Here is a 72089-nt window from a genome sequence, read left to right on the forward strand (position 1 = left end):
TATTATTATATTTTTTATATATTTATTTTACAATAAACTACCTATGTATATAGTTATAGATTGACTGTATCCTGTAATATGGAATGGCTCAGCTCTTTTTTTTTAATTTGGATAAAGTTGAACAGCATAGTTAATATCTTCTATAAACTTATAAGCAGTTTAAAATGTTTTCTTTTTTTAAGGGTTTTTCACGGTGCGCGCACCGTGCACGCACAGACAATTTTTTTTATTAAAGGAAATGTTTTTTTTTTATTTACGAGGTCCTTTAGGGACCCCCTGAGAAGGTCTAGGGGGTCAGGGAGTGTCTTTCCTGCCTCCTTTTCATGTTTTAGAAATTGGGTTAAAGGTAATTCATTTCTGATGCGTGCGTGCACCGTGCGCGCATTCGTGCGAGCACCGTGCGTGCACCAGCAATGTTTTTTTATTAAAGGAAATGTTTTTTTTTGATTTACGAGGTCCTTTAGGGACCCCCTGAGAAGGTCTAGGGGGTCAGGGAGTGTCTTCCCTGCCTCCTTTTCATGTTTTAGAAATCGGGTTGAAAGTAATTCATTTCCGATCCGTGCGTGCACCGTGCGCGCATATGTGCGAGCACTGTGCGCGCACGGCAAGTCATGTGATTACGAAACAACACTTTTCATTGGTTCATAGTAGTTCCTGTTCCAGAATCTTCAAACACCACACCCACTCCCCTCACTATTTCTTCTTATTTCCTGGGACAAGAAGCTGAACAGCTACTCTAGCAAAATCTTACTGGAAAATGGCAGAACAGCAGTCTACTTCAGGGAGTGAGGAGGAGACCTTTGTGGTACCACCAAGGAAGAGCAAACAAAAAGACTCTTTCATCTGGAAATTCTTCACCTTTCCAGAGGGCCAAAAGAAGGTCAATGCCCCGAAGGTGACATGCACTATTTGTGGAACTGTCTTATCCAGAGGAGATCCCAGCAAGAAATACTCCTTTAGTATTTATTCAATGCTGAGGCACTTCAAGACAGTGCCTCCTGTACCTTATGCTCGAGAGACAACTAGAGCCCTAAGGGACAACCCTCCACCTGCTCAGCCGAGCACATCATCTGCGGCCGCAGATTCTCCGTGCACCAGGCCACTGGACATTCGCCCACTTTTCCAGAAGGTGCACATACATTGTAATGTGTACAATGCTGTTCTTTGCTACGGTGAGAGCAGCATTAACTTGATTGAAAACAGAATACAGCAGCACACATGCTCCAGCCCATAATTTTTTTCATTTATTGTTTTTGTTCCTGTTGAACAGTTTTTTATTACCAGTTTTTTTTGGTGCTCTAAGAAAATTAAAAAAAATACAAAATTGTTAAAAAACTAAAAAAAAATACAAAACAAAAAAGACAAAAATAAACAGTTCTTTTCAGAACTCACTTCACTTCTCCAAGAAGAGCTATATTCCTAATATACTGTGTTGTAATTTTATTGAATGAATGTGTAGTGTATACATGAATGATTGAAATGATTGAAATGACTGAGTGAAGAGGAGGAAAGGACAGACAGAATGAGTGAGAAAAGGAAAGTATGATCAGTCATGAAAGGGAAGTGAAAGACTGACTGCAACAAAAGGACTAAGGGTAGAGGATACAGGTAAGAAGAGTGAATGAGTAAGGGAATGGCAGTGAGTAATGGAGAGTGATGGAGGGGGAGTGAGAAAAGGGGAGTAAGGGACGGAGATAGGAAAAGGAAGTAACAGATGAAGCGGATGAAGTACAGCAGGGTAAAGGGTTTGAAAGTAAGAGAAGTGGAGTGATGGTGAGATAAGGGGTATGAGGATTAGAAAAGGGGGTAAGGGAAAGTGAGAGATGGGGAGTGAGGGGATGGAGGGATTTAGGAAACTGGAGTGAGAGAAAGGGAGTCAGGATTTCAATGAGAAAAGGAGAGTGAGGGAGAGTGAAGGAAAGAATGCGAAAAGATGAAGGGGAGTGAGATACAGACAGGAGGAAGTGAAGTAGGAGAATAGGAGTGACTATGAGTAAAGGATAGTGACAGTTAGGGAAGGTGAGGGAAGGAGAATGACGGAGAAGGTTAAAAAATTAACATAGATGGAAAATGAGTGATGGAGAGAGGAGGAGTGGTAGAAACAGAGATGTTAAGGGAATTAAGGGTAAGACAGACAAAGGGAGAGAGACAGAAACAGAGACAGAGAGCAAGGAACTGAGAAGGATTAAGGCAGTAAGAATGACTGAGACATATGGAGACAGAGAGAGAAACATGGTTGAAAAAATAGTGATGGAGGCAGTAAACCTAGGGGAGTAGTAGAGAAGGAGTGAGGGAGTTACGAAAGAGCAGTAAAGGAAGAAGAGAGAGGGAAGGGGAATGAGAAAAGCAGAGTGAGGTGAAGTGAAGAAAAGGGAGCATGAAAGTGAAGGGGTGAGAAATACAGATATTTTAAACTTACCTGACCAACAAAATAACTTAATTAGAAATAAATGGGTTTTTTTTAATTACAAGAAAAATGGATTCAATTTCCTACATTTTCTTTCTAGATCTGAAAAAAAAGAAAAAAAGTAGTAATATTTAACAATACATTTTAGAATACAGTACACATATTTTCATATTTCACAAAGTAATTTTTTGCCCTTTTTTTGCTGTTTTCAGAATATATTGAATTTCACTGAAAATAGTGATATCAATTGTAGTCATCACCTAACAGCGGGCAAAAAAATAAACAATCTGAAAGATTGTTTAAAAAAGCCCTGAATCTATCCTCAGTAAAACATACCTTGATAGAAATGTAACATATATATTAAAAATATCTTCTAAGAACAATAACTATTTGCAATAAATAACGTCTGTAAATCTTGTTGCTTAAGCACATACACCAAAATAATATCTGTCAAAGAAGTCCACAATAGAAACATTTACCTTTCCATGAGGCCAAATGGTAATTTTTAAATCCTTTTTAGGTGTAATATCCAATGGTAATCCTATAAATTCGAAATAATGGTTTCTTCAGATGCTGCAATTTGTATCTAAAATTTTGGTTTTCGAAAAATTAAGTAGGAATTTGGTAATTCTGCAGGCAAACGTTGCTTGAAAATCAATTGAGAATCATTACACAGTGTCCAGCCTTTTTCACATTTTAGATACACTGTGTAATGACCAGAAGTTATAGAAGGTCCATCATGGAAAATTATTGCAACTGCAACAAAAGTCTTTCCTGATATTGATAATTGATTTCCTACAAACTTCTTTATTAAAGTGTCCAATTTTGTTCCATCAGCTCTACAACGTTGCATCATTAAAATTATATACTGTCCATATTTCTTTAAAAATAACGTTGATAACATTTCTGATTTACATTGAGAACATTCCATGTTGTGATTTGCATCTTTAACTAATTTACTAAAAGTCACTGATTTACTCTCTGGTAATGTTAAATGTATGAACCTTTCAGAATCAACATTAGTGCTGCATGTGTTCATACAGTTTTCACAACAATGTTCCCATTTATTAGAGAGACCAAACATATTTTCTATTTCTACTCCTTCAACTTCCAGTACCATAAGCATATACATTAAGAATTCTTGTGCATCTTGCTGGACATTTTGTGTAAACTGTGTACATCCAGAACATACATCTAAAAGATTTCTGACATCAGAAGCACTTTCTATTTTAGTTTTATCATTACTCAACTTCTCATAAAGGAAACTCAGCAGAGAACAAAATCTTTTTTCATGATTTAGTATTATCTGCTCTTGCAAACTTTCAAGATAAAAAACAACATTCAGCACTACATTAGCGTAGCAGTTGACACCAGAGCTATTTTCATAATGACAACCAACAACCTCTTCAACATTGTCCTTTTTCTTTTTGCTGGCAATCACATCACTCTCCTTTTATTTTCTCTTCTGTACATCCTCATTACAGATATTCTCAATTCTCCTTTTCCGACAAAGAGCACGTTTTTCAAACACAGGATACTGACCTAAATGAGGAGCATAGCTTCTTCTTAATCTATTAGACTCCTTTACACAATTTGCATCAGCACTAACTTTTGAGTCATCAAAGTCTATCATGAATAAACCAGATAATTGTTTCACTCGTGACAAAGCAACATATGCCATACCTTCTTTAAACACACTAGATCCAATGTTTACAAAAGCACTATCTACAGTTAATCCTTGAGATTTGTGAATAGTTACAGCATATGCTAGAGAAAACAGAAGCTGCTTCCTACATACATATAAGTCGTTCACAAGCAAAAAACGAACTGAACAACGACTAATGTCTTTAACCTCTTCAATTTTTTTTTTTTAAATTAAATTCCATCTTTTTTCTGGTAATTAACAAAACCCACAACTTTACTCATAGTTCCATTCACTAAACCTTTTTCTACATTCAAATTACGTCTTAAAATTACTCGACAGTTCATACATACATAAAGATTCTTTTCTAAACCAGCTGTTTTCGATATGTTTTTCTCTAGAGAATCCAATTTAGTTTTCAATTTGCCTGTCAATATAATAGTTATTCCTTCATGCTGTATTTTATCCACGGCTTCCATTTTCATAATCTCTTCATTTTCCAATTTCAAAAGTTCTTCATTGAATATAGAGCATTCAAGTAGTGTTGGCATTAAGCAGATTACAGTATTTTTTTCTGCAATTTTCTTGTATATTTTCTCTGGAACTATTTGTTCTGTTGTAAACAAATTACATAGCAATCGACTCTGTAAAGCTTTTCTGCCATGTTCTGTGAGTAGTCCAATTCTGATATCTTTGAGAATACTTGCATAATCATCATCATTCGCTTGCCGCATACTGGTAATGAGTTCTTTGTACTCAAAGTATGACCAAATATTCACATTACCTATACTTCCTAATGACTTTTTCGTGTCTTCATGTGCAAGTGAGCTGCAGTAGATCCCCAAAAACTATAACATGTTTTTCTCCAAATAACACGTCATAGTCTGTCTTTAGAATTTGCTGCATTCTTAAATGCACAAAGGCAAGCATTAAGTTTGATACCATGCTTACCTAATCAATAATGAAAACGTTCATTTTCTTCAACACTCTTGAAACTTCAAAACATGCTTCTCCTGTTAGCTTGTGGTATTCTATTTTGTTCTCATCCTCTACTGGTAACATTAGCAAACGATGTAAGGTAATTCCTTTTATGTTATATGCTGCTAACCCAGTTGGAGCAGTAACAACACAAGACAAAGTTGAATCCGTTTTTTTCTGTAGGTAGCTTCTAATTTTAATTAAGAAATTTTTTCCAGTTCCAGCTTGTCCACTCACATACATTCTGATTGGTTCAAATGATGTGCTTGAGCACTCTTTATTTTCATGTAGTAATCCATGATCAATTTGTTTTGTGACTTCTTCATACATTTGTTGTTGTTCATCATTCAGTTGTTGTTCCAAATTTGGTAAGTCTATTAAATCTTCCTGAGCTTGATTCATAGCTGTTTCCACTTCAGTCATGGCTATTGCAGCTTCATTTTCTATGATTGGTTATCCTAGGGGATCTTGACTGAGCGTACCAGAACTTTGACTGTCTTGAGAACTGTCTCTAGCTACTTCAGCTGCAATTGTAGCTTCTTGTTCAATTTCTTCATTTAACATTTGTACATAATTTGTGAAAGTACTGCATTCTATGCTATCTTTACATGCATTAAAGGAATCTTCATAGCTCTGAAAATCTCCAAGTAATTCATCCTCTGAACGCCATGGTTTAAACAGCTGTAAAAGGGCTAAGTAGTAAAATTCCTTTTTGTCAGTAGTGTCGCAACTTAGCTTCCTGTGATTAATCAAACTTCCTTTTGTTTGTTTCACCAAACATCCTTCCTCCCCAATGACTTTATATTTTCCATTGTTGGTGTCTTCTGTGGCATTCCGTGTAAAAATGTAGTTCTGCAGCACTTCATAGAGACACATGTTCTCAAGATGATGACTTCTGTTTGGGTAATATGTGTCCAACATATTTGTTTTCAAAATGTCTGTACTTTCTGGTTCGTTCTCTGCTAAATATTCAATTTCTCGAATAGATTTTAGTACCCGATTTCGCATTCCTGCAAGGCCTAAACTTACCCAAATTATTCTTCTGGATTTGGAGTACAGACTTGCAGATGATAACCTATCTGAGCATTCGTATGACCCAATTTCTCGATGCGATAACATCTTTAAACTGAAACTGTATAGCTTTTTACTGACAGTCTTCTCGTGAGAAATCTCTTCCCACATTTCTTTAAATTCCTTTTTTACTCAGATTTAGTGATGTAAGATGTGACATACCGAGCAACAGCAATAGAATTGTCAGCTACCTACTGAATATCCATGTTAGCATTCCACATGGATAAAATGACTGGGTTGTAGTCATTTATATATTTTGAGTCTTCTTTTCTTCTTAGGTTGTAGGTATTTTTCGGAGATTTTCTTGTAATGGTATGTCGCACAGCTGACATAAAACTGTTTACTCTTCCTTTTGAAAGAACAGGTCGTGGAAATCCAAATCGACATTTTGTGTAGAATTTATCTTTACTCTTGTACTTTCGTCGACAGTATTTTCCACACCGATGACTTTGGAAACGTAAAACTTGCTCTTTTAAGTTTTTTTCTTCTGTGCTTTTAGGTATAGCACATGTTGCATATTCTTCAATGAAAGATAAAACTGCATCATCAGAATCTGTTCCAAATTTTGGGGCATCCTTTATCCACAACAGCATATGAATATGAGGAGCACCTCTTGCTTGGTACTCTTTTCTCCAAAAGAAATCCACAACTTCTCCAAGAGGTGGATTTTTTTTATTGCAGATGAAGGACATCATAGCCTCAAATCTATGATTGAAATATCTGCAAACATTAACCGGATCCAATGAGCACAATTCTCCTGCTGTCTTGTATTGGATGTTTTCAATATTTGAATTTGCCTCTCGAAGAAAATCCAGTAAATCATCCCAAGCGTACTCAGCACAGCTTAGGGTAAGGAACCATGTAGGAGTTCCTAAATTCCGTAACATACATTTCAATTCTCCAAGGCGTCGGTACCAATATTCATTAGTTCCACACTGACAAGCCATCAGATTAATCAATTGAGATTCCAAATAATCATCTCGCTGTTGCACTTTGTTCATAAAATCCTTTGCAGACACATTATGTAAATGTACTCCAGTTTTTAAAATGTGATTTACTGCATAAGATAGTGCAGACAAGTCACTTTCAAATAAAAGATGGAACAAATAAGGAATACTTTGACGAAATCTTGGATCTTCTGCATATAATCTTGTAGTCCGATACTCAGAAGCAGGAATCTGTACTGGACGTTCATCATATCGTCCACCTTTTCCTGTAGGAAACAGCTAGGGAAAACAATGAGCTTCCAAGCTCTCCTCCCATACACTCACGGGAGTTCCTTTTGCTTTTTTCATCTGAAACAGATCAATAGTGTTTCCCATAACTTCTTTAGAATGAAGAGGATGTATGCTGAAATGTTCATAAATTTCTTCTTTTTTTGACTTATCGACTTTTTCAATTTGCCCAGGTGGTACTCCTGTGTCTGCTAGTAAAACTTCTTCATCTTCATCCATATAAATTGATTCATAGTACTTATTATTTCTTTTCAAATATAAATTTGCTCTTTGTACTTTTCGTACATCTACTAGCTCCTGCCAAATTTTCTTATTCTTTGTAGGTACACCATTAACCAGAATAACTAATGGTTCAGTTTCCAAACTATCTGCATCAATTGTTTCAATATTTTTTTTCAAATCTAATGGCAAATAGACAACTCTTCCTTTTAAACCTCTTTGTAAATCTGAAGGAGGTAATTTACCTGTTTTGGGCTCCATACGAACTATAGTCTGAAACGGATGGACACATTGAATGAGTATAGACTCATACGTATTTAAATCACTAAGTTCTGAAGGAATATCAACCAATTCTAAATTATTATGCACAGCTCTAGCTGGCATTTTATTTTCTTCTAACTTGTTATAACAGTATTTACAAATACGCTGATCTTCACCCAAATCAAAACAATTTTCCAGAAACAAATATGTAGCAAAATCCTTCCACTCATAATTATTTTCTTTTTCACTTTTTTTATAGAGATCAACATTCCTTGTTTGAGTTTTATAATAGCTTCTCCGGCAACAATTACAAGTAATATTTGGTCTTTCATTAGAGATGATAGTAATTTTTGTCATTTGATTTTAATTTTTTTTACTAACAGTGGGTTCTACATTCTCTTCCACATTTTCTTCAATAACTGTGTCATTTCCTGCACTTTCTTGTTCTAGAACAAAGTAACACAACTGAATATCATCAGTAACCTTCTCTACATCTGATACAGATCCACGCAACAGAGCACTATTCAACTCATTTAACTTTAGTGCTGGACTTTTAGCAAAATACAATCTTCTCACAAACTTTCTCATTTCAGTATGATGTACTGCCAGCATCCTAAAATGGTGAAGAACACTTTGACAAACTTTCCTAGAAAGACAAGCCAGAGAATGTCCTTGCAAACCAGTATTCTTTCTCACTCTGCATGGATCTAGTCTTTGAAGCACCTTAATCTTCTGTTTAACACTTTTTTTACTATATTCTCTTAGAAAGTCACGTAATTTATCAATAGATTCTTGTCGTACAGTACAAATACTACTACAATTGCAAGTGTACACTGGGGCTTTAGGACGTTTCCCCATAACCTCATCAGCTAACACTTCTTCCTCATTTCTTGGAACCATTTTCTCCTTTTCCATTACACAACCATCTTTAACTTCATAACTTCGACCACTGGTGTCAACTGCATGCAGCAAACTATTACTTTGAAGATAACTCTCTTCATTAAAAAATGGTTCAGTACTTGAACTATGCTTCCATTCTCCTAAGAACACATTACAAAAGTTATTATTTTTCACTTCTCTTTTCCTTTTGATTTTTGACTTCATTACATTGACTATTTTATCTAATGTACGGATCCTGTTCAAAATTAAAATGAATAATTTTCTTTTTAATTCCAAAGCCTTTGCAACAATTGATTCAATATGTTTCTTTTTCTTATAAAATATAGCTTTCTTCCTATATTTTTTCACATCCTTTAGCAAATTGAACACCACTCTTCTCTGAAACATTTTTTTACGAATGTTTTGAAATTCTGTTTTTCTTTTTAAGTCATTCTTTCTTGCTTCTGATTGTACATTAGCATTTAGGGCCATATGTAGGTGGCATCACATTTACCGACTCATAAATACCGAATATTACCGATTCGGTATTTATGAATCGGTAAATGCGATGTAGGTAATAATTCGGTAAAATTTACCGATTCGGAAAAAATCGGTAAATTAGAATCGGTATTTACCGATTCGGTAATGAGGACTACCTTCCCATTGATTGAATCAATGGGAAGGTATGCCTCATTACCGAATCGGTAAATACCGATTCGGTAATGGGGGGAGCATATACAAGGGTGGCAGGGTGTCACATTGACACCCTGTTGCACCCCTGATTCTTGCATGTGTGCACATGTGGCGCACATACATGCCCTAAGGGCATGTATGTCTGCCACATGACACTTGTACATCTGCTTGATATCACGTTTTGCTATGTATTCGGTATTTTCCACCAACCTATATTTGGTGGTAAATACCGAATTCTTATTCCTACACATCACTCCTTAGAGTGCTCCCTACATATGGATTCAGGATTCGGTATTTACCGAATCGGTATTTCTACCGATTCGTTAAATACCGAATCCTGACATATGCCTCCTACATCTCAGATAGCTAAATACCGGTCGGTAACGGGATATTTACCGAATTTCGGCCGTTACCGACCGGTATTTAGCTACCTACATGAGGCCCTTAGTATTTTCTTTCTACTGTCTTGTTGTTTTCTTCTTGAAACACTATTTGCAGTGGATATACTTTGTACATTTTTTCAATGTTTGAGGATATTTTAAAAAAAATCCTTAGTCTGCTTACCAGAAGACTTTTTCTTTTTTCCAACATGAGGTTCTTCAACTAAGTTCTGTTGTCCAGTTGTCTTCAAATATAGATGTTTTTGCTGTTCTTTTCTCTTTCTTGATTTTATAGGCATGTTTAATTTATTTTAGTGTTGTTCAGCAATACCTAAAGGAAACTAAAAAAAAAATACCTTTATGTAATTGAAATATATTACTATATTTTTTTTGAGCTTTTCAAATCCTATCATATGAGCTGCCCCTTTCCTACGAGTGCAAGTCTTACAGAACAAGAGCAACACGAATTAAATCTCTGACAACAATTCCTGTGTGCAGACAGACTCATGGTGTGATTCTAGGCAGAAAACGATATTTGATTGGCAATTTCAAAGCACATTTACTACTGTGGTAGAGCAAGTGATAATTACTGTAACAGCCTGACACATTTTCCTTATCGTTTAGAGAGGCAGAAAAGAGCATGGGAGTGCAGGAGAAGCAGCTGCTTGTGTGCTAAGAGTGTGTTTCTGGAGACTGTGTATTGTCAGGTGCAAGAGAGATCTGCATGGACGCTTGCACAACTGCATGAACACTGCAGAGATGTATGTAAGATCACCTGTGGTAAGGGTTAATTAGAGTTTTGAACATGTAGGAACTACCTCACCCATTGCAGGAGTGGAAGGAAAATCTACCCTGTTGTTTTCAAATGTGTTAGCTTTTGCCTCTCATCTGTGAGATAGTGATTTCTGCTGAATGCTAACCATCACAGTTCAAGAAAACAAGCTGCCCCTTTCCTACGAGTGCAAGTCTTACAGAACAAGAGGAACACAAATTAAATCTCTGACAACAATTCCTGTGTGCACACAGACTCATGGTGTGATTCTAGGCAGAAAACGATATTTGATTGGCAATTTCAAAGCACATTTACTACTGTGGTAGAGCAAGTGATAATTACTGTAACAGCCTGACACATTTTCCTTATAGTTTAGAGAGGCAGAAAGGAGCACATGTCCTAACAGCTACTTGAGACCATGAGCATGTGGAACCTGGGTGAGTGATTAGACTAGAGCAAAGGAAATGAGCCTTGGTGATATTGAATGTGTTAGCGTTACACACTGCTATCTGAAATACCACACAGTGCTGAATAGTAGGCATGGGAGTGCAGGAGAAGCAGCTGGCTGTGTGCTAAGAGTGTGTTTCTGGAGACTGTGTATTGTCAGGTGCAAGAGAGATCTGCATGGACGCTTGCACAACTGCATGAAGACTGCAGAGATGTATGTAAGATTACCTGTGGTAAGGGTTAATTGGAGTTTTGAACATGTAGGAACTACCTCACCCATTGCAGGAGTGGAAGGAAAATCTACCCTGTTGTTTTCAAATGTGTTAGCATTTGCCTCTCATCTGTGAGATAGTGATTTGTGCTGAATGCTAACCATCACAGTTCAAGAAAACAAGCTGCCCCTTTCCTACGAGTGCAAGTCTTACAGAACAAGAACAACACAAATTAAATCTCTGGCAACAATTCCTGTGTGCACACAGACTCATGATGTGATTCTAGGCACAAAACAGTATTCCTGGGTGATACCAGTACACCTTAACTTATGGTGAAGACATACTCCATAATATCTTACAAGTTCAAGGCAGTTAAATATCTTCCAAAACATAAAATGTAAAACACAACTTTAAAAGAAGAAACAAATTTCTATTATTTATATCAAAATACACCACATACATCCCCTCTCAAATTCATAACTCACCTTTAAAAGTAGTTAGTTGAGAAAGAAATGTGCCACTCACACAGCAGATTATCAGAGCCAGAATCTCTCAGCTGTACTCCTCTCACCAGAACCACTAAATGGCAAAATGTCCCTCTCTTTTTTCACACATATACATGTTAACTTCAAATCACATTGCTTCCCACATTTTTTTAAATGAAAACACACATTTCTATTGGTTACAAATTTCAACCCTTTTCCAAATGATTCCTACCCCCAACATGACTTCTGCCTGCTACCATAGCAACAGATCATGGAACACTGGTGTGAGCAGAGAGGTCAGAAGTTCAGCACACAATGTTTCTAATCCAAAGAGCAAGAGTGCTTGACTTTTCAAACCTAACAGCATATCCAAAGTAATCTTCTGTGGGAACACATTTTTCTGAACCAATACAAAACATGCTTTTAAAAATTTAAACACACAGTCTAGTTTTTAGTGTTGAATGGTCTGAAACAGCCAATGAGTTCTTTTTATTGAAAAAAAAGTATGTAAGCCTCCATTTTACAACTATCTTTCTTTTCATATTGCCATTCTACTGAAAGACTCCTTCTGAGTGCATCCCGATCTCCTTGAAAGATGTTCACAGTGTGGATTGTAGGTCACAGCTATGTCTACTGGAGTAAAAAGTATGCAGAAAAATGAGGTATTGTGAAAGACCTTGCTTTGCCAAATGTAGACATTAAATGGATTGGTCAGAGAGGGTTAAAGTGGCACCAATTAATGCCTTTGGTGAAATCCTTTCTACATCTCCCACAGCCTGACCTTATAATTGTGCACTGTGGTGGAAATTACCTAGGCACTTTAACTGGGGTAGGTCTGGAAATGCTTGTTAAGGACACCTTTGTGCAATTGATGTCACTTTTTCCACAAACTACCTTTGTATATTCTAATATATGCCAAAGGCAAAAGTGGAACTGGTCCAACCAATATTGTCCGCAGATTGAGAAAGCAAAAAAGCACGTCAATAAGTCTGTTTCTGCTTTCCTCAAAGATTATGGTATGGGTTCTATATACCACAACAACTTGCGATACAACATGCAAGGCATTTATAATGGAGACGGTGTACATTTCACAGATGAAGGGAACAGAGTCTTCCTCTTGAACTTTAGACTCTGCATCGGTACTTACTTGTAGGTACAAAAAAACCCTCAATGAACACAACAGCTCTTTTTAGAGCCAACCAACATCTAAACACTTAAACTTGATTTTTGATTCTATTTTTTTAATGAATTTTTTACCGCCGTGCGCGCACGGTGCAATTTTTATAAATTGTTTTTTTTTTTGGTACCTTAGGGGTCTTTCATGGTCCCCCTGAGAAGGCCTAGGGGGTCAGGGACTCTCTACCCTGCCCCCTTTTCACGTTCTCCACTTGTGTTTTTAGCTCTCTAAAACTCAAAATGGCGGCTGGGGGGGTGCGCGCACCGTGCGCGCACCCCGCGATTTAAAAAAAAAAAAAAAATGTTTTTTTCACCCTTCGGGGTCCTTCAGGGACCCCCTGACAAAGGATAGGGGGTCAGGAACTCTCTACCCTGCCCCCTTTTCACATTCTCCACTTGTGTTTTTAGCTCTCTTCTGCCTCTAAAACTCCAAATGGCGGCTGGGGTGTGCGCGTACTGTGCGCGCAATCCGCGATTTTTTGAAATTTTGTTTTAAAAAAATGTTACCCTTCGGGGTCCTTCAGGGACCCCCTGACAAAGGCTAGGGGGTCAGGAACTCTCTACCCTGCCCCCTTTTCACGTTCTCCACCTTTTTTTTTCACTGTCACACACAAAATAGCGTCCGACACTTCCTGATTTCGACCGATTCGAATATTGACTGACATCTAACCACCAATCAGAATTACGCTCACGGACATTTGGTGCGCGCACCGTGCGCGCACGGTGCGCGCATATAGATATTTATGTACTTTTAACTGCAATTTTCTCAGGAACTACTGAACAGATTGACACCATATATGCAAAAGGCACATGCCTGACCTGAGGACTACCTCTTTGCCAAATTTCAAGTAATGCTGTTCAGCCGTTTGGGCTGTACCTTCGACTAAGGGTCCTATGGGAAAATGCATGGGGAAAGCGCGTTTTGAGACCCCCCTTTTTTCTCAGCCCCCGCTTGACAAATCACCCCGAAACTTTCAGGGTAGGAGCTGAGCGGAGCGCCCCATTAGTTTTGAAAATTTTGCGAGGATTCGTCAACCGGCGCCAAAGTTATTCAAAATAGAATTTTCAGATTTCCTATGGGAACTCGGTCCTAACTATATCTATCTACTGTCGACCGCCAGTAGATAATACATACATATATATATATATATATATATATATGCTTATGTATGTATATTCACTTTTTTGTCAGTGAATTTCCAAGTTTTTTTAAATTCTATTTCCTAACTATAACATCCCTGTTACCTTTGTTTTTTTCAGTGAATTTCAAAGTAACCTTTTGAGGTTAAATTTCTGTGAAAGGAGCATCCTGCCCTGCGTATTTATCCAAGAAGAGGCCACAAATTTGTGCAACCCCTCTACCCAATTGTAGTACTTTCTGCTGGCTGATTAGTAAGTGATACCCTGTGGGTAAATGTATAGTGCATCTCCTAACACTACAGCTCTGTAAAGAACACTGAGGAAATATCTCCTCTGACCTTGCATGTTTGTAACTTTGCCAATATGATTGTTGCTTTTGCGTCTACAACAGTGAGCTTTACAAGTAGGAACTGCAGTCAAACACACTTGGCTGATTTGTACTTTACAGAAGTAAGTGCTTCTTTCTTTGGTGGAGATGCGATCATCATCCTAGGCATCAAGAACCTGTCTCCAAAAACTTCAGGAAATGCTCTCAGGGGGCCTTTTAGTAAGCTGTCCATCATTCTTGGAAAATGGTGGGAAGACGTAGCATACCGCTAATATATATGGGTTGGTACGATTCGGGCGGGCTTCTTGGGAAGTTTACATACTTATATTATCTAAAAGTGTAGAACACGATCTATGGTCTCAACAGCAGATGACATGAAAGAACTCCCTCGTCACTGACACTACATGAGATATTGCTCTTGAGAAAAGCAAGTATGCAAACACCTCCATCACAGATAACCTTTTGGTGGAAATGAAGAAAAAATTAGCTTTTCCTTTAATTTACAGAGGTGGAGCTTCAACTTGGGCATCTGCTTTGTTTATATCTATAAGTGCTTGCCGTGAGGTTTCATATCTGTGAGATGAGCATCAGGCCAATATAAATCCTGCTGTGCATATTTATCCAAGAAGCAACACCTCTACACCACTGGAGTACTTTCTACTGGCTAAGTAGTAAGTGCTACCTCATTGGGTAAATGTATGGTGCATCTCCTACAGCGATTTAAAGGATACTGAGGAAATGTTTCCAGTGAATTTGGGTGTCTGTAACTTTGCCAATGTAAATATTCCTCAAGCGTCTTCACCAGATAACTTTCCAAGGTGGAACTGCAGAGAAACCTCACTGGGTGACTTATACTTTACAGAAGTAAGTGCTTTTTTGTTTTGCTATGGGATTGGCATATATGTGTGTCTATATATATATCCAAACAGAAATAAGAAAGGAGGAAGCCAGCTTTAAAGTCCCATTAACTCACAGAATAAGGTTGGCTGCGTACTTGTCCCATCATATGTATATATATATATATATATATATATATATATATATATATATTCACTGAAAAAACCATAGGTTTCACACATGTTATAGTTAGCTGGACATTTCACTCGTAAAAAACCATTGAAATTCCCCCGTTATAGTTAGTTCAGCTAAATATAATTTGCGCGACTGCAATCCACTGCTGATGACGTCACATATTACATCACTCATGACATGGTCAGTGACATCACTCATGACATCACTGATGACATTTCAAATGACATCACTGATGACATCACTGAAGACATCATCCAGTGAATATGTGTCTTTCTGAAAAATAAATATTTTTTATATATGTATATCTAAAGCTTAATGGAAGAATAAATGGGTAAATAAGTGTCTAAATGGATGTTTTTTTTGTAAAATTAATTGTATAACTGACTTATTAACAGTATCTTAGTGAATACAGTGATGTAATATGTGACATCATCAGCAGTGGAATGCGGTTGCGCGGGTTATATTTAGCTGAACTAACTATAACGGGGGAATTTCAATGGTTTTTTACGAGTGAAATGTCCAGCTAACTATAACATGTGTGAAACCTATGGTTTTTTTCAGTGAGTTTGCAAGGTTTTTAAAATGCTAATTGCTAACTATATCGTGTGTGAAACCTATGGTTTTTTAAGTGAATTTGCAAGGTTTTTTAAATGCTAATTTCTAACTATAACGTGTGAGACACCTATGTTTTTTTTAGTGAATTTGTAATGTTTTTTAAATGCTAATTTATGTATGTATTATTATATTTTTTATATATTTATTTTACAATAAACTACCTATGTATATAGTTATAGATTGACTGTATCCTGTAATATGGAATGGCTTGTTTAAAATGTTTTTTTTTTTTAGGGTTTTTCACCGTGCGCGCAACCCGCTATTTTTTTGAAAAAAAAATAAAATGTTTTTTTCACCCTTCGGGGTCCTTCAGGGACCCCCTGACAAAGGCTAGGGGGCCAGGAACTCTCTACCCTGCCCCCTTTTCATGTTCTCCACCTTTGTTTTTCACTGCCACACACAAAATGGCGTCCGACACTTCCTGATTTCGACCGATTCGAATATTGACTGACATCTAACCACCAATCAGAATTACGCTCGCGGACATTTGGTGCGCGCACCGTGCGCGCACGGTGCGCGCATATAGATATTTATGTACTTTTAAATAATATATATATATTTATATATATATATATATATATATATATGCAGCAACTCGCCTTCACTTTTCTTCTTGGAAAACAAACGAGCACAGACCCAATAGTTCGGTGATTAATTTATTTTATCCGTTGTCCGTCATTACGCTTTTCGGGCGATCCCGCCCTTGATCACATGACAACTCTCGCATTGATGACCACTCTATTTGAAGTGCTAGTGCAGTGACGACAATTGATGGACATAGAAGACACACAATGTAGTACATCGTAGGAGTACTACACTCGATATAATATTTTACATAAATGTAAACATTATAATATAACATTTTTTACATGTACCATAATTATACATTATTTGTATGTGTGTCACAGTTTTATAATCTCTGCATAAATGCAAAAAATAAAATAGCGTTACACAATGTCCAAAAATAAATATTTAAGTGAAGGTGCTAATCCTATGGTGAATATACTAAAAGTGCATATGACCTTATCTCAATTACTAAAAAATTCATAGGATGTTGCAAGGCGACCATACGAGGCCTTCGAACCTTATTAACCATAGTAACATACTGTAGGTTTTCCTCATAGGTTGGAATAATGTGCAAATTGCAAGATTATTTTTCTAAAGTGCAAGGCAGTTCAGGATGGCAGTTAATAGATACCTAAGTGCATTATTCTAGGTAGACCCAAGGGAATTGTATATAATAAAATAGAACTATCAAATATACTTTCTATTCACAATTCCTAAAATCAATCCTAAAATTCATAAATATACATATAAATATATAAATAAACGTCATCCTAAAATTTCATTGCATTAAAATATCATTCCCTAAAACCTATTCAATGGTGCAGATCATAAATGTGCCCCCTGTTAGGAGGGTCAAGCAATATAAAATATAAATAAAGAATCTAAAATTTATATATATTGCTATTCTTGATTTGCCGGACAACTGTAGATGGGTTTTTGTTAGTGTTTTTATCCAGTCAACTGTTACAAAAACGTATAGAGATCCTCACTATTATTCAAGCCCGAGGGGTATTTGGAATCCAACTCGAGGATGTTTGTTGTTTCTAACCTCCTCAACTTGGATTCCCTATCTCCTCCTCTTTTTTGTGGGATGACAGTATCTATAACAAAGTAATTCAAGTATTGAGTATCGCTATTGTGAGTGCTCTTAAAGTGTCTTGCAACCGGGTAATTCTCGTCATTATTACGAATTGCTCGTAAGTGCTGAAGGATTCTTTTATGGACTGGCAGCCTTGTACTTCCTATATATCTCAGATTACAGCTACAGGTAAGTACATAAACAGCATACTCAGTCTTACATGTGAGAAAATGCCTGATATCACATGACTTAGCACCAAAGGCTGTAGTATAGGTTTTAGTATTGATTGCATGTTTACATGCCTTACATGATGTGCACTTAAAGAATCCTTTTCTCTTTGTCAGCCAAGTGCCTTGCTTACCTATCTCTAGATTGCTTCTGACCAAGGCCATACCCATGCTATTAGTTTTCCTAAAAGTAACTGAGGGACTGTCAGATAACAGTTCCCCAATAATAGGATCATCTTTTACAATGGGCCAGCTTTTTCTCACAATATTTCTGATTTGTTTTTCCTGACGTGAAAATCCTAAAATCAACCTGATGGGTTCCTCCCTTTTCTCTTGGCTTGCTGAGATATCTTTTTGTTTCAACAAATCGTATCTAGCCTGAGATTTAGATTTAATAATAGCAGACTCAATAATTTCAGAGCTGTAACCTCTATTAAGGAACCTAATCCGGCTTTCCCTTTGCTTTATGTTGCACTCCTCCTCCTCACTGCAGATGCGTCTGATGCGGAGCATCTCCCCATAGGGGATGCTCTTGATCAGGTGAGGAGGGTGTGCGCTAGAGGCATGCAATAATGTGTTTCCTGCCGTGGGCTTCCTGTAGAGGGTAGTGGATAGCCTATTACTGATTATCTTGATCTCTACGTCCAGGAAAGTAACTTTTTCATTACTAATGCTTGAAGTAAAATTTAAATTAAGTGAGTTATCATTTATCATTGAAATAAAAGTTGTGGCGCTTTCAACATCTCCATCCCATACTATAACCAGATCGTCTATATACCGGAGCCAGGAGACTACTCTCTTGTTGTAAATCTGATCATACTGTTGCATGAGGACCAGCTCCTCCCACCATCCCATAAATAAACAGGCATAGCTGGGAGAGAAGCTGGCCCCCATGGCAACGCCCTGTATTTGCTGATACATAGTGCCGTTAAACAGAAACAGGTTATTCTCTAGGCAGAATAGAATCATTTTAAGAAGCATTTTGTTGTGGTGGAGGAACTCAATTGGCCTATTCATTAGAAAATATTCCACGGCCTTCATACCATCACTATTTCTAATGCAAGTATATAACGCAGATACATCAAGTGCTATCATTAGATAGGATGATTTCCACACAATATTCTGCACTTTTCTTAAAAAGTCACTTGTATCTTGTGTGTAAGATTTCAGGCCCTTTACAAAGTCTTGTCGAAAAAAGTCAATATATTTTGACAAATTCTCCAGAATGCCGTCACATGCTGCAATTATGGGACGGCCTGGTGGTTTGTTTATATCTTTGTGTAATTTGGGTATGAAATAAATAACTGGAATAGTGGCATTTTCCTTTTTAAGATATTTGAATTCATCCCAACTAAGTAGGCCCGTACTTCTCCATGCTACAAGTTGAGTAAAAAGTGCTTCTTGCGTGTCCCTATATTTAGCATGCGTAACTCTTTTATAGCATTCTGTATTATTTAATTGACTCTGTGCCTCCTCCAAATACTCCTTTAATGGCCACAACACTAAGTTGCCTCCTTTGTCCGAATTGCGTATGATGATATCATGATTTTCTGTTAGTTTTTTAATGAGTTGCCAATATTTTCTCTCCTGGTTTGTAAATTTCTTTTTGTTGGCCCCATTGATAGCCATGTTGAGTCTTTTAATCTGCGCCACAATCTGTTCATTAAAAACATCTATAGAGTCCCTTGCCATCATTGGTACAAATTTAGATTTTGATTTAAATGGTGTCATTGGTTTGGTATCCGTTCCTGGGATCTGGGATGCTTGTGTATTATTCGACATTTCTGCACCCTGGGACTGATTGCTGATATTTGCTTCTCCTCTTGCCAAACTGCACATGTCATTTAATAATTCATAGTCAGATCCCCGAAGTCCATGCATTTCAGAGGTCTGAACACTACCTTCAGTATGTTCTTGTTTTTCCTTATTATTGCGCTGATGGTGGTATTTTTGCAGTTTAAGCTTCCGTATAAATTTATAAATATCTGCACGAGTTTGGGTGTAATTAAAGTTAGATTCTGGACAATAGGAGAGACCCAATGAAAGAAGTTGACGTTCAGCAATGGAGAGATCGATGCCTGCAAGATTAATGATAGTGTTCTTATTTTCTGATGTGGAGAGGTCAGTATTGAGATCGCCTTGCACTTGCCCCGTTATCTGCGAGGCCTGCCTCTCCCCCGTCTTTTCACGTTTTCTCCTTGCTTTCCTGCGCTCCCTTCTTCGTTGGGTTGCCCGGCTTTTGCGTGTACCTGGGTGCGCGGCCTCAATGTTTCTCTCCTGCTTCGTTTTAAAATCTCCAATTCTTCCCCCAAAGTTAGTTTGATGTTGCTTGCCTCAGATCTTTCTGATTTCGACCGATTCGAATATTGACTGACATCTAACCACCAATCAGAATTACGCTCGCGGACATTTGGTGCGCGCACCGTGCGCGCACGGTGCGCGCATATAGATATTTATGTACTTTTAACTGCAATTTTCTCAGGAACTACTGAACAGATTGACACCATATATGCAAAAGGCACATGCCTGACCTGAGGACCTCCTTTTTGCCAAATTTCAAGTAATTCTGTTCAGCCGTTCGGGCTGTACCTTCGACTAAAGGTCCTATGGGAAAATGCATGGGGATAACGCGTTTTGGGACCCCCCTTTTTTCTCAGCCCCCGCTTGACGAATCACCCAGAGACTTTCAGGGTAGGAGCTGAGCGGAGCGCCCCATTAGTTTTGAAAATTTCGCGAGGATTCGTCAACCGACGCCAAAGTTATTCAAAATAGAATTTTCAGATTTCCTATGGGAACTCGGTCCTAACTATAACTATCTACTGGCGACCGCCAGTAGATAATACATACATATATATATATATATATATATATATATATATGCTTATGTATGTATATTCACTTTTTTGTCAGTGAATTTCTAAGTTTTTTTAAATTCTATTTCCTAACTATAACATCCCTGTTACCTTTGTTTTTTTCAGTGAATTTCAAAGTAACCTTTTGAGGTTAAATTTCTGTGAAAGGAGCATCCTGCCCTGCGTATTTATCCAAGAAGAGGCCACAAATTTGTGCAACCCCTCTACCCAATTGTATTACTTTCTGCTGGCTGATTAGTAAGTGATACCCTGTGGGTAAATGTATAGTGCATCTCCTAACACTACAGCTCTGTAAAGAACACTGAGGAAATATCTCCTCTGACCTTGCATGTTTGTAACTTTGCCAATATGATTGTTGCTTTCGCGTCTACAACAGTGAGCTTTACAAGTAGGAACTGCAGTCAAACACACTTGGCTGATTTGTACTTTACAGAAGTAAGTGCTTCTTTCTTTGGTGGAGATGCGATCATCATCCTAGGCATCAAGAACCTGTCTCCAAAAACTTCAGGAAATGCTCTCAGGGGGCCTTTTAGTAAGCTGTCCATCATTCTTGGAAAATGGTGGGAAGACGTAGCATACCGCTAATATATATGGGTTGGTACGATTCGGGCGGGCTTCTTGGGAAGTTTACATACTTATATTATCTAAAAGTGTAGAACACGATCTATGGTCTCAACAGCAGATGACAAGAAAGAACTCCCTCGTCACTGACACTACATGAGATATTGCTCTTGAGAAAAGCAAGTATGCAAACTCCTCCATCACAGATAACCTTTGGTGGAAATGAAGAGAAAATTAGCTTTTCCTTTAATTTACAGAAGTGGAGCTTCAACTTGGGCATCTGCTTTGTTTATATCTATAAGTGCTTGCCGTGAGGTTTCATATCTGTGAGATGAGCATCAGGCCAATATAAATCCTGCTGTGCGTATTTATCCAAGAAGCAACACCTCTACACCACTGGAGTACTTTCTACTGGCTAAGTAGTAAGTGCTACCTCATTGGGTAAATGTATGGTGCATCTCCTACACTACAGCAATTTAAAGGATGCTGAGGAAATGCTTCCAGTGAATTTGGGTGTCTGTAACTTTGCCAATGTAAATGTTCCTCAAGTGTCTTCACCAGATAACTTTCCAAGGTGGAACTGCAGAGAAACCTCACTGGGTGACTTATACTTTACAGAAGTAAGTGCTTTTTTGTTTTGCTATGGGATTGGCATATATGTGTGTCTATATATATATCCAAACAGAAATAAGAAAGGAGGAAGCCAGCTTTAAAGTCCCATTAACTCACAGAATAAGGTTGGCTGCGTACTTGTCCCATCATATGTATATATATATATATATATATATATATATATATATATATATATATATTCACTGAAAAAACCATAGGTTTCACACATGTTATAGTTAGCTGGACATTTCACTCGTAAAAAACCATTGAAATTCCCCCGTTATAGTTAGTTCAGCTAAATATAATTTGCGCGACTGCAATCCACTGCTGATGACGTCACATATTACATCACTCATGACATGGTCAGTGACATCACTCATGACATCACTGATGACATCTCAAATGACATCACTGATGACATCACTGATGACATCATCCAGTGAATATGTGTCGTTCTGAAAAATAAATATTTTTTATATATGTATATCTAAAGCTTAATGGAAGAATTAATGGGTAAATAAGTGTCTAAATGGATGGGGTTTTTTGTAAAATTAATTGTATAACTGACTTATTAACAGTATCTTAGTGAATACAGTGATGTAATATGTGACATCATCAGCAGGCGAATGCGGTTGCGCGAGTTATATTTAGCTGAACTAACTATAACGGGGGAATTTCAATGGTTTTTTACGAGTGAAATTTCCAGCTAACTATAACATGTGTGAAACCTATGGTTTTTTCAGTGAATTTGCAAGGTTTTTAAATGCTAATTTCTAACTATAACGTGTGTGAAACCTATGTTTTTTTAGTGAATTTGTAAGGTTTTTTAACCCCTTCAGCGCTGGGCGAATTCCGCCGCGGTGCTGAAGGGTTCGAGCGCGAGCGGGGCCATGACGGAACGGTTCCGTCATGAGCACAGCTCAACCGATGCTCATGACGGAACCGTTCCGTCATGAGCATGGAAGGGGTTAAATGCTAATTTATGTATGTATTATTATATTTTTTATATATTTATTTTACAATAAACTACCTATGTATATAGTTATAGATTGACTGTATCCTGTAATATGGAATGGCTTGTTTAAAATGTATTTTTTTCACCGTGCGCGCACCCCGCTATTTTTTGAAAAAAAAATTAAAACAAATTTCACCCTTCGGGGTCCTTCAGGGACCCCCTGATAAAGGCTAGGGGGCCAGGAACTCTCTACCCTGCCCCCTTTTCACGTTCTCCACCTTTGTTTTTCACTGCCACACACAAAATGGCGTCCGACACTTCCTGATTTCGACCGATTCGAATGTTAACTGACATCTAACCACCAATCAGAATTACGTTCGCGCACGGCACATTGCGCACACCGTGCGAGCACGGTGCGCGCATATAGATATTTATGTACTTTTAACTGCAATTTTCTCAGGAACTACTGAACAGATTGACACCATATATGCAAAAGGCACATCCCTGATTTCAAGTAATTCTGTTCAGCCGTTCGGGCTCTACCTTCGACTAAAGGTCCTAAGGGAAAATGCATGGGGAAAACACATTTTGGGGCCCCCCTTTTTTCTCAGCCCCCGCTTGACAAATCACCCCGAGACTTTCAGGGTAGGAGCTGAGCGGAGCGCCCATTAGTTTTGAAAATTTCGCGAGGATTCGTCAACCGGCGCCAAAGTTATTCAAAATAGAATTTTCAGATTTCCTATGGGAACTCGGTCCTAACTATAACTATCTACTGGCGACCGCCAGTAGATAATATATATATATATATATATATATATATATATATATATATATATATATATATATTGACTAAAAAAAACATAGGTTTCAGGGGCGTTATAGTCAGGAATTGGCATGAGTGATGTCATTTGAGATGTCATCAGTGATGTCATCAGTGATGTCACTGACCATGTCATGAGTGATGTAATATGTGACGTCATCAGCAGTGCATTGCGGGGGCGCGAGTTATAGTTAGCTGAACTAACTATAACAGGGGAATTTCTAGGATTTTGTACAAGGGAAATGTCCAGCTAACTATAACGCCCCTGAAACCTTTGTTTTTTTCAGTGAATTTCTAAGGTTTTTTAATGCCAATTCCTAACTATAACGCCCCTGCAACCTATGGTTTTTTCAGTGAATTTCAAAGGTTTTTTAAATGCTAATTCCTATCTATAACTTATCTCTGAAAATATCATGAAAAGCATTCTTTTTTAAAAGTAGGGTGCACATTAGTTTTGTGGAAAAGCATCTTTGTGATTGGTTAAGAAAAAGCAGTTTCAACGTGGAGTTCATATCAAAGGATACAATTTGCTCAGATCAACCACACCTGCTACTTGCATTTGAAAGGCACTGTTCGAACTTAAAACAATCGTCAACTTTTAACCTGCACGTGTCGTTAAATATTCAAAAAAATGTTTAAAAAAATATCGTTAAGTTTTAAAAAATCAATGAACTTTTAACCTGCACGTGTTGTAGAATGTTCTAGAAAGTGTGTTGATAGAATACGTTGCACTTCTGACTTCTATGTGTATGTTGCAGGGCTCGTGCCTATCATGCTAAGACAATGACCACAGGGACACACTTACTAAGATGTGGGTTTGGGGGGCATTGGCGGTCCTGGAGTTGTTGAGTTGAGTCTTCTGTCCCTCATGGGTATCCCTGTATCATGCTCATTGACTCTATTTTACCTGCGGGTGTTCTGGTGTGGCTCCTGAGTGTGTTCCCTTTCATGGTGCAGGTAGTTGTCCTGCTTAACACCAGCAGAAAGCAGGTGTAAAATCCCTGGTGCTAACGTGTCTTATCGCCGGAATTTGTTTCGCATTGCAATTGGTGTGAAAGTTGTGATGTGATTTGTTTCGTGTGCAGAACAATATACGAACTGAGCAGTGCAAACCTTTGGCCAGCTCCGCTCTGCTCCTACCCTGAAAGTTTTGCGGTGATCCGTCAAGTGGGGGCCGAGAAAAAAGGGGGGTCCCAAAACGTGTTTTCCCCATGCAATTTCCCATAGGATCTGTTGTCGCAGCTACAGCCCGAACCGCTGAACGGAAGGACACCAAATTTGGCAAAGAGGTAGTCCTCAGTTCGGACTCGTGCCTTTTGCATATTTGGTGTGAATCTGTTCAGTAGTTCCTGAGAAAATTAGGGTAAAAAAGTTAGTGATATCTATGGCCGGGGAGGATCCGTGGACCCTACCCGCACTGTAAGCGCACCCTCCCCGAACCAAGCGCGCACCCTCCCAATCGCGCGCTGAATGCTAATTGGCTGTCGAGTGTCTGTCTACATTCGAAACCAGGAACTGTTGGCGGCCATTTTCTGCCTCGGTAGAAGCGAGGCTGAAGATGCAAGGGGAATAAGTGTGTAAAACATATAAAGGCGGCAGAGTGGAAATACTCTGACCCTCTAGAGGTGCTTAGGGGGTCCCAGAAGGACCCCCTGGGGACCCCTTTTTAAAAAAAAAACGGGGAAATGCGCGCACAGTGTACGCATCCTACCGCGTTGGATGCACGGATTCTCTCGCGGTGGGTGCGCGGATACACGGCAACAATTTTTGAAAAACAACAAGAAATCATTGGTTGTATGACAACTTTCTACACTGAAAGGTAGGGTGTATATTTCTGTTTTTTAAAGGTATGATTGTTATTATTTAACAAAAACAGATTGTAAGGAACATTATATATGATAAGCTGATATGTTGAAAAGTCAAGCACACTTCCTGTCTTGTGTAGGAACATTGTGTGCTGAACTTGTGACCTGTGAGCTCAGTGCAGTGTTCCATGACCTGTTTCTATGGTAACAGGCAGAAGGCAGATTGGGGGAAGGGTTGAAATGTATTTCAGTTGGAAAGGGTTGAAATGTTTAACCAATAGAAATGTGTGTTTGCTTTTGAGTTTATGTGCGAAGGATTGTGATTTGATGTTTACATGTATATGTGTGGAAAATGAAAAGGAAACTTTTCCATTCTTTGCTTTTGCTGAGAGGTGCACAGTGCAGAGATTCTGTAAAAGAAAATATGGTGAGTGATTGATATACTTCTTAATCTACAAAAGAACTTGAAAGATGAGTTATGTAATTGTGAGGGGATGTATGTAGACTATTTTGATTTAAATCAGACAAATGTATTTTTCCTGCTAAAGTGTAGGGAGTACTTTTTTTCTCTACAATGTGTGTGCATGTAGAAACCATTCTGTGATAAGCATTTGTGTTTTTCATGTGTTTGTAGACAGATAACTGTGCTGTTTTTATATTTTGGGAGAATTAGAAACCAGTCATTATTTATGAATTTGGGAAATGAGTTATGTTATGTTTCTATACTAAAATGTAGTACTACTTCTAGATGAAGAAATGTGTTTTGGTATAGTGCAAGGGATAGTGTTGTTTGTCTAGAATCACACAGTGAGTCTTTGTGCATTTGGGAACCACTGTGAGAGAAGCATTTGGTAACATTGTGTATTTGCTGACAGATAACTGTTTTAACTTGTCATGTTGTGAAGTTTCAGTAGCATTAGAAGACAGTTATGGCTTATGATTTGATTAAATGAGTCAGGCTTTGACAGAAAAGTGCAGTCCTGAAATATGTAGATTGTGTGCAGTTCCCTTACCAGTTGCACTGTAGTGAATGAGTTTTGGTAAACTCCTAGGGATGGTGGTGCATGTCTAGAATCACAGTGTGAGTTAGTGTGTATTTGGGATCAGTGTGAGAGAAGCATTTGGTGATATCATGTATTTGCTTACAGATAACTTTTTTAAAACCTGTCATGTTGTGAAGTTTTAGTAGCATTAGAATCCAGTCTTTGCTTATGCGTTGATTAAATGAGTCATGCTTTGACACTGATGTGCTGTACTTAAATATGTAGATTGTGTTCAGTACCATTAACTCTTCCAGACTAGTGAATGAGTTTTGGTAAACTCCTAGGATAGTGTTGATTGTCTAAAATCACACTGTGAGTCTGTGTGCATTTGGGTAAGGATTGTGAGAGAAGCATTTGGTAACATCGTGTATTTGCTGACAGATAACTGTTTTAAAACCAGTCATGTTGTCAAGTTTTCGTAGCATTAGAAGACAGTTATGGCTTATGCTTTCATTAAATGAGTCAGGCATTGACAGTAAATTGCAGTTGTGAAATATGTAGATTGTGTGCAGTTCCCTTGCCACTTGCACTGTAGTGAATGAGTTTTGGTAAACTCATAGGGATAGTGGTGCTTGTCTAGAATCACACTGTGAGTTAGTGTGTATTTGGGATCAGTGTGAGAGAATCATTTGGTAACATCATGTATTTGCTGACAGATAACTGTTTTAAAACCTGTCATGTTGTGAAGTTTTAGTAGCATTAGAATCCAGTATTTGCTTATATGTTGATTAAATGAGTCATGCTTTGACACTGATGTGCTGTACTTAAATATGTAGATTGTGTGCAGTCCCCTTACCCCTTCCACAGTAGTGAATGAGTTTTGGTAAAGTCCTAGGATAGTGTTGATTGTCTAAAATCACACTGTGTGAGTCTGTGTGCATTTGGGTAAGGATTGTGAGAGAAGCATTTGGTAACATTGTGTATTTACTGACAGATAACTGTTTTAAAACCTGTCATGTTGTCGAGTTTTAGTAGCATTAGAAGCCAGTCTTTGCTTATGTGTTGATTAAATTAGTCAGGCATTGACATTAAAGTGTAGTCGTGAAATATGTAGATTGTGTGCAGTTCCTATACCACTTCCACTGTAGTGAATGAGTTTTGGTAAACTCCTAGGGATAGTGTTGTTTGTCTAGAATCACACTGTGTGTCTGTGTGCATTTGGGAACCACTGTGAGAGAAGTGTTTGGTAACATCGTGTATTTGCTGACAGATAAGTGTTGTAAATCATGTCATGTTGTCAAGTTTTAGTAGCATTAGAAGACAGTTATGGCTTATGCTTTCATTATATGAGTCAGGCATTGACAGTAAATTGCAGTTGTGAAATATGTAGATTGTGTGCAGTTCCCTTACCACTTGCACTGTAGTGAATGAGTTTTGGTAAACTCATAGGGATAGTGGTGCTTGTCTAGAATCACACTGTGAGTTAGTGTGTATTTGGGATCACTGTGAGAGAAGCATTTGGTAACATCATGTATTTGCTGACAGATAACTGTTTTAAAACCTGTCATGTTGTGAAGTTTTAGTAGGATTAGAATCCAGTCTTTGCTTATGCGTTGATTAAATGAGTCATGCTTTGACACTGATGTGGTGTACTTAAATATGTAGATTGTGTGCAGTACCATTAACTCTTCCAGATTAGTGAATGAGTTTTGGTAAACTCCTAGGATAGTGTTGCTTGTCTAAAATCACACTGTGAGTCTGTGTGCATTTGGGTAAGGATTGTGAGAGAAGCATTTGGTAACATCGTTTATTTGCTGACAGATACCTGTTTTAAAACCGGTCATGTTTTGAAGTTTTAGTAGCATTAGAAGCCAGTCTTTGCTTATGCTTTGATTATCTGAGTCAGGCTTTGGCATAAAAGTGCAGTCCTGAAATATGAAGATTGTGTGCAGTTTCCTTACCACTTCCACAGTAGTGTATGATTTTTGGTTAACTCCTAGGTATAGTGGTTGTTGTCTAGAATCACACTGTGAGTCTGTGTGCATTTGAGAACCACTGTGAGAGAAGCATTTGGTAACATTGTGTATTTGCTGACAGATAACTAATTAAAAACCTCTCATGTTGTCTAGTTTTAGTAGCATTAGAAGCTAGTCTTTGCTTATGCATTGATAAAATGAGTCAGGGTTTGACACTAAGGTGCAGTACCATGTACTATTCTGTACACTGTGGCAGAACTGAAAATTTAAAAGTTTTACCTAAGCACTGTCCTAGAAGTAGTCTGATTATTTAGTCAGTTTCTAAGTACCAAATAGATTGCTTCAAATGTCTATGCAGTATGCATGTAGTGTTCTAACATACTATACACTTGTCTTTTACACCTTCAATTCCCTAGTCAGTATCCATACACTTCCAGGAAACATCCTGTCACTTCCTTTGCAGTCCTCTAGAGACCCACTCAACAACATGTACTAATCCATTCACTGTGCCAAAACCCAAACACTTATAAATTCACCAAGACACTCTCTTTCCAGTACTCTAATGATTCAGTCACTGCCTAAGTATTCATGCACTGAGCCAGGTCTTAGCACATGGACTTCTTCAAACCCCTATCCACTATGCATGCAGTCCTCTAACCACCTACACACTTGTCTTTCACATCTTCAACTCCCCAGTCAGTATCTGTTCACTTCCAGAAAACACCCTGTCACTCCCCTTGCACTCATCTAGTGACCCATTCAGCATCATGTACTAATCCATTCACTGCGCCAAACCCTAATAAATTCACCCAGGCACTCTCCTTGCAGTACTCTAATCATTCAGTCAGTACCCAAGTACTCATCCAGTGACCCAGGCCTTAGTATATGGACTGCTTCAAACCCTTATCCACTATGCATGCAGTCCTCTAACCACCTACACAATTGTCTTTCTCACCTTCAATTCCCTAGTCAGTATCCATACACTTCCAGGAAATACCCTGTCACTCCCTTTGCAGTCCTATAGTGACCCATTCAGCACCATGTACTAATCCATTCACTGTGCTAAAACCCAAACACTTATAAATTCACCAAGATACTATCTTTGCGGTACTCTAATCATTCAGTCAGTGTCTAAGTATTCATACACTGAGCCAGGCCTTAGCACATGGACTGCTTCAAACCCCTATGCACTATGCATGCAGTCTTCTAACCACCTAGACACTTGTCTTTCACACTTTCAATTTCCTAGTCAGTATCCATACAGTTCAGCACTTGTCACTGCCTTTGCACTCCTCTAGTGACCCATTCAGTACCAAGTACTAATCTATTCCCTGTGCGAAAAGCCTAGCACTTATAAATTCACCTAGGCACTCTCCTTGCTGTACTCTAATCATTCAGTCAGTACCCAAGTAGTCCTGCAGTGAGCCAGGCCTTAGCACATGGACTGCTTTAAATGCCTATGCAGTATGGATGCAGTCCTCTAATCACCTACACTGTTGTGTTTCACACCTTCAATTCCCTAGTTAGTATTTATACTCTTCTAGCAAACACCCTGTCACTCACCCAGTGTGTCTCCTTATAGTACTGTAATCATTTAGTCAGCTAGCATGTAGTCTTTTAGTGAGGTATGCTTTAGGGCATGAACTGCTTCAAAGTAGTATGCACTATGCATGTAGTGTTTTAACGATCCTCACACTTGTGGTTCAGGGCTATAGTTTCTTAGTCAGTTTTTATATAAAATGTGTTTGTACAGTAATGGAATAGTATAAACTCTTTGGGAAATCTTGCGAGTGATGAAGGTGGCATTGGTCTTTGTTTGCCCCTTGGAAAAAGTAAAAAATTTCCTCACCACTGAAGAAAAACGTTGTGGGCGTGGTGCCTTCTGCAAAATAAAATTGCTCAGACTCGGTAAATATTTTAATGCGGCAACATTTACAGTTTTTGTAAGTTAAACTTATACAATTTTGTTAGCTATATGCATTTTGTATATCTGTGATTTGTTTCTTGTGGTATTTTGTTGAGAATACCATGTTGTTTTTTTTTTAACAATCTTTCTGATTTTCCAGGTCTGTCGTCGACATCCGTGGTTCCCACAGGATTGTTCCGCCTTGTTGTTTTGTAATATTATTGTTACATTTTGTTTATTAGTTTATTGTTTATATTTATGTTAATAAAAAAACAAAGTTTGAAAAGAGTTTATCGTTTATATATTTATTATTATAAAAAAGAAAGTTTGAAAAAAAAATGTATAATGTTTTTGGTTGTTCTCTTAACTGCTGTGTGACTCTTTCTTGTGTTTGTTACTGATATTTGATCGAGTCCACCATGGTGTTAAATTTTGGGGCACTTATCGCTTGAATATTGGTGATATCAGCAGTTTGCACCAACTTCTGAATAGTGTGTTAGATTTATCTCAACTTTACTTCCGTTAAAGTGCTGATAATGAAATGGAGAGTAGCCGTTCCCGTGCAAAAAGACACGAGGTGCACCTTTCCAATTTATTCTAAATACTAAAATCCTGTATTGTATTGCACTGAGGTATTGGCTGCACTTACAGTGTACACACAAAATCTATTAAGAAATCTCATTGTATTTATATTGATTGGGAATAGTGCGTCAGGTGCTGGATCTTGAAGAGATACACTGCTCAGTTCGTATATTGCTGTGCACACGAAAAAAATCACATCACAACTTTCACACCAATTACAATGCGAAACAAACTCCGGCGATAGGACACGTTAGCACCAAGGATTTTACACCTGCTTTCTGCTGGTGTTAAGCAGGACAACTACCTGCACCATGAAAGGGAACACAGCCAAGAGCCACACCAGAACACCCACAGGTGCCATAGAGTCAATGAGCATGATACAGGGATACCCATGAGGGCCAGAAGACTTATCTCAACAACTCCAGGACCGCCAATGCCCCCCAAACCCACATCTTAGTAAGTGTGTCCCTGTGGTGATTGTCTTAGCATGATAGGCACGAGCCCTGCAACATCACAGTGTGCTGTCACCTCAGCGTTGGCAGTGAGCCTGGATGTGTAGCTACGCACGCATCCTCCTGCATGCACAACTGGCGTGTGCTGGTCTGGGGTTCACAGGTCAGTGGAGGGGTGGGCCTATCCAGCAAGGGGAACGGGGTGTCTCGGACATGTCCATGTACAGGAAGTGCGATAAGTGTGTCTCTGTGTTCTGGTGTGGCCTGTTACAAGAGCCGCAGCAGTCGATGTTGTAAAGTGGCATGCACCACCTCCAAACGGCACTGTGATGGTGTAGTTGGAATGTAGCAGGACATGCGCAAAACGGCATTACAATTGTGTGCCGTACGAGTGCACAAGATACAACAGCGCACTGTATAAAAGTGTGGGGGCTCGTGGGAGGGAGGAGCAGCCATTTGGCAGCATAACACACAGTGAACTCGACCATGTGCCACATGCTGGGCATCTCATCCATGATGACCACGGTCGCAGACATCCCACAACACCAACGACTGGCCTTTGTACACATCCTGTATGAATACTGTGGTATTTACATCAATCACATTGTTTGTGCAGCGTCATCCCCACGAGCGGTTCTTCACGCTCGTGGAGATGATGTGCATTGTAATGTTTCAAATATGCTGCTCGAGGTGGGGAACGTTACGGTGGTTGGTGGGATCATTATTATGAGGAGCTGGGAGTGAAGACATGGAATAAATCTTGCGGCTACAACTACAATCGCTTCTGTGTGATCTGTACTCTTGGAAGGATTACCAGACACTTTTCCTACACTGGCGACGAGCGGGCACGAGCCCATTTAAAGCAAGATTGGAATTTAAATTTTTTTTTGTTTTTTTTTTAAAAGAAAAATTATATACGTGAGGAAAAGAACTTTGTGTCTCCATCTACCCGGTCTACGAAGGTCTCATCTCAAGTTGCTTTATAAATAAACAAGGAAAGGAAATTCCTGGATGTACGAGCAACAAGTGATCAGCGTATTGCGAAATTGATCGTAAACGTAAAATATGCAGAGGTAAAAGCGGCGGAAATCACAATAAAAGGAAACAGTGTAAGTTCTTTGTTGTTTAACAAACTACCGTGAGTAGACGAAGTACCGATGCAGCTTGTTTTCATTTGAAATCGGCGCCGCAATCCTTTGGAAGTTTATGATCCGCTCCATTCTGAAGTCCTCGCTGACTTTCCCTACGTTGTTGTTCCGATCACGTGATGCAACGCGATGACATCGTGACGCATTACCATCACAACTGAATGTAACGCTATCGAGCATTTTTTTTTTTTCTCTGCCATTTACACGGAAATAAAAAGTAACGTGAAAGTTTCGAGGCAAGAGATTGTACTACTACATTTGAGGAATCTTTTCGCAGCATAAAGAAGGAGGTAAATAATATCAATTTTTGTGGAAAAGAACAGTTTAAAAAAAAAAAAGAAATGTATTTTTAGTCAAGTTGAAGGAGGGTTTTATTGGTGGAAAAGAGAACTATACTATAAGAATCAACAACAAACCAAGTTTTTTTTATTGCCATTAAAGACAGCTCTGTGTGTAAGGAGATATGTCAGGTATTGTGCCACCTCCTTCCTTTCTTTCGTCATCAGGCGATCCCCCCATGCCATGGGAAGTTTGGGAACCAGTATTTCTGGCTTATGTTGAAGTGCTAGAAGGGGATGATTGCGAACCAGAAAGAAAATTATCCCTATTAAAACATTGTCTTGGGGGTTTCGGTCTAAAAGAATTTAAAACACTTCCTGCGTTAATTAGTCCTGGCAGAATAAATGTATACCATTATGCCTCATCTCAATTAAACATCCGTTTTGGAAATAAGAAAAACGTAGTGATGGAAAGATTTATATTCTATTCACGGAAACAACGCCCTGATGAATCAATTGAGGATTATGTTTCTGCGCTAAGGTCGTTGGCAAGTTCGTGTGACTTCGAACATATTTCCTACGAACAAGTATTGAGAGACCAAATCCTTATGCGAACCAATAGTAAGAAGGTTCAAGAAAAACTATGGTCCACTTTTGATTTATCGTTAAATGCTGCCATTGATATCGCTAAGTCGATTGAACATTCAGAAGAATTTGTAAAAGAGATCAGGGGCAATGAAAAGGGAGATGTATTCAGTATCAACAAAGACGCAAAAGAACATGTCAAACAGAAAAAAAATTCAAGTCAGAAGAATGACAACTTTAATAAAAGCGAGAAAAAATATAAGAATCAAAATACAGGCCCAGATAAACGGAATGTTTCATTACAATGTTTTAGATGTGGGAGTTCAAACCATTTAGCGAATTTTAAGGGATGTCCTGCCTTTGACAAAGTATGTTCAAAATGCAATAAGAAGGGGCATTTCAGTAAATATTGCAAAACTGTCATGAGAAAAGTAAACCTTGTACAGTGCACAGACGATGAATATAATTGTTATAGTAATGATGAGAATGAAAATGAAATTAATACAGTGATTAATATGTGCAGCGAAGATGGGAAATCAAAGTTTCCGTCGTGCATAATTAAGGTCGATGGGAAAGAATTGAGATTCCTTGTAGACTCATGTGCTCTGTATTCCATTATTTCAAAGGAAGTGTTTTGTGAAAATTGGCCTAATAGGCCACTAATCCAACCCGATGTATCTCCAGGGGGTTATACTGGTCATAAAATAGATCTGATAGGTTATTTCAACGCTGACTTAGCGTTTCATGGACTGGGTACTTGTAGCAAAATCTATGTTGCAAAATCAGGAGAATCTCTTCTAGGGTGGCCACATCAACACGATTTGGGCATCAAACTTGATCCAAGAGCGAATCCTCCTGTCTTTGCAATAGATTCTGGTTCCCGGTGTGAGTTAAGTTTGGTTGACAAATTGATCAGTGAATTTCCAGGTGTTTTTAGCGGGAAACTTGGAAAATATGTAGGATTTGAACATGCGATTAAACTACTTGAGAATACTGTTCCTATCCGGCATAAAGTAAGGAATGTCCCACTTTCTTACAGGGATAAATTGAGTGAAATGTTAAGGAACCTCTGCAATGATGGCATCATTGAACCAATAGAGTCTTCCCCATGGGTTTCTCCCATAGTCATTTCGTTAAAGTCTTCAGGAGAACTTCGTTTGTGTGTGGACTTACGCAGTTTAAATCGCGTAATTTGGATTGATGCTCATCCTCTCCCAAATTTGCATGAAATGGTATCTAGTTTAGGTAATGCACAAGTGTTTTCATGTATTGACTTGGCGAGTGCATACCATCAAGTAGTCCTTTCTGAGGATTCTAAAAATTACACAGCATTTATCACCCCAGATGGATTGTTTAGATATCGGCGTATGCCATTTGGTTTGGCCAGTGCGGCTTCAGTTTTCCAGAGATTAATGAAAGAAACTTTGGAGGGTTTGTCAGGAGCAATAGCATTCCAGGATGATATTCTGGTATATGGGAGGAATGATGAGGAGCATGATAAGAATCTCCATGATGAAATTGCAGCACTAGCCAAGAAAGGTCTCACCTTGCGTCTGGATAAATGCAAGTTGAAAGCGAGGGAAGTAGAGTATTTAGGACACACGATTAGTGGGAAAGGTATTAAACCAAAGCAAAAACATATCCAAAGTATTATTAATGCTCCAGTGCCGTCATCAAAAGAACAGTTAGTTGCCTTTCTTGGGTTAACTGAATTTTATGCGAAATTTATTCCCAATTATTCGGCTAAAGTTGATCCTTTCAGATGTTTGCAAAAAAAAATGCAAAGTTTATATGGTCAGAAGACATGACTAGGGCATTTGAGAATTTGAAAAAGTTAATTGTGAATGCTCCTTGTTTGAAACCGTTTGTTCCAGGGAAAAAGTGCTTAGTCATGGTAGATGCAAGCAATTTGGGTCTTGGAGGTGTTTTGATACAGAGAGACAATTCTACTGAATGGATTGTAGCTTATGCTTCTAGAGCATTAAGAGATGCAGAGAAGAATTACTCTGTAATTGAAAGGGAGCTCCTTGCTTGCGTGTGGGGGGCAGAACACTTCAGGAGTTTTCTGTGGGGGACTGAGTTCATAATCAAAACCGATCATAAGCCCCTTGTATTTCTAATGTCTCCTGGGGGAGGTCGATCCATGTCAGCACGTTTAGCAAGGTTATCCTCAAGATTACAATCATTTCGGTTCAGTATCGAGTATGTGCAAGGGAAAGCAAATATGCATGCAGATTGTATGTCAAGGCTTCCCATTAACGGTGAAAAAAATTACCAAGATGATGACTGTGAAGTAGCATTCACTACGCATGATTTAAATTTAATACATGGTAATGGAAAATTTTTAAAAGAAGAGGATTGGAGGTTGGAAATGGAGAAAGACAACGAGTTAAAAATTGTAAAGAGATACATTGTGCAGGGTTGGCCAGAAGTGGGGAGATTGTCAGGTGATATGATGAGCTTTGCAAAAATTCATGAAGAATTGGCAATTGAAAACGGATTGGTTATGAGGGGAGACAAAATGGTTCCTCCGTTTGGACTTAGAAATACAGTTATGGAGATTGGTCATGAGGGGCATCTTGGAATTTCATTTACTAGAAGACGGGTTAGGGAGGCATTTTGGTGGCCTGGCATAGATTCTTCCATTGAACAATTTGTACAAAAGTGCAGTAATTGTTCTAGTAGTGATAAATCTGCTGTTTCTTTACGTGTAGAATCCCATCCGGTAGCTTATCCTGACGGTCCGTGGAGGAAATTAGGCCTGGATATCATTGGTCCTTTTCAAGTCTTGCCAAAGGATAAATGCTATTGTGCTCATTGATTATTTTTCAAAGTGGCCTGAAGTTAAGATGGTAAAAGAAGTAACCTCACAAAGTGTTATTGAATTTTTGGATGAAATATTTTGTAGGGAAGGTATCCCGCAGGAAATAGTTACGGACAATGGACCACAATTTATCAGCAAAGAGATGGAAGCATTTCTAAAGAAATGTAATGTAATTCACAGGAAAATATCTGTTTTCCATCCAGAGGCAAATGGTCAGGTGGAACGGTTTAACCGTGTTATGAAAGAAGCGATACAGTTGTCACTGAAAGGGGGTTTAAATTGGAATGTTGCATTGCAATCTATGTTACTGTCTTACAGGACGTCTCCAAATTCTGTAACATTAGCTAGACCATTTGAATTATTAAGGGGACGCAAACCAAGTACCAGTCTAGTTCCATGGTGGTTAAAAAAGGATTGGAGTGATAAGAAATTCAATGCCATTGACTATGAAATTGTGAAACAAAGAGTTAATGTGCAGAAAAAAAAATGAAAATATCTATGGATAAGAAAAGAGGTGTTAGTACTAAAGCAAAAGTTGTAGTTGGTGATTTGTTTAGGGTGAAGAGGAAGGAAGGTGTTCCTAAAGGTTCACAGTGTTGGTCAGATCCAAAGAAAGTTACAGAAGTGTTTAACAGCGCTGTGCGAGTAGAAGGTGGGAGTGTTTGGAATTTGAATAGAATTTCGTTGTTCAAAGGGGTTCATCCTCCAGCTAGAGATGCTGGTATGAGTCGACAATTAAGTGAAGATCATAATGGACAGCATCCTCATTGTTCTAATTGGGGGGAGGATTCAAGAGGGAAACGTGAACATCGTTATCCAGGGAGGTTTAAAGATTATGCTATGTTTTAAAAAAAAAAGAGAAGGAAAAATGATAAGAAATGAAAAGGGGGAAGATGTGTGGTATTTACATCAATCACATTGTTTGTGCAGCGTCATCCCCACGAGCGGTTCTTCACGCTCGTGGAGATGATGTGCATTGTAATGTTTCAAGTATGCTGCTCGAGGTGGGGAACGTAACGGTGGTTGGTGGGATCATTATTATGAGGAGCTGGGAGTGAAGACATGGAATAAATCTTGCGGCTACAACTACAATCGCTTCTGTGTGATCTGTACTCTTGGAAGGATTACCAGACACTTTTCCTACAAATACAGCATGGTTTTCACTTCTATGCTCGTTCAGTGGTGTGATGTTGGTGGGTTGTGTGACTTGTGCTCCTTGTTAGTGTGTTTCATTTTGGCCATTGTTTGTCTATACTTGTGCTGTACTTAATTTTGCATGTGTGCCATTCTGCCCATCTCCCCCGTCCCCTCACTCCCTGCTTCTTCCTCTTCCTAGTGCTGTTGTGTCTATAATATTGTTGCTGCACACATAAATACATGTAAAGAATTAATTAGAATAGTTCCTTGATTCTTTTAAGTTTCAAAACTTCTCTATTGGTTTCTGTTTAGTTTTCCATATGAACCGTTTTTTTTTAATATTCAACAACACATAGAAGTCAGAAGTGCAACGTATTCTATCAACACACTTTCTAGAACATTCTACAATACGTGCAGGTTAAAAGTTCATACATTTTTTAAAACTTTACGATATATTTTTGTAACATTTTCTTGAACATTTAACGACACGTGCAGGTTAAAACTTGACGATTGTTTTAAGTTCGAACAGTGCCTTCCAAATGCAAGTAGCAGGTGTGGTTGAGCTGAGCAAATTTTATCCTATGATATGTACTCCATGTTGAAACTGCTTTTTCTTAACCAATCACAAAGATGCTTTTCCACAAAACTAATGTGCACCCTACTTTTAAAAAAGAATGCTTTTCATGATATCTTTAGAGATAAGTTATAGATAGGAATTAGCATTTAAAAAACCTTTGAAATTCACTGAAAAAAACCATAGGTTTCAAGCACGTTATAGTTAGGAATTGGCATTTAAAAAACCTTTGAAATTCACTGAAAAAAACAAAGGTTTCAGGGGCGTTATAGTTACGAATTGGCATTTAAAAAACCTTAGAAATTCACTGAAAAAACCTTAGGTTTCAGGGGTGTTATAGTTAGCTGGACATTTCCCTCGTACAAAACCCTAGAAAATCCCCTGTTATAGGTAGTTCAGCTAACTATAACTCGCGCCCCCGCAAGGCACTGCTGATGACGTCACATATTACATCACTCATGACATGGTCAGTGACATCACTGATGTCATCACTGATGACATCACTGATGACATCACTGATGACATCATCCATTGAGTATGTGTTTCTGAACAGTTTTAATATGTTTATTATGTATAGGGAAAGGCCTGTTGAAAAATAAGTGGGTGTACAAGTGTGTGAATGGATGATTTTCTAGGTGCGTAACTGACTCTATAAGTGAGTCATTAAATGTATCTTACTGCAGACTAGTGACTAAACTGTGTGAATGTCTGTATGTGTCTGTGTGTTGGTGTATAAGTGGCTGCATGGTTTTGTGAATAGCTATATGAGTGTCTATATGGGTTATTGATTGGTTGTCTGAGTATCTGTATGGGTGCCTGAGTGTTTGTGTGGGTAGGGTGTGTGTGACTCTGTGACTAGATGTGTGAGTGGGTGATTCAGTGGGTGCATGGTTTTAAGAGTGCATCTGTGATGGACTGTATGGTTGGGTGAGTGTATGTATGGGTGTGTTAGTGATTGAATGTATATCTCAGTTGTACATGTGTCAGTAACTACATATGTGAAACGCAGTGTATATGTGTGCAAGAGTATATAACTATCTATATGTGAGAGTGTGTGATTTTGGGAGTGGCTGTATGCGCCATAGTGCAAGGATATCTGTGTCATGTGCTGTTTGTTTTTCTGCAGGAAGACACAGAATTTGTTAGTATTTTTATGAGTAAGTGAACTTGAGTGTGTTTAACTGTATAGGTGAGTAAATTGGACTGTGATTAATTATTTGCATGACTGACTAGATGTGTCAGTACCTCAATGGATGATTGGCGGTGTGTGAGTGTCTATATAGGTGTATAAATGCACATAGTGACTGTAAGTATGAGTGACTGTACAGGTGAGTGAGTGGACATGTATGTAGACCTAAAAGTCAATGAGTGGGTGTGTAGTTATTGGTATTGGAGTATCTATGGTTGAGTCGGAGTATCAAAGGTTATATTAGGGTTTGAGAAGATGCACTAATTTATCACATGGATGACGTCATCAGTGATGTCATCAGTGATGTCATCAGTGATGTCACTGACCATGTCATGAGTGATGTAATATGTGACGTCATCAGAAGTGCATTGCGTGGGCGCGAGTTATAGTTAGCTGAACTAACTATAACAGGGGGATTTCTAGGGTTTTGTACGAGGGAAATGTCCAGCTAACTATAACACCCCTGAAACCTATGGTTTTTCCAGTGAATATATATATATATATCTGCACAAAAGAAAGGAATCCCACTAGGTGAGATGCTCTCACAGGTAGGTATTTTATTGCAAATACAGAACTGCTCCATGAACCCAAATCCATTGGTTCTCTGCCAACGCATTTCAGGTCTTGAGCCCTTCATCAAAGGCAAACTGTAGGAGTGACAACAAGCCCAAACTGCCCAGTATATCCCCATTATGTCTAATCACTCTCAGGTGAGTCACTGTTAACTTTGCATGCTGGAACTGGAAGTTGCAAAGATTATGTGAGAAATTGGCCTGGTATATGGTGTCCACTAATTAAAGTGGGCACCTTGCACCAGTCCAAACAACCCTTACGGTGATTTAAGAGGCCAAATATAACCTTAGGAAGCTATCCAAGTGGTAGCTGTGGAGAGCAGCCTTTAGGCTTAGTCTTGAAGGACTGTTAAGCAGCTTGTTTTACCAGAATGCAACCTTATTGTATTGATTAAATGAAAGGAGAACCACACAGTAGTTATAAGAATATATATTTATTATTATAACACCCTAAATACCTCACAGTATTTGCTAGACACAGATGAACACAAAGCACACACTACTTTAGCACAGACACAATCCTAAGTAGCACTAATACATTATGGCCCCACGAGGAGACCAAACTATATACTAAAATAGCGGTATAAGAACCATGATTCGAGTCAAGACAGTGTCTAGAGGATGTAGAATCGCTGGGACCCCAAGGAAACACCCACGGGACGGGTGCAGTGTGTGAACACGAACGCTTGCTACGTAAAATTCAATGGGAGAGTTGTGATTGCAGTTTTTAAGTTAAAGGACCTTTCCCAGTGGATTACAAGGAAACCCTTTGGAACATAGAAGGTTGGAGAGCCACCTCACCCGTCGATACTGAAGTACCAGAGTTACCTATCCCAGGGAAGTCGGGTGCATAGGTCTGAAGTGACGTCAGAAATTGCCGTCGTTCTCAATGGGAGTCTTCAAAGAAATGCCACTGCTGGAAAAAAGAAAAGTGTCTGGTGGAATCCGCAGGTGGCTTCTTGATCAAAGGAATCTGAAAGCAGAGGGAACAGAGCCTGGGTCACTCAGGAGTGTTGGGTGCTTCAGGTGCGAAGAAGGAGACCTTGACTCTACAGCTGCAGGGGTTAGGTGACGTCGAGGATGACCAGAAGCCGGATACGAGCTGTCCCATGAAGGATGTTGGGTGCTGCAACCCATGAAGAAGGTCAAAGAAAGTTACGGTCTGGCCCAACAAGGACCAGAGGACTCACCACAGCAAGGGGAGTCAGGGCAGGCCTGGAGTAACCTCAAATGGACCCACAAGCCGAAGACACAGGAGGTGCAAGGGGACCTCTAGCAGTTTCACGCAACATCTGCTTGCAGGGCACAGAGTGTGAGGAGGCCAAAGTCCTTTGTAGGAAATGTGCGTAGAGGTGAGCACTATTGCCTGCCCAATGCACGAAGTTGAAGTCCACAGGGCTTTGGGTTATGTGATCCTCACAAGGGATACTGGCCTAAAACTAGATGAGAGAGCAGCTCAATCTCAAAGAACATAGGAACCCACTTCAGAGTCTGCAGGAGCTCAGGATCAGCAGACTGGTCAGTTGCGTTACAGTGCCTGCAAACGCAGGGGAGTGACTCCTTCACTCCAAGGAAGATACTTCAGTTGTCCTTGATGCTCCAAGGAGCCTGTATGGTGCACAGGCACAGACAATGCTTTGGATGGAGAGGGAGACAAAGTCGGATCCAGTCGAAGTCCAGCGAAGTCCAGAGTGTCAAGGCGGTCGAAGGTCAGTGGTTTCTTGTTCAGAATCTTGTCCACGTCGAATCTTGGGTCCTACAGCAGGTAAGCCCTTTTGTACCCACGGGAAAGGGTTGGACAGATTCAGGTGAGGGTCAGGACAGGGGGGTGGTTACACTCATGTCCTTTGTCTAGTTTTTCACCAGAGTAGGAGCCAACGGCTCCCAGAACTGGTTTTGGACTGGACTATGCACAGGGACACCAAATATGCCCCTCTTGCAGACTTTCAGACACTTTGGAGGTGCACCCACCCAGCTCCAATACACTAAATCGTGTCTGCCTATTGTGCTGCCTTCCTCTGCTTGAGCTTGACGCAGCAGCAGGAGGGCAGAAATGTGTTTCTGGTCGGCAGCATCCCTTCTGTGCTGTCCGGGTCGAGAAGACTGGTACGGGGAAGACCAGTGACCTATGAAGCTTGCTTCAGGAGGGTGGAATCATACCTCCCATGTGGAGGTATGATTCCAAGGTGTTTGCTACCAAACACGACATGTTTTATTTCAGTGTTTTAGAGATAGCATTTACCCCAAGGTTATAATGCACCTCTACGAATATATCTGGCTGTGTCACAGACAACCCGGGAGAATGGTCTCTGAAGGCTGCAGAGGGGCTCTGCTCTTGCAGGGGCACCCTCTCATGTAAAACCCAGCACCCTGCCTTCAGGATTGTCATGACCTGCTATAGGGGTGACTTATAGGTTTTAAGTATAGTGACCTATAGAAATAGTAAACCTATATCTAACGTAAGTGGTGCATGCACAGGAGTTTGGAGGGGACCTCTAGCAGTTTCACAAAACAACAGCTTGCAGGGCACACCGTGCAAGGAGTCCAAAGTCCTTTGTAGGAAATGTGCGCATAAATGAGGGCTATAGACAGCACAATGCACAAAGCTGGGGAACACCAACAAGCATATGCAATTGAAAAAGTACACAGTGCACAGGGGTTCAGGTTATGCGGTCCCCACGAGAGATACTGGCCTCAAACGTGGTGAGAGGGCAGCTCAACCTCAAGGAACATAGGAGCCCAACTCCTGTGTTGCTGGAGCATCTTAGGATCAGCAGACCAGTCACTTGCATTACGGTCCATGCAAACGCAGGGAAGTGACTCTTTCACTCCAAGGGAGATACTTCAGTTGTCCTTGATGCTCTACAGGTCCTGCATGGAGCCTGTATGGTGCACGGACACAGACAATGCTTTGGACGAAGAGGGAGATGAAATTGGGCCCAGTCGAATTCCAGCAAAGTCCAGAGTGTCCAGACGGTTGAAGGTCAGCGGTTTCTTGTTCAGAATCTTGTCCACGTCGAATCTAGGGTCCTACAGCTTGGTGTCAGGAACCAGCACACAACAGCTAGTATTCTATCTTGCATGATCTGTCAACGTTCACAGGGGCATCTATTAAATCATGTGGTTATTTAAAAAAGCCTGCTCTTATATTCGTGGCACTTTGTGGATTGCTATGATGTTGTCTACTGTTTAGGAGACATGTGGTGCTTCATGTAAAAGGCCTATATGGGCAATTTAGGAATGGCTGTTTAATGTTTATTTCCTTTCCTCTTTCTTAGCGGTAACACGCTGAATACAATGCACAAGTACAGTTCTTATGGTTGCCAGGAAACTAGATTCCTGACAACCACGTGTTTTCCTAACGCAGACAGCAACGCCCAAGGACAGGCTACAAATAGCCACGCTTCCGTCACTCTGCGCTTAACTTCGTTTGTGGCCACATTTGTGTAGGGACGCTGTGCGACGTACCAGGACCAGAGGATCTTCAGCATCAAAGAGCCTGCTCCACCGCAGAAGAAAAGACAGCCTTCGCTTCAAGACAGCTAAGTCCGGTGATTGGGAAAAAACAAATGACTTTGTAATTTAGCCTGCATTTATTTTGGTTCTTTTATGGTTTATTTGTGACATTCTCTCAAGGCTCATAGCGATCTTTCCTCATGTGTGACATTATTATTTAGTTCTACGTTTGTGAGTCTAATAAAAGTCCACGTGTTCTAGTGGCAACGTGCAGACATTGAAAAAACGAAAAGAGACATTCGTTTTTGAGCGCTTTCAAAAGTATTAGTGCCTAGTTACTTCTTAGTAGTTGATGATTCCAGATTACGCAAAGGTGAGGTGTTATGTATATTGACACATAAGATATGTTATTAAGACACAAACTACAACTGAATGACAATTGTTTTCTAATCTCTTGTTTTCTTTTAGTTCATTAACGTGTGACACATGCTTAGTGTAAAAAGGTCCTCAAGGAAGATAATCCCTCTTTCTAAGATATTTATCCATTAACACTCATATAGGAATCCTTAACAATTGAGAAAGTGATTATTGATTATAACAGTGCATATGTAACATGTCAAAGTTGTTTATCATTTTCACTACTTAGCTCATGCAATATTTTCCTTTATGGACAGAGTGAAGAAAACGATTCTGCACATAACCTCCAGGCAGGTCCAGGTGGCAGAATATGCCTATGTCTCTTCTCTCTGTATTTTGTTTCTCATCCCAAATCCCTTCCCTCTTGGAGGATTTGTCAGGCCTGCTGTGTTCCTTTTCAGTAGTACTGAGAAATAGTCAGAGAGCGTTGGGGCATTGTCTAGGCCTGGGTGTAGTTCGCAGAGTTTTGCGGGTGGTGGAGTGCAGTGCAAACTGCAGTTTGTGCTGGAATTCCTGCCGCTCGCGCTCACAAACTTACCATTCGCTATCGCGAACTTACCATTCGCAATCATGAACTTACCTTTAGCGATCGCGAGCAGGGAAAAACTCTGCAGCACATCGCGAAGCGGAGTTTTCTGCACTCCGCGAGCTCCTCGGAATGCAGAGTGCAGAAAACTCCGAAAACTCCACGAACGAAGCGAAGTTCCCCTCCCAGGTCTAGCCTTTTCATTGCCCCTGCCGACTTCTTGGTTTTCAGGTGAGTGGTTAGACCATCATTACAGAAAGTCAAGCCACAGAAAATAACGTCGGCCTGGGCGATGGATTCCCCTGTTGATGACCTAGGAGCTTTAGGTCAAGATTCAGACCCTCTCACAATGCAAGATTTGACTAGAGTTCTCGTAGAGTTACAGCGAGAAGTAGCATCATTAAAACAAGAAAATAACATATTAAAACATTATTTACAGCATTAAAAACCGCGTGGGAATCCGTGGGAGGATAGTACAGTTAAAACCAAGTCAGTGGTTCAGCCTCCCCGTTTTCATTTTTCCACTACTTCTTCTGAAGCATCTGTTGTTCAACCCATTTCGGTTACCACCCCCACACCAGTTCCTTTAGCCCCTCCGGAACGTTTCTTTGGAGATTACGCCAAATACAACATATTTATGAACCAATGTCAACTACACTTTCTTTGTCATCCATCTGCTTTTCCCACTGATCCAGCAAGAGTAGCTTTTCTTCTGTCTTATTTGAGTGGAATAGCTGCAACGTGGTCTATTCCATGTGTTGAAAGAGACGATCCGTTACTTCACGATTTCACGCGTTTTAAGAAAGCAATGAGAAAATTGTTTGCAAAACATCAGTTCCACCAATCTAGTGATAATGAGCTCTTGAATTTGCGCCAGGGTAATAAGGAATTATTAACATATATTACATCCTTTAATCGTCTCATTGCTGAAACTGAATAACATAATGAAAAAAGACCGTCACTGTTTTATCGAGGGTTTTGAGATGACCTTAAGGATTTTCTTGCTCAAATTGTTGACTTACCTACTGACTGGTCAGAATTGATCAATCTAATGGTTCGTTTAGATCACCGTTTAGGTGAACGCAAGGGTGAAAGGAGTCATAGTGATACAACTAGACTGCTTGTGACAAAACAGGAGAAAAAAGAAGTCACCAATTCTGCGTCAGACACTACAGAACCTATGCAAATAGGGCGCCTTCGTGGACCATTGTCCAAAGATTTAAAAGATCCTAGACGCCATTTAAAATTGTGTCTCTATTGTGGAAAGTCCTGACATTTCGCCTGTGACTGTTCCATAAGACCTACCACACTTCGAAAGACGGTCGGACTTACAGACATATCCTCATCTGATAACGATCAGTCAAGAAACTTCCTAACCCGATAACCTAATTACCGAGCATACCTGAACAAATGGTCTCACCTCGCTATTTGGCAAATACCATCTCGTCTACTCTGCATCATTTAACTCTCGTTGTGACCTTGCTTTTAGCTACTCAGAGTAGAAAAGTGATTCCTATTTTACTGGATTCGGTTGCCACTGTAATTCTTTTAGATATAGGTTTATCTAACACCTTGAATATTTCCACAATTCCAAAACTGTGCCCGATCCCGTTCAAGCCATTGATGGCTCTGAGTGGTCTTCTGGCTTGATTAAATACCAAACAATTCCCTTAACTATGATTTGTGCTGATGGCCATACCGAACAAATCCAATTTGATTTAAATGATACTCCAGTGTTTGGGGCCATATTGAGAATACCCTGGCTTCAAATGCACAATCCCAAAATCGATTGGCTGAAAAGAACTGTCACTTTGGACTCGACTCACTGTTCTCAGTTTTGTTAACAACAACAACTCATTACACCCTTGCATTGTGCCTCTATCATGGAGAACAAAGAGAAAGAAAACCCCAGTTTACCTAAACATTATGAAGACTTTCATGATGTTTTCTCAGAAGTTCAGGCCACTCAACCGCCTCCTCATCGGTCATATGACTGTCGCATAGACTTGGTCCCTGGAGCCACTCTGCCTTGCAGTCCTGTTTATGCCCTGTCTGTCTGAACCTGAAAACCGATATCTGCGAGAATATTTGATGATTTATTGATGAAGGGTTTTATCCATCTTTCCACCTCTCCTGTCAGTTCTCCACTTTTTTTTCGTCCCAGAGAAAAACCAAGAACTTCGTGCCTGCATCGATTATCGTACAGTGAACAAGGCCACGGTTTAAAAAAGATACCCTCTTCCACTCATACCTGTCTTATTGGACCAAGTACGCAATTTGACTATTTTCACTAAATTAGACCTGAGAGGTGCATCTCACCTAATCAGAGTAAAAGACGGAGATGAATGGAAGACGGCATTTCGGACTAAATTTGGATTATTTGAGTATACCGTAATGCCATTCGTACTTTGCAAAGCTCCTGCAGTGTTTCAGTTAGTTATAAACAAAGTTCTACAGGAGTTTTTAGAAGTTTTTGTGATCTGTTACATTGATGGCATCTTGATTTACTCCTCCTCCACGGAGGGGCACATAAGGCACGTGCCGGCAGTATTGCAACGTCTGCGAGAACATCGTCCGTTCGCCAAATTGGACGAATGTGTCTTTCACGCTACCACTATTGATTTTTTGGGTTACGTTATTTCACCACATGGCATCGCCAAGGACCAGTCAAAAGAACAGGCTATTTTAAGATGAGACACTCCAGGGTGCATTAAAGACATTCAAAAATTCCTGGGATTTGCCAATTTTTATTGCCGTTTCATCCCTAAATTCTCTTCTTTCATGTTTCCCATTACTCATTTGCTTAAAAAGGAAATGCAATTACATTGGTCTAACAATGCAGAAAAAGCTTTCCAACATCTTAAGAAAACTTTTACTGAGGCTCCAATTTTACACCATCTTGATCCAACTCAGCCTTTTCATGTGAAAGAAGATGCTTCTCTGGTGGCTGTGGGAGCTAAATTATCTCAAAGCGATCCAGAGTCTGGTCATCTCCACCCTATGGCATACTTTTCCAAAAAACGTTTACCTGCTGGACAGAACTACACTGTGGCAGCATGTGAGCTGTTGGCCATTAAGTTAGCCATTCAAGAGTGGCGTCATCATTTGCTGGGGGCTCAACATACAGTAACCATTTATTCTGACCACCGCAATTTACAGTTCTACCAAAATCTTAAGTCCCTGACATCACATCAACTTCGTTGGCTTCTTTTTTTTTAATGAATTTGATTTCATTATTACATATAGAACTGGCAAGGAACTACAGAAAGCTGATACGTTGTCACGTTTGAATTGTCCCAGTCCAGAGATTGATAACAACCAAATTAAGTCTATTATCCCAGAAAATTCAGGAAGCACAAAACCATTGCTCATTATCACCTGAGTTGGTTAGAAAAGGAGATCTAATGTATTTAAAGATCGTTTATATGTTCCAACCCAGGACTTGCAACAAACTGTATTATCTTGGACTCATGATTCAGTTTTCGCAGGACACCCAGATGTTTAAAAACACATTGATCTATGTCATCGATACTTCTGGTGGCCTACACTCATTGATGATGTTAAAAAGTATGCCCAAACCTGCTCTGTGTGTGTGCAATCTAAAACTCTACATGTGACGGCTGCAGGTTTATTACACCCGATGTCCATACCACCTGTACCATGGCATACGTTAAGTATGGACTTTGTCACTGATCTACCTGTGTCTAATGGATTCTCTATCATTTGGGTGATCATAGTTTACTTAACCAAAATGGCCCACTTCATCCCTCTTAAACACATGCCTTCTGCTAAAGAACTTACCGATTTATTCATACGCTATATAGTCAAGGCACATGGACTACGAACTACCATTGTATCCGATCGTGCTTCACAATTTGTTTCTAGGTTCTGGCATAGTTTTTGCTCATCAATGGGCATTAACGTCCGTCTTTCATCTGCTTATCATCCACAAACAGATAGACAGACTGAACGTCTCAATCAGAATATGGAAACAATTTTACATTTTTCCTCTATTTGGACAACAGAATGGGATTAAACTTTGCCTCTGGTAGAATTTGTGTATAATAACACTGTCCACTTGGCCACAAGCGTTTCTCCCTTTTATTGTTCGCTAGGCTAGCATCCATGAATGTTACCTACACCACAGGATGCTACCTCAGAATCTGTCCCAGCAGTCCCTATACATCATACACATTTCCATAAAATGCAAGAACAAGTACAATCACACTTGAAACAATATCAACAGCAGGTTAAAAAACAAGCTAACAAACACAGGAGATCGGCCCAAAATTATGCTGTAGTTGATAAGGTCTGGTTATCATCAAGAAATTTACGTTTGGATGGTTCCCGTAAACTTCAACCTCGATTTCTTGGTCCCTTTCCCATAAAGAAAACCATTAATACTGTTACGCTGGAATTGTCCTTACCTAATGAATATCAGGTTCATCCAGTATTCCATGTTTCTCTTTTACAACCCATATATATCAAATACACGTTTAGGTCAACCTCCTCCTCCAGTGAAGATAAATACCAATGAGTTTGAGGTCGCTAAAGTTCTAGATTCTAAAAGAGAGCAAGGTATCCTGTACTATCTTCTAGCACGGAAAGGTTATGGAGCTGAGGAGAACTCATGGGAACCAGCATCCTCGGTTCATGCTCCTCGTCTAGATAGGGAATTTCACCATCAGAATCCCTCTAAACTGCGTCCAGTACCAGGGGTTTTGAGGGGGAGGCCTGTCAGGAACTGGCACACAACAGCTAGCATCATGTCTTGCATGATCTGTCAACATTCACAGGGGCATCTATTAAATCATGTGGTTATGTAAAAAAGCCTGCTTTTATATATTCATGGCGCTTTGTGGATTGCTATAATGTTGTCTACTGTTTAGAAGAATGTTGGTGCTTCATGTTAAAGGACTATATGGGCAATTCAGGAATGGCTGTTTAATATTTATTTCCTTTCCTTTTTCTTAGAGGTAACGCACTGAATAAAATGCGCAAGTACAGGTTTGTTTATGGTTGCCAGGAAACCACATTCCTGACAACCATGTGTTTTCCCGAGCTTTCAGGATGCTGTTGATAAGCGCTTAGTAACGCAGTCGGCAACGCCCAAGGACAGGCTATAAATAGCCACGCTTCCGTCACTCTGTGCTTGACTTCGTTTGTGGCCACATTTGTGTAGGGATGCTGTGCGACGTACCAGGACCGGAGGATCTTCAGCATCAAAGAGCCGGCTCCACCGCAGAAGAAAAGAGAGCATTTGCTTTAAGACAGCTAAGTCCTGTGATTGGGAAAAAATGAATGACTGTAGTTTAGCCTGCATTTATTTTGGTTCTTTTATGGTTTATTTGTGACATTCTCTCAAGGCTCATAGGGATCTTTCCTCATGTGTGGCATTATTATTTAGTTCTATGTTTGCAAGTCTAATAAGTGCCCACGTGTTCTAGTGGAAAAATGTGCCGACATTGCAAAACCGAAAAGAGACATTCTTTTTTGCCTTTTTTCAAAAGTAATAGTGCCTAGTTGCTTCTTAGTAGTTGGTGATTCCAGACTACACAGATTACGCAAAGGTGAGGTGTTATGTATATTGAGACATAAGATATGTTATTTAGACACAAACTACAACTGAATGACAATTGTTTTCTAATCTCTTGTTTTCTTATAGTTCATTAATGCGTGACACGTGCTTAGTGTAAGAAGGTCGTCAAGGAAGATAATCCCTCTTTCTCTGATATATAATCATAAATACTTATATGGAAATCCTTAACAATTGAGCAGGTGATTATTGATTATAACTGTTCATATGTAACAAATCAAAGTTGCTTATCCTTTTCACTGCTTAGCTCATAAGTTATTTTCCTTACGGACAGAGTGTATAAAACGGTTCTGCACGTAAGATTCCAGCAGGTCCAGGTGGCAGAAGACGGCTGTGTCTCTTCTCTCTGTGCTTTGTTTCTCATCCTAAACCCCTTCCCTCATGGAGTATTTGTCAGGGCTGCTGTTTTCCTTTTCTGTAGTGCTGAAAAATAGTCAGAGAGGGTTGGGGCACTGTCATCGGTCCTGCTGACTACCTGGTTTCCAGGTAAGTGGTTAGAAGCCTTTTTGTGACCACGGGAGAGGGTTGTACAGATTCAGGGGACCCTCCAAATGGAGGGTCAGGACAGGGGGTGGTTACACCCATGTCCTTTGTCCAGTTTCGCACCAAAGCAAGAGCCAACACCTCCCAGACCTGGTTTGGACTGGACTATGCACAAGGACACCAAATGTACCCCTCTGGCAGACTTTCAGGAACTTTGGAAGTGCACCCACCCAGCTCCAATACACTAAATCCTGTCTGGGAGGAGGTCTCGCCTTCCTGTGACAGGATGCCTATTGTGCCGCCTTCCTCTGCTCGAGCTTGGCTCAGCAGCAGGAGGGCAGAAATGTGGCTCTGGTCGGAAGACCAGGGACCCACGAGGCTTGCTTCAGGAGGGTGAAATCATACCTCCCACAATGGGTGCCGGGGTTCTAATGCACCTCTACCTATATGTCTGGCTGTGTCACAGATAACCAGGGAGAATGGTCTCCAAGGGCTGCTGAGGGGCACTGTTCATGCAGGGGCAACCTCTCACATAAAACCCAGCACCCTGCCTTCAGGATTGTCAAGGCTTGCTATAGGGGTGACCTATAGCTATAGTAAAACTATATCTAACATGAGTGGTGCATGCACCATCGTACACAGGCTGCAATGGCAGGCCTGTAATTCCATTTTGCATGGCCTCTCATAGGTGACATAATAAATGCTTCAGCCAATGGGAGGCCTCTGGGGTACCTATGCCTTGGGTACATGGGTACCATATACTAGGGACTTAAAAGGGTAACCCAGTATCCAATCTAGAGTGTACCTAAATACAAGTCAATACATTTTAGGGAGAAAGCAGATAGACTGGGGTCCTGATTAGCAGGATCCCAGTCAGACTAGTCAAAAATAGTGTAACATCAAGCAAAAAGTGGGGGTAACCATAAGAAGCAGATCCTATTTTTCTACAGGTTAAAATCCATATTTTCGCTTATTCCTTTGTGAATTATTTTTCTGAATTAATTTTGAAGTCATATATGGATGTCACATTTTGACATTTTGAATTGTTTCTAAATCATCAATCATGTTGTATAAACAAATCCTTTGAGGGTCCTATTTATTGATTGCTTTATTACTTACCCAAGCCCCAAGGGAATGCTGGGATGTTCTCTTTTTCCTATACACTTTTTAAAAGTGGCATTTTCAAACACACAATTTAAAAAACACCAGAGAGCCTAAACTCCAAGTCTCTAGCCATTCCAAATTGAAAGTTATACATTCAACATGTTACAAGGCAGTTCCAATGATCACCTATGGGAAAGACAGCCTTTCAATAGTGAAAAACTAAATGCTCAGTATTTCACTATAAGGACATGTAAAACACACCAGCACAAGTCCTACCTTTCACATACACTGCACCCTGCCCATGGGGGCACCGAGGGTCTACTTTAGGTTTGCCTTACATGTAGTAAAAGGAAAGGTTAGGCCCCAGGAAGTAGGTGCACTTGCATGTTCGACATGGCATTTAAAAACTGCACATGCAGCCACTGCAGTACCAGGTCTAGACACATCTGAAAAGCTACTTGTGTGGGTGGCACAACCAGTGCTGCACGCTCACTCGTGGCATTTAATTTACAGGCCCTTGGCACTCAAGTGCACATTACTAGTGACTTTGTAGTAAATCAAACATGTCCCAGAGTCCTAAACCCAATGAAAAATGGGTCTAAAACAGGAGGCCAAAAAACAAAATGTCTGGGGGTAAACCTACAAAAAAGACAAATCTAACACAACCCCCTCCATGCCTAAAGCCAGGGTAGACTAATCAATCCCTTGATGGGCTGCCCAGCTTTGGGCGATAGAACATAGACCTGCCCCTCAACAGCAGGACACGTTCTAGTTCTATGTCTCTCTGAACCCAGTTGAATCCTTCTGTCCCTGTTCTCAGGGTCCACTAAGCTAACCCATGGGGAGCCGTTCTCCTCCCCTATGGATTACATCTGTGCAGCACCTAACCTTACTTTGCTCACAGCTGTATCCAAGTGGGCAGACAGTACCACCATGCCAACACAGTAGTGTGGCCAGTCGACCCCTGGGGAGTGACTCCTGCCCCCCCAGGGTCACAGCTGTGTATCTAGACAGGATACAACACGAGCCACTAACATCTGTCCGTAAAGAGGGCCAGGCTTCAGGCCTTTGAGGGCTCTCTACCCTCTGTGGAATTTCAGAGTGAGGGGCAGTAGCCCCAGATGCTTGTCACACTTTTCCCACTCTCCCCCTACCAGTACAGGAGTGGCGTCCTGCAAATACAAAAAGAAAAGTGTTCCTACTATAACCCTAATGTCTATAAGTCTCCTATTAAGCAAGTCAATACCATTACATTCAAGTATTGCCCCTGTACAGACTCTAAGTCAAGTGCAAAAACTCACCAAGTCAAATAAACAATCACAGTTAAATGAAAAACAATCTTCTGATATAAGACTGTTGCATTGATTGAGATTATGTCACCTGTTACAAAAAAAGGGCTTCACAATGTAATTGGTATCAGGCTAGCCTCCCCTAATCTGCCATGGTATCATTGCTAGCTATATAAGTATACATGTTTACCTGAATCAATTGTGTAAATGTGAAATATCAAAGCGTAGAAAGTACGCTGATTAACAAGGCATCCCAAGTACACGCTGTGACTCCTTGTAAAACTCGAATCCCGTGCCCTTCCTAGTAGAGATATACAATGGATCAGACTTCCATATGAACGTTTCAGATAAAGGCAGTGTAGAAATGTGTATAAGGCCGCCATCTTGAGACAATGTCTCATACTAATGTATTCTACATTTATACCGGGTCACTCCGTAAACTTCTCCCCTAATGCACTTGTGATTGTGTGGCAATTTTTCAAACAACCAACCTTATCAAGATTGTAATTATTCTCAATTCTGAGACCCATAATTTGACAGTACCAGAGTGTGGTAACTAATACTGATCCATACTCATACTTGGAAACCACTCTACCCATTGTGTGAAAAAAGTGAGAAACTTAGGAAAAGAGGTTTTGTCACAAATTATAGTAAAAGTGAACATTTCCAATCATAAACAAATGTAATAAAACATAATTATTCATGGTGCTTATCATCCCCAAGTCAGATAAGCATATTATTAAAAATTATAACTCGAAAAAATGATTACTGAGACATAAACAAAAAGGCAAAGTCATAAAACAACATACCAGATAATACACAGACGTCACATAAACATAAAGGGCAACATATGTACAATTAGTCAAAGTACGATGAGCACATGGGGTGGGAAAACAAACGATCTTCAGACAATAACAAAATAATCACATGACAAAATAACTCAATGAAATAATAACAAAATGTCCTGAGTTTCAATCTGACATATTCAGGTCATATTCATAATGCCAATTCCGGGAAGATTATTTTCGTGAGGCAGACATTCTATCTAAAAAGCTGCAACATCGTGACTACCCTAAGAGACTTGTCAAACTTTCTTTAAAGAGGACCTGGTACAATCACCGGGAATTTTTATTCTCACCTCGGGTACCCAAAACTATTGAACGTATACCATGTGTTACAACATTCCGCACACTGAGGAACAAGATAACGAAATAATCAAAAAATATTGGCCTTTGATTCAATCCACTGGCATCACTAAGGAGCAACCCCTATTATCCAATTAAGAGAGGAAGGAATATCGGTGACCATTTAGTTCCTGCTGCTTTACCTACTATTGATCCACCTGATTTGACCACAATATGGGGTCCTAATAAGATTGCAGGCCAATATCGTTGTGGCAAATGCCTTATGTTTGACTCAACATTTAACACCAAACAGTTCCTACACGGTGCAATAACCTATGATTTGCATGACCAAACTAATTGCAATTCACAAAATGTGGTCTATGCCATATGTTGTCCCTGTCAGCTCATTCATGTGGGGCAAACTACTGAACGATTTAAGGTTCTTTTGTCTCAGCACAAAAGCCGCATTAGGTGAAAAACATGAACATGTGCCCCTTGTATCACATTTCATTGACCACAACCACATGCCTTCCGAACTACGTTGGCAGGTGATTGAAATGATTAAGAAACCATCTAGGGGTGCTGACATTGCAAATATATTGAACAAGTCTGAATTTCGCTGGATTCTTCGATGCAACAGTATTAACAAAGGTCTAACAAAAGTCTAAATACCCTTGAGGAGTGCAATACCATAATATCTGGATGAGTTCTTTATATTTGCTTATGTTCATCAGTTGTTCCATTAGGTTGGGTTTTGACTGTTGTGGTCTTTTGACAGAAACTATAATGTATGTAAATGCACAAATGTACACTGTGATACTTTATTTGACTCTTGTGATCCTTGCTTTTTGAGATTTATGATCATTAAGTTAATCGAGGGTTTATTCGTTCATGATTGCTATCATTGTGTAAACTTATCCACAGTAATAGGATATTGTTGTTTTCACAGATTTTCAGGCGCCCTTATTGTGAGCTTTGAGATCCTGATTACAAAACTCTGTATTTTACAATTATTATGTTAAATTGTTAATTGTTTGAATTGTTAGAAAATTCATCTGAATGGAGCATTGCTATTTTGTTAAAATCTTATGTGCTCACATTTTATTTTTCTTATATATGTTGACATCTAATGCGAATGATTTGCTCTTCACGATCTGACAATGAATTTGGTGTGTTTTGGATCCATTATGTGCTCACATTTGATCTTTCTTATATATGTTGTAAAAGTAATCATCACCTTATGGATGTGATTGTTTTACAAAGAATTGTTGACATATAATGCAAATTATTTGCTCTTCACGAACTGACAATGAATTTAGAGCGTTTTTGGATCAATAATTATCTACAGAGATTGATGAATTCTGAATTTATTTTGCTCTCTGGTTCTACATCCATTTCTATGGGTGCGCTAATTATTATTATTATTATCATTTTTATTTTTGTCTTTCTTACAATCTGTCTTTGTCTATAAATTCTACATTTGTTCTTTTCCTTTTTTAAGTGCTTGATCTATATGGTCTTTGGATATTCCTACAAGGTTAGTTTAGATTGCCCACTTTAAAATGGCTGACGTATTTTTCGTCCTCAGCCCACCATGAGATCGTTAGTCTGCTTTCCATGCCTCTAGGCTAAAATCCTATTCTACTGTCTATGCCGCATGTTAGAACTGGGGGTCTCTATTTGGCAGAGGTAGGTACCGTTGACCAAATAGGGACCCTTGCTTCTAGTCAGGGTAAGGGGGTACACTCCTAAAATAACCCCTGCTCACCCACTTGGTAGCTAGGCACGAGCAGACAGGCTTATCTCAGAAGCAGTGTGTAAAGCATTTGTGAACACATACAGTAGCACAGTCACAACACTTCAGATGGACACCACACAAGTTGTAGTATAAAAATAAGTATTTTTATATAGACTTAACACAAGACCGCAAACAACAAAAATCCACAATACTGTACTTAAAAAATTAGCTTTGTTCTCTTAAGATGTAAAATGCGACACTTTGAGTACAATGTACCTTTGAATGCGTAACGCTATACAACGAAAGTGTTGCAGGGAAGGTGATACGTCGGTTCGTGGCACGCAAGAACGGTGATGCGGGGGAAACATGGGGGCCGCTTAGTTTGCGGTCGCGTAGGCTCCTGATTACGGAGGATATTATGCGGATTTTGTGAAGGAAAATACCTATATTTGCTAAAACGGCTCAAGGAGGACAATGAGATGGATGTGAAAGGCGATTATTTATTCTAGTATGAAGCGTTAAAAAAAAAAGGTGCTTGGTTACCGGTCTGATTTCTCGGCTCAGCTGTGTGGGGGGCGGCGTACAAGTCTCTGGACGGTTGGTGTGTGGGCTTTTCTTTGTCCTGTCGGCGGTGGCTCGTTTTGCTGGTCTCTGCTCCTGTGCCCAGATCGCCTGCCTGGAGGAGGAGGTGGAGTCGAGACGGGGACGCGGTGAGACGCCAAGGAGCAAGGGAGTGGAAGTGTTTGAAGGCGAAATTGGAGCTCTTTGTACCTCGAGCTCAGACGATTGGCAGGTCTCTTTGATCCTGGACCCCTGCTGGGCACGAGTTGCTCGGGAGCTCGGCAGGGGCCGAAGGGCGTTGATGCAGCGGACTGGCAACGGAGGCTCCCATAAGCTGAAGCTGTGCAAGGCAGGTACAAAATTGAGCACTAAGGCAAAAGGTGACGCCTTGAAGTTGGTCAGCCCTGGCAAATGTGTCAAAGCACAGGGTGAAGAGGGCAGTTTTTGTCCAAAGAAAAGTAGTTACAGGAGGTGAAGGAGTTAGAGCTGGGGCCATAGTTGAGATTAAAGGGGCTCCAGGGACGTCTCTGGTAAAGGAGATGCAGATGGGACTTTAAGCCCAGTTGGTTCCCACTTAGCACAGTAAGTGGAAGGAGTAGTGGGAGTGAAAGTGGAGCAAAACAGATATCATCGGAGGAGCGGGCTAAGTAAAAGCTGCATGAAGGGGGGGCAGGGCTCTTTAAATTCAAATAGTGGAATAAAACATTTCCTCTGATCAAAGCAAGGGGGCTCGGTCACAGGAGAGTGGGTAACCCCGAAGAAAAAGAGGAAATCCAAGGTGAGTCGAGAGGCTCAAACATTAAACCTTAAGATCACCCCTTCTCTGAGAACTTTTTTCAAGGTAGCCCCTAAAACACTGCTTTTAAAGAACCCCACTGTAGGCCCCACCGAGACTAGATTGCAAAGAGTGGCAGACACAGTTAGCAGTAACAGATTTCAGGTCTTGGCAGGGCTCTCGGGCTCCTTGGAATCTCAGTATTCCATCTCTGGAAGAATGGAGGCTCAACCTGCACAACCTATTTCACAAGCCCAGCCACAGGTAGCGACTCCCGAGATATTGCTTGAATCTTCCAATGGAGTACCTAAAGAGGGGGGAGACCTATGTGTGACTGATAGATTTCAAGCTGATTCTCTACCACAAGTCCAGGAGCAATCAGTTGCGGAGTTGATATATTTATTGACACCCGAGGTTAGAAATAGGTTTGAAACATCTGAGTCAAATCAGAAAGAAAGCCGGTCTGTCTGTGAGAATTTAGGGAAAAAACTAGATGATGTGGCAGAAAGAACCTCCCAATTGGAGATCGGGATGAAAGATCTGGTATCTCAGGTGGCGGTTAACACTAAGGAGATTAGTAACCTCAGGGCTAATGAACAACAGTTGAAGGACAAAATAGAATCAATGGAAAACATTCAAAGAAGATGCAATCTTCGGTTGCTTAAGGTCCCGGAAGGAGCCGAAGGAGAGGACATAAAAAAAATTGTGATACATCTGATCAAGGAAGGGTTACAGGTTAAATGGACAGAAGAAGAACTAAGTATGGATATACAGAGGTTCCATAGAGATCCATATAGAAGGAACGTTAATAAAGCCAAATCGAGAAAGATATTGGTAAATTTCCACACGTACAATTTCAAAGAAGAAATCCTTCTTAAGGCATTAAAAAAAGTTCTCTGAAAGTTGATGGTATCAGTTTTGAGATCAGGTCAGATATCTCACAATTAACGGCTACCAAGCTATGGGAACTAGGAAAACTGATTAAGTCTTTTAAATGTTTGGGAGCCACGGCTCAGTTGAAATTTCCCGCTAGCCTACGAGTAATGTATAATAACAAGATGCAGATTTTTATAGAGTTGAGGAGGCAGAAGAGTTTTTGAGATCGATATCAGGAGCTGGAGTATGACTGAAGTAACCTTTTTGTCAATTCGCAAGGTACACAGTGTTGTTAATGCTGAGTTAAAGGTCCTTAGTGGCTTATCACTATTTCTTTGATGGGTATAAGTAGATTATTGAGTCCTTCGTAATCAGGTCCTTCTTAGGCCTAGGCCATTAGGAAGGAAGAGTAGTTTGTCCCGAGGGGTGGGAGGGGGTCACGGGTAGCTTTTGGTGCACGGGTGTGGGAGCATGGGGAAAAAAGCAAAAAAAATGAAGTCCTCATTATACATCGAAACTCAGGTAGAAGCACAGTCATAAGAACAAAAAAAAAGTATAGATATGACAGCTAAGCAGAAACCATTGATAGAGTTTCTGTCATGGAATGTAAATGGATTAAGGGGGAGTCATAGGCGTGAGAGGATTTTGCAATATCTAAAAGATTCTTTAGCCCAAGTTATTTTACTTCAAGAAACACATTGAACGGGTGATGAGATGAGAGAGTTGTTTAAGAGCAGGAGATGGGTACAGAATATTGTATGCACAGAGCAGCAACTTACCATAAGGGGGGTGGCAATCCTGATTAAAAACAATCCTCAGTTGGAGGTAGTTGAAAGCAGGGTGGATAGGGCTGGAAGGTGGGTAATTGTAAAAGTTAAATATTACGACCAACTATATACGGTAGTGGACTATTATGGGCCTAATATTGTTGACACTACGCCTTTCAGTAACTTGCTTGCTGAATTGCTGGATTTCCCTGATCCCGTCAGGTGATTTTAATGTGGTTCTTGATGGCAACCTTGATCCGTTCCACCAAAAGCAGGAGCATAATGCATTACAAGTCAAGAGCACTTATAAAAATTACAATAAAGACTCTTGGATGGTGCGATATATGGAGAGAGAAGAAGGGATCTATGAAGAGTTTTTCTTTTAACAACCAGAAATATGGGCACCAATCCAGAATAGACCTGTTTTTGTTGGATCAAAATATAAAAGACCAGGTTCGTAATGTAAATCATGTGGGTGCACACTTGTCTGACCATTCTGCGATAACATTGACGTTGGCCCCGTGTCAAGGATCGGTGCTCTTCGGAATCGCTCGGGAGCAGAATGTCGCTGTTCCCAATGCCCCTTCCCAGCTTTCCGGGCTACACGCTTTTAGTACGAGTCAGCCCAAGAAACCTAAGGGGTGGAAAGGGGATGGGACAGAGAAGAGACAGTCACTACGTCTTTTTCTTTCTTGAGTGTTGTCGCTCTTTCTATCTTCCTTGAGGTGACAGTAGTGTATATACTGTAAAAGAAGTAATCACATTAGTAAGGTTACTCTATTCCTACACCCAACTCTATCAATGTTCGTGTGTGATCTTTCCTCTCTGATACCCACCCTGTCTTTAGTGACCAATGCTCCTCTTCTGTTGGGGTGTTGTCTTGGCGTGGTACTACTGTAAATGACAAAAGTTTTTTCTTTTAGAGTTGTCTACTCTCTCTCATTATCTCACTGTCACTATTATTCTTTTCTCTACTACAGGTTCTCTTACCCAAGATACAACTGATGGTGCCTCAACTGGATTCTGGATAGGTGAGTACTTCTTCTTACATTTCCTGAGTATCTACTAAGTATTTTTCCTGTCTGCTTAGTCGCTACTCAGTACTCCGGTAGTTCTTCCTAATTAAGGAGACTCTGAAATGTAACCTAAAAACACTAGCTACACTCGATAGTGCGCTCCTCAAAAGGACTTCGGTTCTGTGAACTGTGCTGCCTTGACGCTCTACTCTATGGTAAGCTGCCTTTGCTGACGTTATAATTCTCCGCTATGAAAACTGTGAGCAGAGCTCACTTCACTGACTGGAAACTGGACGTGCCACTGACAGATAGTTTTTTTATCGCTGCTCGCCCTCACAATCTCCTCAGAAAATAATTGCTCTTGGTGTTTCTAGCATATTGTCACCCTGACCAGCGATTCAAGGGGGACTAGTGTTGCTTTTCTTATTTTCTTTGACGCGCTAGGCTCAAGCAATGAAACTCTTCAAAATATTATACGCTAGTGCAACGGAACAGTCTTACTGGATTTCAGGAACCTGGAACTCGAATTCTCTAAAACTCGACGAAGACTTCTCCCTCACTAAACTGCACGGAACATGACAGGTGACTTTCTCTCCTCATAACTCTGGTGAAGTGCGCCACTCCACCTGGCTGACACCTGGATCCTGCTGATTACTATGGAACGCTAAAGCGCTAACCTGCTGCTCAAGCGGTCCAACTGTAGCGGCCATCTTAGATTCTGGTCTGTCTTTATTTCGCCTTCCTGTGCTGTGTTGATTGCGGGGGGGCAGGACTTTAGTCCTAAACGTAAGGTTCGTTTTTGAGTATGGTCTGCTGGTCCTGACACCCCGTTGACCGCAGTGGCACAACAGAGATGGACCATGGATCGTTCCATATTGTCTGACGACGAGGTGATAAATAAACTGGGCTTAGAATCCCAGGAATTCTTTCACAATAATCTGGGTAGTGCCTCGATAGGGATTGTCTGGGACACCTATAAGGCCTTCTTGAGGGGTAGGATTACATCAATTCAGCTGTATAAAAACAAACAGCGGAAGGCGGAAATTCTTAGCTTAGAAAACGAAATTCAGAGTTTGGAAAATAAAATACAATGTAATGAAGTAGCTTATGAAGAGGGACAATCAGGGATTCAAACTCTTAAGATGGATCTGTTCGCGGTAGTAGAAAGACGGCTGCAAGCAAGATGGCAAGCTAGCAAGTTGGCCCATTTTAACTATGGGGAAGGTTGTGGCAAGTTACTTGCCTGGAAGATAAAGAGTGATCAGGCCAGGTGTTTTATAAAAGAACTTAATTATGGACATGCTGGAGGCCCAATTATAGCGGGGACTAGTATAGAGGATACGTTGTTAAAATATTATGAGGAAGTATACAAAGAAGACCTATGTACAACAGGGAAGGGGGTTTTAGCCTGGCTAGAACAAGAATTACCTCATAAAGTATCTGAACCTCGAAAAGGATGCCATCAACAACACAATAACAGAGAAAGAAATAGAAAATGCCATTAAATCGCGGAAATCTAGTAAGGCTGCCTACGGAAGTTTTTAAGAAACTAAGTAAATATTTGATGCCAGCAATTAGTGAGTTATTTACAGCTATTTTTGAAAATGGAGAAGAGATCCCTCCCTCATGGAATGATGCCATTGTGACTTTGATCCTTAAACCCGATAAAAAACCAGATTGCTGTGATTCATACAGACCTATTTCGCTGCTAAACTCGGATCGACATATAGAGATAGGTTGAATGGGGTGGTGGGAGCACTCCTTCATGAAGATCAAAAAGGGTTTGTGCGCGGAAGGAGTATTAAGGATTTAACTTATAGCCTCATAGGCGCCATTGATTTAGCCACTGTGGAAAAGGAGTCATTAGCGGTCATCACAGTAGACGAGACCAAAGCGTTCGACAGAGTGAATTGGTCTTATTTACATGAAGTATTGAGATTATCAAACTTAGGAGGAAACTTTTGTAGGGCAATAAAACAGATATACAAAAACCCCACAGCAAAAATATTAATAAACGGGAGGTTATCTGAAAAATTCAACATCTTCAGAGGGACGAGACAGGGGTGTCCGCTGTCCCCACTGCTCTTTAATCTCTACATCGAACCCTTGGCTGAAAAAATCAGGAAGCATGAGGAGATACTCCCTTTTCGGGCCAGGGGTTGGCAAAAAAAAGTGGGGTTATATGCAGACAATCTGGTGGTATATACTTCAAATCTTAGTTCAGCACTACCAAAAGTTTATGAGTTGGTGGCAGGTTTTGGAAAGATCTCAGGATATGAAATCAATCAAGGGAAAACTGTCATAATGGCTTGGAATATCACCACACAAGAGAGTTGTGTTAAAAAGGGAATGCGGTACTTGGGCATAAAAATTACTGAGAAAATAGAGAAAATCCCTGAATCTAATTTTCAAAAGACCAACAAGGAAATAGGGAAACTACTGCTGGGGTGGTCTCACCTGCCTTTATCTATTTATGGGAGAGTCAATTTCATCAAAATGACCATTCTCCCTAAAATTACTTTCCTATTCCAGAACATTCCACTGGCTTTTAAGGATGAGTGGCTCAAAAAAACTCAATCTAAGATATCTAGTTTTATTTGGGCTTCTAAAGGGGTACGTATCTCGTGGAAAAAACTCAGATGACAATATAAGAAGGGTGGCCTAAGGTTGCCAGATCTATCTTATTATGCCTGGGTTTTTTTATTAAAAGGAGGGAAAGGGTTATTTAAGGGGCCAGATGACTCAGAAATAGGAAAGATGTGTACAGCAAAGTTAAAAAATGTAAAAGGGGGAGAATATGGCTTTATTCATAAATATGGAGACCCGCGCTTTTTAAAAAAGATTAGTCTAAAGACCCTACAGAGCTTAGCAGAAACGTGGCATAAAGTCAGAAGAGATTTAAAAATCAATTATTATAGTGGGATGGCGCCAATTTTTGACTCTCCTGGATCCCCAGAATGGTCAAAGGACTGCATGGTACGTCCATTAAAGAACACAGGAATCACTACGTGGAGTCAATTGATAACAAATTGTTCCCTAATACCCTGGGAAGAGAGGCAAACATTGTCTAATGGCCAACTCTCGAGATTTAAGTATTTGCAAATGTTGAGTAGGAGTCTCACTGATGGCCGTGGAGCAGGACTACCCAATAAACTAGAAGAAATTTTGGTAGCCAGGGGAGCCTTCAAAAAAGAGATGGTGAATAGTTACTGGCTGCTAATGGAGATGGTGGAGGGAGATTTTAACCTGCCGGCGGAGCTGTGGGACAAGTGCTTGCCAGGAGAGCAGATCCAAGATTTATGGCAAGTATCTTGTGACATATTATACACCACAGTTCGACCCGCAAATTTAAGGCGGAACCACCTCTTCTGTCTCCACAGGGTTTATTGGACTCCGTACAAATTATCTAAACTGGGGAGTGGAACAGCATCTAGATGTCCTAAATGTAACAAGGAGAAAGGTGATGAAACTCACATGTGTATGCTCTGTCCGGTGATCCAAGGTTTCTGGCTAGATGTGAGCAACACAATATTCTCTATACTTGGTGAAGCACCCCAGGTAAGTGAATTGCTGGTCTTTTTTGGACTCACAAATAATCATGTATCTTTGTTAAAAAATTTATATTTTACTTAATACTACTTGCGCGCAGGGAAATCTGCAAAAAATTGGGTTAAGGCTAACCCCCCTAGGAAAATAGAATGGCTGGATTCAATTAAATACACTAATATGCTGGATAGAACACATACATGTAATCGAAACACGTTTTGGCTTCCTTATGAGGAATGGGCACAGTCACCAATCAATTGAGTCCAATGATTAGGCCTCTATACCACATTGCCAAATACTCTGGTGGTTGCCGACGGTTGACTGGGCGGACTAGGCACCAATGGTTGAGTACAGATGGCAAGGTGTAGAGTGTACCACTCCAGGTCTCTAAAAGATCACTAGAGGCGCCTCCGGGAAGTGATCAAGGTTTCTAACGCCTGTACACCTGGGCAATGAGGACTTTATGAAAAAAAAAAAAGAACGGTGATGCGTCGGGTCCCTACTGATGCGTAGGGGATGCGTTGGTTCTTCTCGGCGTGGGGAGGTGATGCATCGGTTTCTTACTGCGCTTCCATGGTGATGCGACCCGCAACGCCGTGTGGCGATGAAGATAGGGTGCAATGAAACGAAAATGGCGTCTTCTCCTTAATGCAACACGATGCGTGCACGCCCAACAGGCGTGCGGCGACTCAACGATTCTTCTAAGCCGCGACAGGCCCTGCGACACACTTCCCGGTGATGCGGCGGTGTCTGATGCGACGTCAAACCTCTTCTCCGGCGATGCGAGGTGCTTCGTCAACGATGCGACAACTGCAGCGATGACACACTTTCCCAGCAACAGCGGCTGTGGCAGTGACACGCTCCTCCGATGATGCGGCAGCATCTGGTGCAACGTCGATCATTTTCTCCGGCGATGCGAGGCACTTTCACGTTGTGAAGTGACAGCGGCAGTTCGGCGACACGCTTCTTCTTCTTCGTGCGTCGCGCTTCCAGCTCCTTGCGACACGCAGTCCCTCAGAAAGCCCAACACAACTTCAGGCACTTCCAAAGAACTCTTGGGGAGCTGGTGGGTGAAGTCTGTTGTCCCTGAGACTTCAGCAGGAGGCAAGCTCTATCTCAAGCACTTGGAGATACTTCACAAGTGTAATGAAAGTAACACAAAGTCCTTTCTCCTCTCTTTGGCAGTCAGGCAACCACTGCAGGCCAATCCCTCACGCTTAGGGATAGTCTCTCCTCAGTCTCTCTGGTTCCCCTCCTCAGCAAAGGTTTCTTCTTGTTTCCCAAAAGTGATCTAAAGCTCTGGGGTATGGGTCCCCCTTTTTATAGAGTAGAAAAACAATGAGAGAGAAAGGGTATTCTGCATGCGGGTACTCCTGGTCCCCTTAATCAATATAAATAAACACTAGAAGGAGTACACCCTCGGAGGTACCTCAGTGCCTCTGAACTTGGGAGAGGTGCACCGAAAGGACAGAATCGTCCTTTTTAGAAGACCCCTCACTCACCAACCTAGTTGGTGACATGCTTTATCATCGGGGTCCCACCCGGATAGCCGAATGCCATCCGGGTGTGTTGTGACCTGATTACAGTGGAGCTGGTATTTTCTTTTGGTGTGTGCCAGTGAAAAAAGTGATTTAAAAATTGGCCAGGTTTAACTCTCTATGGATACAAAATCTTTTCATTCTGGAGCAACTGGACAATGTTAAAAAATCAGGAGATACCATGGTTAAATTGACCTGAGGTATCTTAAAAGTGAAGTGAAGTGAAAAAGTAAAAGTGGTCTACATGTTTCAACCTAGTGGAAGAATCTCCAGGTTTTCGTCAGGACCGGTGTTGATAACCAGGGCGGTCTACACATGCTACGGTGTACCCTACCCTTGGTTAAATTAAAATACCCTCATGTACTCACAGTGGGGAAACATCCTTACTTGAATTTCTAGAAAGGAAAAATGCCTGTGAAGATAAAAAAAGGACAATATATGCAAAACATAATCAGTTCTGTATACAATATTAGTGTCAGGCTCCTCTCATTCAACATCCAATGTTTGTAAGAAGTTGCAAGTGACTAATAATTCAGTCATGCTAATAGTGCCACCTAAAATCAGTGGTACAAGAGTGCTCAATTTTAAGTCCAAACTTGTATAATCAACAGGGCTAAAATCCACCCGTGATCCATAAATACAACCCACTCAAACAGATGTGTGTTTTTGTGCACTCTCACATGAAATACTGGGGTGCACACTTTCAGTGACGAGTGGTCAAGTATCTAGCACGAGTCGCACTCGTCATTCAACAAATACACACTGACTGTTAATGATTCGCTTTTACGTGGGTGTCTGCACACTCACTCAACTTCGTGAGTCTGTATAATCAACATAAAAGAGCATGCTCAATGAGGATAGTGTGGTACACAAGCGAGAAATGGACAGGAGGATAAAAAGACAAAGCCGTAAGTGCAAGCCTTACTAGCGGCGTTACATTTGCGTGCCTCAAGGGTGCCGGTGTCAGGGAGATTGTTCCTACCACGATCTACGGATGAAAGCAAGGGGGTTAGAAAAGGCATTGGGAAAGGGGACAGACTTAGAGGTGCCCACCCACATCGAGTCTGTGAACTTATTGCGTGTGAAACAATCTCGGCTGTTGTGCCTAAACCATGACCCGCATCGGCGTCCCATTTGACATCGAGACATTGTCGGTATGGAGATAAATACTAAGTATATCCGGGTTGGTGATGTAAGGGGGCATGGCCGCGTCAGGGGTGTAGATCTCAGAATGGAGTAACCAATCAAGGTGCCAAAGGAATCAATGACGCTCGCCTAGGGAGAGGCGTGATGGTCGTGGAAGGGAAACAGGGGGCGGGTCTCAGAGTAAACCAATGCGGCTGCTGGAAAGGCAACCAGGGGGAAGGGGGCGCGCTAGGTTAATAAGGGCGCTTCTGGCTCGGTGCAGCTGCAATTATGGGGTGAAGAATTATTGATATATTCAACATAAAGGAAGGAAAAGAGAAAAGGGAGTTCAAACGACCTAAAACTCGGAATTACAACAGGTCATGGAATGGAGGGCGTAATATCCCTGAAAACAAACAAAAGGGCCTATTTCAAATGGAGGACCGGCAAAAGGAGGGGAATGCATCCAATGAGGTAAAAAGGTGACGCATCCATATAGGATTATCGTTAATCGTGACAGTCAGCCATAGGATTCTGCTAGGCGTCAGATGTTGGTAGTTTCTTCTGAAAAATTGGAAATGCAGGACAGTCTATTTGGATAGTACATAATTCCACGGAATATTATCATTCAATCCACTTTTGTGAGTGGATAATCTATATACCCAGCGTTGTTCTTTTTCAAATAAACGTTGTTGTAATCTGTCTCCTGTCTTTATTTGCTCTATGATGGTCCACCTCATATCGTTGGTTGTATGGGTCATCAAGAGAAAGTGTTCAGTGAGTTTAGTCATTGATTTTTTGCACCTAATTGTGCTGCGATGTTCGCAGATTCTTTGTTTAATTTTTCTACTAGTCATTCCCACGTACTGAAGGTTACAAGGGCAGATAATCCTGTAGACAACATTGGCACTATTACAGTTGGTGTGTGTTCTCAAGGTCCACACTTTGCCTGGTTCCAGTTCTAATGTTTTTGCGTTGTCTGTGAGATGACAGACACTGCAGTTACCACCTCTGTAGTGTCCAGTGATGTACGGTAGGCCCCATGCATTCAGGACAGTAGTTTCTTTGTCTTGGACCGTTCCTTTTGGGCGCGTGTTCACTATGGAGCAGTAGTAGCAGTAGTAAGGCTTTATTCGACAATAGACATATCTTAAAAGCATCAGAAAAGTACAATACGCATATATACAAAAAAATATTAAAAACCTATATACATCAAATATAAAATTAAGTTAAATATTCAAATTTGATCACAATTTAGCCATAAGTTTTAAGATATATATTAAACATTTTGTTCTAGCCTTTTTAATCTGATGGACCAAGTCCATGATAAAAACTTTGAAAGACCACAGACAAACAAAGGTCGTGTATCCGACATTAAAATGCAAAGTGCCTCATTGTGGTACCTAGTACCCAACAAGCTACAGATTGGTTTCAACCAGCTTTTCCGCGGAGATGCATGTGCCGGACAGGCAAACAGGATATGGGCCACAGTTTCTACTTTGTTTTTATTTTTACAGATAGGGCAGTATGGTGATGTTTGGAATGGGGGTTTCCAGCGGGCAGTAAATGCACGCACTGGAAGAATCCCCACCCTAAATTTAAAATACAAGGCCCTATCAACGGGTTTCCAGACAAGGTCCAGATAAGGTTCCTGAAGTGCCACATCCTTTATTTTAAAAAATTCTTCCGTTAGCCTGCCAGGTTTTGATTCAGAGGTAGCTCTCGATGCAACCCACCTCCAATACAGGGTTTTAAGTATTGCCTTTGGGGGAGAGGACCTGCTTGACCAAGCTTCGTTTAGACCCAATTCGCCAAGTAGGAATTTTACATCTTTTAGCCATTTTATTTTATGCCAACCTGCAAGTGACATAACCTCTGTTAAGCCCTTAGCATAAGAAGCAAGTTCCGGGACACACCAAAGATGAGCCCACAGAAGTAATGGCCGAAGTTTTACTAGGTCCTTAATGGAATGACAACCTAGATCAAGCAATAGAGGTACCATTGGTGTGCTCTGGGGGAGTAGCATAAGGTCCCTTCAAAATGTATTTTCCGACTTTACCAGCTGATCTATATTAGACGTGCCCACAGCTCAGCCCCATAAAGGGCAGAGCTTACACCCTTTGCTTTATAGATATCAATAACAGGGGCAATTGGTCTAATTATGGAGGAGCGCTGTTCCTTAAGGAGCGCCCCCGTAACCATCTTATGGCTTAGCATCATTTTGGCGAGATGCGGGGACCACTGCATGGTATCTGTTAAGCGTATACCTAAATAATCAAATACAGTGACCCTTTCTAGAGGTACATGGTTAAGTGCTGGGGGACGCCCAAGTTTTTTCGGGGGTTCAACACCAAGTATTTGGTCTTATCTGTATTTATTACAAGCCCTTGTTCAAAACAAAAGGCTTGGAAGTTGTCTAGGAGGCTTTGGAGGCCCACCGGGGTCTTAGAGATTAAAAGTGTGTCATCAGCGAATAAGAGGGTAGGAATTCGCTCGCCCGCCAGGGAAGGCGCGTCAGCTGACATTGACAACAAGTCTCTACCACTCCATTCACATATAGTGAAAAAAGGGTGAGAGCAAGAACACATCCCTGGCGGACCCCTCTTTCCACTGGAATTCTGGTGTTTTTTTTGTCCCTCGGAACCCCACCTCACTTGTGCAAAGTTATCTTTGTGAAGCCTCACTAAGATTGATAGAATATTTAGTGGGATCCCCATATCTAGCAGCACTCCCCAGAGGCGTTCTCGGGGAACAAGGTCAAAGTCACTCCTTAAATCTATAAACGCAAGATAAAGGCTGCCTTTGCCTATAACAACCACTTTCCAGTAGATCAACAATAATCTAAAGGCTTGCTCTATTGTCCCAGTTCCGGCCCCCGCTTGATACTCTGAAAGAATCTTATGTTCTTCAATCCATTGTAAGATTCTCTCGAGTACCACTTTACCAATGACCTTCTGAGAGGAGTCTAATAGACTAATTGGACGATAGTTAGAGGGGTCGTCTCTACACCCCTTTTTAAAAATAGGGACGACCTCAGCCCCCTCCAGGACTCAGGGATGGGGGCACCATTGTCAATAGCTATAAGTAACGTATGAATGAGTTTCCCCCATTTAGACAGGTCAAAGCGGAGCAAGTCTCCGAGAATGCAGTCCGGACCAGCTGCCTTTTGGGGCACAATGCGACTAATCGCATTTTCTACTTCCTTCACAGAGAACGGGCATGATGTATTATCACCTGAGGGTATATGGAAACTAGAAGTATCTAGGTCGCTCGCAGCTCCCTGATGGGACATATACAATTTGGAAAAATGATCAACCCATGACTGGGCGGTGATGTTGCATGTAATAAAATTACTATCAGGGCTATTCCTAGCTCTAATAGTTTTCCAAAAGAGGCCCGAGTCCCTCCCTGCACTGGCTCCTTTTAATAATTGCCAATACTGGTCCTCCCGCTCCCTTTTAGCATTTGCGGTCACCAGCTTATACTCTTTCCTTGCTTGTTGGATCAGGGGTTGTGACTTTGCCTTAACTGCTTTAATTAAAGCGGTCTTCGTTTTCCTACATTTAGAAGTATACCATCTTTGCTTGCCCATAAGCCTCTTAGGGCCACTCCCTACCCCACCTCGTGGTTGTACCAAGAAGCAATTTCCCACCTTCTTGACGGTATGCTGGAATACTGCCGTTGTCCTTGAAGGATCATAGTGATCTAAACAGATCATATCCAGCTCATTTTGTGAATCTGCCAACAAGGCTCCTATGGACTGAACTTTCCCTTCATCCATAGCGACTTTGCACCACTTAAGGCGCCTGCCACAGTTAGATAAAGTAACTTTCGTTGTAGACATTACTTCAGTTGGTGCTATTGGGCCAGTTGCACTCAGCCATAAATGCTTTAGGCTCAAGGAAAGAAGATTATGGTCACTGTCTACGGTTGGTAATATAGCCATATCCATCATATTGTGCCAGAGTTCAAAGTCAAGGAGAAAATAATCGATCCTCGACGAGTGGTTCACCCTATTATATGTATGAGCCCCAGAAGGATCTGAAATGGTACGTCCGTTTGCTGCTCGTAACCCAAACTCCATAGTTAGTCCATTCAACTGGATGGCCCTTTGGGTCCATTTTTTTATTGGTTGGACTGTTAATAGGGGTATACCTCTCCTAGCATCATCCACATTGAGATCTAAAATATCGTCTGACGCAAGGGGCTCAAATGTACAATTGAAGTCCCCTGCGACCAAGACTTGCGTATCAGCGTAACAACTTCTAAGTTCATTTTCTAGCGTTGCTACTCTCAGAGATGGAGAACCACCTTTGCTCCCCCTTGCATATATATTAAATATGTCAAGGGATTTACCGCTTGTAGGACCTCTAAGTGTAATGCTTAGAATATCTGGTGAGTTGCATTGTTTTTGGTTGATAATACAACCCAATGAGATGCTCACCCATATAAGGAGTCCACCCGAAGGGCGACCCCTCCCGGTGATTGAGGGAACCACTGGTATAAAAAAGGTGGTATAGCCGACTCTATAATTGGCTTCAGCAAGATATTCCACTCAGGAAGATCTAACTTCCTGGAGATACCTGCAATATTCCAGCTAACTATCTTTAGCATTGGGTCGGCCACTACTGTCTCCTGGGGGCATTTAGTCATTGCAATAGATAGATTCATCGACACAGCTACTGATTCTAGTGCCGAAGGCAATGAAGGAAGAATATTCGGAAGAGAAGCAACACTCTGGGCAGTAGATTGTACTATTGGGGTCTTGCTAGTAACAGTAAGACCGGCAAATTTATCCCTGTTGTTAGTTAACCCAATCTCAGGTTTAGATTTATTGTTTAATGCCTCCAACTCGATATCCCGACAATTATGCTCAGTGTTCGGGGTTGCTGCACCTAGCCTGACCCCCGATCTGATTACACCAGGGGAAAATAAAGTGGAAAGGATGGGTAATGACCATGAGGAGTTTGCCTTATCACCAACAAAAGGCGAGCAAAGGTAAAACACATAGCCACTGGGTCAATACCCAATGTCTCTATTGTGGCAACAATCTGTACCTCTATGAGGGGCAGCGGATAGATATGTCTCAAGATCCCCAGGAAACCTTCCTCCAAGATTTTTTCCATTGCTTGGTTTTGGTGGTTGATATAGAGGCTGTGGATAAAAGTAACCCAACCCAAATGTACCAATTCCAGTGCCGTCATGAGCGTTCTGTTGCTTACAGATGGATCTTACTACACGTACATCCCTGAAATTGACAACAATACAATCCCCTGGGATATCCTTAGTCCGACTCCCCACCCAACCAATTCGTCTGAGAAGGATTTGCCCATCCAGTTGCCCTGAAAGGGGTCTGTTGTTATTAAGCCAGAATGTAGTTTTGTTTTTAAGCTCGCTAAAGGATTCCAGTTTGCCCGGTGCTAACCGTGGGACTCCCGTCAGGACAACTACATAGGGTAAGCAAGCGGGGGGCAAGTTAATATGAGTGGGGGTGATGTTAACATTATCATCCAGAGCAGATTTATGAGATGATCTGGATGAATTTTCCCCCTGCCTCAATACGGAATTATAAGCCTGACCACCTATCTGACTTGTTCACTATGGAGTCTTTAAGGCTTCTGGATTTTTTGAAGGAGAACAATGGTTTTTCCCACTTTAGGTTACCAGTATTCAGAATAGTCCAATGTTTGTTGATAGATTTCGTGGACAAATTCGATGCCGTACTGTATGTAGTTACGCAGGTCAACGGTACCTTGTCCTCTGTTACAAATTTGTTTTCTAAGAGGGCTGCTCTGGGTTGGTTTCGTGCTCTTTTCTGGCACTTGGTGAGGATTCCTTCAGGATAACCCCTTTCTGATAGATTTCTTGTGAGATCAATCGCCTGTTTGCGGCAATCAGTGATCTTACTGCAATTCCGGCGTAGTCTCAAGTATTGGCCCTAGGGCAGGTTTTCTCTCAATGGCCTAGGGTGAAAGCTTTCGAACCTTAGCAGGTTGTTCTTCGCTGTTGGTTTGTAATGGGTTCTCGTTTCAAGACGATAGTTTTCCTTGGTGATCACAACATCCAAAAAGACCATAGTGTTATGATCTTTAGTGTGGGTGAACCTCAAATTCTGATCACAAGTGTTGATCCACTGACAGAATTCAGAGAGGGTGTCTTCCGGTCCTTGCCAAATGGCAAAGACATCATCAATGTATCTTTTCCAGAAACTGATGTAGGTGGAGAATGGGTTCTGTTAGTTGAGTCTGAATTTTTTCTCGAAATCAAAAACATAGAGTCCGGCCACACTCGGCACGAATGTGCTTCCCATAGAAGTACCCCCCGTTTGAAGGTAGAGGGTACCCTCAAATTCGAAAAAGTTTTTCTTCAAAGCCAGTCTGGCACATTCCAGAACAAAGTTCTTAGGTGTCCGATAGGTCCAATTTGTTTCGTCAAGGGTTCTCTTGAGAACTTCCAGGGTATCATCCTGGGGAATA

Source organism: Triturus cristatus, chromosome 5_2 (genome assembly GCF_964204655.1).
Source record: "Triturus cristatus chromosome 5_2, aTriCri1.1, whole genome shotgun sequence".
Lineage (NCBI taxonomy): Eukaryota > Metazoa > Chordata > Amphibia > Caudata > Salamandridae > Triturus > Triturus cristatus.